General features: G+C 35.7%; 1 non-coding gene across 1 annotated transcript; it reads right to left on the bottom strand.

Annotated features, from left to right (window-relative positions):
* Window positions 1-57,241: 57,241 nt before the first annotated feature.
* On the bottom strand, window positions 57,242-57,348 carry LOC141676228 (small nucleolar RNA R71). Its single transcript, XR_012556828.1, has one exon. It is a non-coding gene; the product is annotated as a small nucleolar RNA R71 (small nucleolar RNA).
* Window positions 57,349-72,089: the final 14,741 nt, after the last annotated feature.

Here is a 72,089-nt window from a genome sequence, read left to right as displayed (position 1 = left end):
GTTGTGCATTACAAAAAGGCTAATTACCTTCACTTGTAAGTGTCTAAAATAAGGCACGCAACATAAGTTTATTTGATCATATTGATCTCTCAACTATTCTTTCATTTCAACAATACTTTCTCACAAATTCAGATTTTGGTAACCACAATGGTGGGACACCCGCTATGATATGAAATTCTTTCTCTTTGAAATTCCATGTCTTTATTATCTCAAATATACGAAGGTATGCCAATCAAGTTGAGCTGAGTTATCCCGATCAAGTCAAAGTAAGGCTATGTGATGGGGTTACCCATTGCTAAAGTGGATTGCAATGCTATTAAAATATCAATGGCGTATAACGCAGTCGGCCTACTTCTTTATTTCTCTCTCTATTTATCTCTATATCTTTTTCTTTTTCTTTATCTTTTTCTCTATTAATCTTTTTCTCTATCAATAAAAGTGATTCTATTGAGAAATTGGTCAAATGGTATATTGAAGGAACAACGGTGTGGAGTGAATCTTCTGTGATAACTGTGAGGTATAAGATATTTCAGTGTTATTTAAAATTTTGAGAAAAGTTACGTATGCAAGATTGAAAAGTTGGCAAGAAGATCCCTTATGCTTTCTTCTGTTGATTCCGAGGACAGAATCCTTATAAGGGGGGTCAATTATGATATCCAATAATTTCTAGGAATTAATATTATTAATATCTGGATGATTTTATGTGATCGTTTCAATTTGGAGGGATTAAAATTATGGATATTTATTGCTCTTTGATGAATTCGTGTCTTTAAATGATTTATGTGTTAATTGAAAATTGTGGTATCGATCTCTGTCATTGTTGTGAGAGTATTTAATCACTTTTACTATTTTCAAAAATATATTTGGTTTTATCTAGATTCTCCCTCGTAGCGGGTGAATTGTGATAATATTCAATAATAGTATATAAAGACTATTCTGTTACGTGTTAAGTGAATAATATTATATGAGTTATTTGATATTTATGATATTTATATGAAGTAATGAGTAAATATTTAAAAATAAATTATTCCAGTTTGGCGAGTCAGTATAAGGTTTGAAGTGTGATCAGTGATTATACAAAAGGAATTATAAATAAAGGATTAAATAGAAAATTGGTGAGTATGAGATTTTATTAATTGAGAGATAAGATTATGTTTTATTTGATTTATAAATGAGTGACTTTGTGGTCAAAATATTATATATATATATATATTAATGATTTATTGTGTAAAAAATGGGGTTTTAAATAATTTTTTATATCATCGATATATGATTGAATCGTGAAATTTGTTTTATTACCACTAAAATACCCTTAGAGACAATTTAAAAAATTATAGTTGGATTTATTTTGAGGTTGGAGTATTTTAAAATGATTTAATGAGCTTTATTTATATATTGAGCATTATCTTGTAAAATTTGTATAAAAATGAACCGTATGCTCAAATATTATTTTAAAAATATGGGAAGAAAGGTAATTTCATATTCTATATTTTAAAAATAAAATTCTAAATATTTCAGAGCAGGTTTATATTTTTCAAATTCTAACATCAATGACATCTTATGTTCCAATTCTCCAACTTCCTTCAAATCAACCTTCCGAATCTGCAACTCCAACGTTTCCTCCCTCCTATCCTGCTCAGGACCGGACATTCAACATGAACATCAAGGATGTTGTTCAGAGTTCTGAAGTTGTGGCAGGTACGCTTTCTGTCAACAACATCAATGCTAAAGTGCTATTTGATTCCGGAGCTACTAGATCTTTCATATCTGAATCTTTTATTGGCAAGTTGAATTATGAAATTGAACTGTTAGTTGAACCCTTATCTATCATTTTGGCTAATCAAGAAAGAGTATCTGTTAAAGATGTTTGCCCTTGGTATAAAATAGAGATTTCAGGCTATAGTTTCCCTGCTTCCCTCATATTTTTCCAATTAGGAGAATTTGATGTTATATTAGGAATGGATTGGTTAGATGGTGCTCAGGTAGATTGTAAGAAGAAGAAAGTGATTCTTAATTCCCCTCAAGGAAAGAGAGTAGAGTTTAAAGGGCTGAAGCAAGTTAAGACATTTTTGACAATGATTCAAGCTAAAAGACTGTTAAGACAAGGGTGTGAAAGGTATTTGGCGTACATAATTGATAGATCCAAGGAGACGCCAAATATAGGTAGTATTCCAATAGTTAGCGAATTTCTCGATGTATTTCCTAACAAATTTCCTGGATTGCCGCTGACCGTCAAATCGAATTTTCTATCGACTTAGCGCCCGGCTTGGAACCGGTATCGAAGGCACCTTATCATATGTCACCAGCAGAAATAAAGGAATTGGCCAAACACCTACAAGAATTATTGGATAAAGGAGTTATAAGGCCGAGTGTATCCCCATGGGGTGCTCCAGTTTTGTTTGTGAAAAAGAAGGATGTAAGTATGAGATTGTGCATTGACTATAGAGAGTTGAACAAATTGACCATTAAGAATAGGTATCTGTTACCTTGTATTGATGACTTGTTTGACCAACTTAAAGGAACGATTTAGTTCTCAAAGGTTGACTTGCGATCAGGATATCATCAGCTAAAGATTAAGCCGGAAGACATACCAAAGACTGCTTTCAGAACCAGATACGGACATTACGAGTTTCTAGTTATGGCATTCGGATTGACAAATGCGCCAGCCACCTTTATGGATTTGATGAGTCGAGTATTCAAGGAATATTTGGATAAGTTTGCCATTGTGTTTATCGACGACATTTTAATATACTCAAAGACCGAGGAAGAACATGCTGAACATCTGAGAATAGCTTTGGAGACCTTAAGAAAAGAGAAGTTATATGCAAAGTTTTTGAAGTGTGAATTTTGGTTACGAGAAGTTCAGTTCGAGTTGATCCAGTAAAGATAGAAGCTGTAATGAACTGGGAAAGGCTGAAGACTCCGACTGAAGTTAGAAGTTTCATGGGATTGGCCGGATACTATCGAAGATTTGTGAAGGATTTTTCTAAGATTGTGGTACCATTGACAAAATTGACCCGAAAGAATGAGAAGTTTGAATGGATGGAGAAATGTGAAAGGAGTTTTTAAAAATTAAAGCAAAAGTTGGTTACTGCTCCAGTTTTAGCTCTGTCAGATGATAAAGGAGATTTTATGATATTCAATGATGCGTCACGCAAAGGATGGGGTTGTGTTTTAATGCAACACAGGTAGGTGATAGCCTACACGTCAAGACAACTTAAGCCTCACGAACAAAGGTACCCAATTCATGACTTGGAATAGGCTGCAATTATATTTGCCTTGAAGCTGTGGAGACATTATCTATATGTAGAGAAATGTGAGATATATACGGATCACAAGAGCCTGAATTACATTTTCACTCAGAAGGAATTAAACATGAGGCAACGAAGATGGTTGGAGTTGATTAAGGACTACGATTGCACAATCAATTATCATCCCGGAAAAGCGAACATAGTAGCGGATGCTTTGAGTCGCAAGGAGAGACTGAATATATTGACCATGGCCCAAGAGTTATCAAAGGAATTTGAGAAGATGGAAATTGAGATTCGAGCTCCAAGTGCACCTACAGAGATGATTTGTACATTGACTTTTCAACCAGAATTATTAGGAAAGATCAATAAGTGTCAAGAAGAAGTGATGAATCAAAATATGAATGAGTTGACCGGAGAAGAGTTTTGCACTCAAAAAGACAACCAAGGAATTCTAAGATTCTCATCAAGAATTTGGATACCGAATGTGGAAGAATTGAAGAACGAGATTTTCAAGGATGCTCACAACTCATAATTTTATATTCACCCGGGAAGCACAAAAATGTACCAAGATTTGAAACAAAACTTTTGGTGGCCGGATATGAAGAAGGAGATTGCTCAATGGATTAGTAGATGCTACACTTGTCAAAGGGTAAAAGCCGAACATCAGAAACCGAGTGGACTAATTTAGCCCTAAGAAATACCTGAATGGAAGTGGGAGCACATTGCAATAGACTTTATAGTTGGATTACCAATGAAAAAATCTAATTATGACGCCATTTGGGTAATAATCGATCGATTGACTAAGTCAGCTCATTTTGTACCGATTAACGAGAGATTCTCAATGGACTAGTTCATTCATATGTATCTTAAGGAAATTGTTACTCGCCATGAAGTTCCAGTATCTATCGTGTTGGATAGAGACCCTCGTTTTAACTCTAGATTTTAGAAGCAATTCCAAGAACATTTGGGACCTTGACTCAGGATGAGCACTGCCTATCACCCACAGACGGATGGACAGAGTGAGCGCACGATCCAGACCATAAAAGACATGTTGAGATCTTGTGCCTTAGAATTTTAAGGAAATTGGGACGATCACCTACCTTTAGAGAGTTTTCGTATAACAATACTTTTCATGCCAGTATTGGAATGCCCCTGTACGAAGCTCTTTATGGAAGGAAGTGTAGATCGCCCATATGTTGGGATGAAGTCGGAGAGCGAAAGGTAATTAGCTCTGAACTGATTCGGCAAACGAAAGAAGCGGTGAATTTGATTCGAAATCGATTGATCGCAGCTCAGGATAGACAATGAAAGTATGGTGATCCGCGTATAAGGAATGTAGAGTATGAAATAGGAGAAACCGTTCTGTTAAAAGTGTCTCCATGGAAAGGGATAACTAGATTTGGAAGAAAGGAAAGTCGAGTCCAAGATTTGTCGGACCTTTTGAGATTTTGGGTAAAGTTAGAAAAGTGGCGTAAGAGTTGGCCTTACCACCTCAAATGTAGCACCTTCACAATGTTTTTCACGTATCATTGCTTAAGAAGTTCAACCCCGACACCAAATGTATCATGGAGAATGAACTAGTGGAGATTGAGTCCGATTTATCTTATGTCGAGCAACCTGTTAGCATTCTAGATAGAAAGGATAAAGTGTTAAGGAATAAGATAGTTCCTTTAGTTAAAGTTTTATGGAGGAATCCCAAAGTTGAAGAGTCATGGGAATTAGAAAGTGATACGATAGATAAGTATCTTCATCTGTTTGCTTAGATTCCGGGAGAATCCTTAAAGGGGGGAAGGTTGTAACGTCTGTAAATATTATGATATTATAATTCTATGATGTGGCATTTCTTTGCATTGTTGTGAGTACATCAGTTTCTAAATGTTGTTTTCCAGCGATTATGTGAATTAAGTAAATATGAATATATTTTCTTTCGCGACGATTTAAATCTTCGTACAAATATTTGGATATGGAAATTCTGTGTTTATACGATTAGATAAATTGGTATAATGCTAGATTATATTTTTAAAACTTTATTTGCATTAAAATCTAATTAAATTGTATTTTTATGTGGCTTGTTATAGAAGTATTATGATAAAGAAAATTCTTTTAAAAATTATTTTTATTCAAATTTCTTGAAAATACTCTTATAAAATTTCTAAAATCTTAAAATATATTATGGTATAATTTTTGTGATTTATGGAATTATACTTTATTTATTAAAATTCATTCTTTTAAAGAAAAATTTTAATTCTAGAAAAATGATTACTAGATTACTAATGTACCCTTGCATGCAACATCCCTTATAAAAGAGACTAAAGATAGGACCGTCATTTCCAACCCCACTAACTCACTTTAACCAAGTAAAATACTCATATACCCTTGCATGCAAAAATGGCTTAAGCTTGTAGGAAGGGTATAGAAGTAATTTCTCCATTCCACTACCATTTTAACACATCAAAACCCAAAAACACAAGCAACACTCTCTCATTTGCACACCCACTTCACTCCCTCCCCTTTTTCTCTCCCTCTCGGCCGAAGCTCCCCCTCCCCCTCTTCCTTTAATTTTTTTTCTTCTTTTTCAAACACTTTGATCAAGGAGCTAATTCTCTCATATTCTCACCTTTATACTTGAATATTTAGCTCATAAAAGGTATGTTTTATTATGTGTTGATGTGTTCTTGTAGCCAAGATTTAGGCCTTGAATTCTCATGGATTTAAGGACTAAAATCATAAGGGCTTAAAGATATGGACTTGATATGATCTTGGAGAAGTATTTTTACTTCAACTTTCTAAGTCATAATCTTGTTCATAGAATTTGGCAATGATTTATTCAAAGAGCCGAATGTATATGGATTATTCTTTAGAAATTTCTATGAAAATGACTTTGCATGTTACTTATAAACCATTTTTGCTTCTAAAAATAATGAGTTATAATGTTTAAACTCTTGAATGCTAGGTATACCTTCAAGTATATAAAGTTTTAAGACTTACATGTTAGTTATAGCCCTTGCATGTTGAGATTAGCCTTTGCATGTTGATTTACAAGTAATTTTAGACTAGGAACCATACTTGTTTGCTATGAGACTTGATACTTGGTTTTTATGAGATGCATGCCACGAATTATGTGTTAAAATGATAGTTTAATTATGTCATGACTAGAAGAGATTAAAATCAGTAGGTATCAAGTGCCTAACCCAAGTATATAGCTCGAATTTTCGGCTTAAAACCTAAGATCATGATAGTAGTATTGTAGTTGATCTTTTAACCTCTTCATACTTGATTTTTTGTGAGTTGCATGCCATGTTCCCCTTGACTAAATGCTAGTTTAGAATGTATATGATTATTGGAGCATAAAATCAGTAGGTGTCATGGTGTTTTCATGCATGTGTAATTCGAATTTTGGCTTTCAAAATGACTAAGTGATGGCTTGTCTTGTGAGGTATTACTTTGCTTGTTCTTATAATTGATTGCATGCTAAATAAAGTTGTAAATCAACCTTGTGCACTATAGGTCAGTAGGTTTTAGCATGATCTTAGGCTTGGTTGTTGGTTTGTTCATTGGTTTGATGGTTATTTTAGGTATGCATTTGTGAGGCCTTGTTAGGCCCAAGTTCAGTGGAGTTAGGACTTGTTATGTACTTGAGTCCAAAAGCTTTAGATTGGGTAAAATAATGCATTTGGTTAAGTGCACATGCACAAAACCGAGAGAAACTCAAAGCAGGGTAGATTTGGTACAAGTCCATATTTGACCCATTATAACCATGTTTTAGGATAGGCATTCATTGGGACTTGGTTTATCATAGTATAAAGAAGTCCTAGGAAGCTTAACAAGTCATTCAAATCAGTAATTGAACAATTTAAGTGAGTTTTAATTTGGTAAAAGTAAGGCAGTTTGGAAATCAGGGAAGGCAGATTTATGTCAACTTCCACTTGAGGCCTAGGGAGGCCCAAGTAAGGTTTTTTAGTCATTCCAACTTTAAGGGTTAGTTTAGAGTCTTAGTGTTAGTCCCTTAACAATTCAACAAGAATTACATAAGGGGGGTTGAATGGAATACTTGAAACGTTTTCTTAAATAAATTGTTCTAACTTAAATATATATATCTGTGTGAGTTGATTTGCAGATTGCGGAATAATAACGTGAAATGAATCAAAACACAAGTAATTAAAATCACAAGTCTTTAAAAACTTTCTGGTGGATTTGAATGTATCCACCAGAGATATATAATATATCAAGAGAACTCTGTGTAGCAATTAGCTCACAGCTGCTTACAAAATGAACAACTAAGAATACAGAGAAATACTGAGAATACAGCTTACAAAAATTTCTCTCTTGGTTACTTAGTTAGTTATTCTATTTGCTGCTTCTTGGTTTATATATCACCAAGATTACAAAGCAATAAGACAAGATAATAAAACAAAAACTATCAAGTTTAATACTATGCTACTTTATTACTCTATTCCTGCATCTTTGAATATCTTCATAATAGCATGGAAATGGCAATGCTTCTTTGTTCTCTAAAACCCAGTTGAATAGGCTTCCACATTCCATTTGCATACACTCGACGTATGTGATTGTGTTGTCACTATCAACAGATGTTTGAATTCTTTATCCGTCGAGTTCATTATCATCCGTCGAGTTCATGATCATCCGTCGGGTTGTCTAGTTGATCATACATCGAATGGCATTGATGTTTATCCGTCGGGTAGCAATCAGGCACTTGACTTCATTTCATTTATGCAGGATTACAATACATCATCTATGTACAATTAATCAACCTATTCTACATATGTAGTTAAAGTCAACATGACTTGAGTACTACTTACAGAATCTAAACAATGTGTATGCAGAAATGTGCTACGGACTTATTGTTCCATAAGCTACTCACTCGATGGATTATAAATCATCATCCGTCGGGACTATATTGAGTTATCCGTCGGGACTATAATCCTTATCCGTCGAGTGCTACATTTTTCACTAAGTAAAATCTACCAAGGTGTTATGTTAACGAAATCATCAAGTTCACAACTTATACACAACAATCTCCCCCAATTTATGTCTACTGGAATTGTAGCCATAAATTAAGAGAAACTTGATGATTACAAAACACCCTAAAAATACAACTTTAAAAGAAAGTTGATAATACTGTAAAGTGCTTCAATTAACAAAATGTACAAAGTTTAGCTCACAGACATTTTTAAGGTGCTCCTCTAGCCTGAGCATATTTGTCTAGTTCCTTGAAGGTCTGGATCGCTTTCCAAGCTTTCTGTTGTTTTCTTTTATCTGATTTTGGAGCTGTCTGTGGAATTCCAGTTCATCAGATTCTGAGAGATTTAGCTTTTCTTGCATCTCCAAGAGAGTCTCATTGCTAGAGATGCTCAATTGGTCTTCTAATCTGAAAAATCTTTTCACTCCTTTGTCATCCATGAACTCCATCAGCCAGTAGGGCCTTAGATGCACCCTTCTCCCTGTGTAAGGGATAATTAGAGTCTTTGGGCGTGCATCTTTAGCTCTAAAACTCCTCAGTTCTTCAATTTTCTTTAGAACCAATCTTCTTGCAATTACATTGAACCCAAAGTTCTTCTTGAAAGATCAATAAACCTTGATCAGTACAGCTTGGCTTTCTTGAAGGATCCTGTGAAGTGGCCATTGAATCTCCTTTCCTCCCTTGTACTTGAAAACTAACCTTTCAGGTAGGTTTCTGTATGCATCAATCCCTCTCACTTCTTCTAGTTCATCTAGATAGAGATTTTGATCAGAAAATTCCTTGATGTCACACAAGTACATATAATCTCCCTTATTGACTTTAGATTGAGCTTTGACTAGAGATTTGGATTTGAGAGGTGACAACTTCACTTCCTTGATTGCTCTTGACTTTGTTCTTTTTGGCTTGCTAAGGATTGGCAAATTGAAGTCAGGAAGTGGTAGGCTCTCCCAGTCTATTGGTTCATCCTTAGGCACAATAGGTTCACCATGAATGTTCTTGTAAGGATCCACCACCTTGATGTCTTCAAATACCACAGTGGGTTTTGATGCTTGAGCTGTAGTTGAAGTGGATTCCTTGAAAAACTGATCCTCCAATTCCTTATCAATAAAATTCAGTTTCCCTTTGGTTCTTTTGGCCAATTCCTTGTATCTTGGAGATTTCTTCTATTTTGATTCAACTTGCTTCTTTGGATCTTGAGATTCAGTGATTCCAGATGGCTGAGAAGGAATCTGTTGTGTTGGTTTCACAGCTTGTAGCTTGGCCAAGATAACAACTTGCTCTTTCTTTTGATTAGCCTTTTTGGCATCTAGAATAGCTTGCTTCTTTTCCTAGTTCAATCTTGCCTTTTCTTCTCTCTTTGCTTGAGCAAATTGAGGATGTCCAGCCACTACACAATTTCTTTCCCATTCCTGAAAACTTTAGCAATTTTTCTTTTTAAAGTTGAATCAGTTGGATCCTTGTAGAAAGTAATTGACCTTGACAGAAGCTTCTTCTTATCAGGTTTAGGTGTCTCATACACTGTATCCAAAGGGTTCTTTAATGATGATTTTGGATAGTTCACCCTTGGCTTCAGAATAATTTCAGCCCTTGGAGATTTGATGCAGGATGGCTGTCCTCTTTCCAGATAGTTCATGCTAATTTCATTCACAGAGATTTGTTTGACTTCAGAGTGATGAATGGTTGACTTTATTGGCTCTTTTACTAGCCCAAACTTCCTTTGTATGTCCTCATCAATTTTCTCCCAGTTGATTGGCTTCAACTGCTCCTTTTCGGCTTCTCTTAAATTGGCTGCTGCTGCATTGATCAGATTTATACTATTTGTTATTGGTGGCTTGGTGAAAGTAATTGTGGGCACAATTACTTTACTGATTTGAATTGGAAGCTTCTCCCCCTCACTTGGTCCTTTCTCCCCCTTTTTGTTATCATCAAGTAGAGTATAGGAGGAAGTTTGAGCAGCCACCAGTTTCTGAAGTAAATCTGTCTGTTGGGCTTGATAAAGATGAATGGTTGTTAGAGATGCTTCCATAACTGACATTCTTGTATCCAAAGCATCCATCTTTGTTGCAAGATCAGAATTTTTCCTTAGTTGCCTCTTGATGTAAAGCATTGTAGCTTCTGGAAGCTTAGAATCCATTTTGTCTGAAATGGCCTTCTTTATCTCATCAATATCACCCTTGATGGTGTTAACATCTCTAGCATATTGGAAGCCTTGAATCTGTTGAAGTTGCAGGGAAGCAAGATGTGCTTGAAGGAGCTTCTTGTTGTTGGCATTTGTAGTGGTTTGAAGAGCAGTATTTGTCGGATTGATTAGTTGAATCAGGGTTGTCTTGAAGTAGTGCTCATCACAGTGCTTTGAAAATGCCCATGATGGCATTCCTGATCTTGAACTTGAACCTACTTCTCCCCCTATGTCCAATACCTCTTCTTCACTATCTCCACCTTCATCACCAAAGAAATCTGTTGAACCACCAGTCTCATAATCCACATCATCAGTTGTAGAAGGCAAAGCTGTGATGGCATCCTTAGCTCCTAGCATTGACTGGGTGGTATGCGCCAAATTGAGCATCCTTTCTGCATTGTCATTGCCTTGTTCAGCTAGAAGTTGATAAGCTGGAACATGGTGAGTAAATGCCTCAGCATTAAGGGAGGTGGAATCTATAACAGCTTGAGGTTGCTGAGATAGTCCCTCCCTATCTGCATCCTGGACATTCATTGACTCACTAGCAATGACATCCATCCTTATAGCTCCTGTACCTGCATTTCTCTCCTGTTCTCTCTTTTGTTGCATCAGGGTCTCACCCTGGCTCCCCACCCTCACACCCTCACCTTCACATCTAAGGTGGGACTCCTCTCACTTTCTTTTGCCAATCCTGAAGAAATGGATTGCATATTTTCACTCTTTTGCTCTCCTTTTTCCTTGGGAGCAACCCAGACTCTCACTCATAGCACTCTCTGCCCTAAATCCTAAGTGACTGTACAACCACTAATTCTTCTGCACTAGAAATAAATGAAGTTTGAAGTTGTGCAGAGACACTCAACGGATGAGTAATATCCATCGGGTTAATGGTTTTGCTATCCGACGGATAACTGCTGTTAAGATTATCCCCGTGATACAATCACTACTCGACGGATGAGCAATATCCATCGAGAGAGTATAAATTAATGAATTTGGAATTGAAATTATTGTGGACTCTGTTCTGATTGATGATATTTTGGGCACAGATGATTTAACAGTTCTTGAAAGAATTGGCAAGTGAGCCAACAAATCATCTAAAAGATGATGCTCACTTGCATTAGAGTTTGGCTTCCCCAACAATGTTAAAGAAGGGGAATCAGGAATTGATGTGTTGATCATATCCACATCCAGAGAGTTTGTGGGAGAATTTGGTGTGTGAGGTGCTTCTATTACTAGAAATTTTGGTTGTGACTCCACATTTATTGGAGCCACATCAAGCTGAATTTGGGAGGGTGCAGTGACTGTATCTTTAGCACCAGTTTGCACAATGTTTGTACCCTATGCATCCCCAAAGGTTTTGGATTTCTTCTTTGTGGCATAAGTTTGGGGTGAGCTAGTGTCCCTTACCCCCTTGGCCTGTGCTCTTGGTTGAGAGCTTTGTTCAATAGTTACATCCTTTTGGGAGGATGCAACTAGAAATGATCTTTTATCCTTTTTAAGCACTGCAGTTTGTTGGGAAACTGCATTGTGGCTAGGCTGGGAACCACTCAACCCTCCATCCTTATCCTTAGGGTTTCTTTTATGTTCACCCTTTCCCTCACCTATCTTTCCCACCTTCACATTCCCCTCTTTGGTTTTGGTGGATTTTGCAACTGGCATATTTTGAGAGATACCAGAGGGGGCTTTCTTTGATTTGGATTTTGAAATTTTTGTTGGTTTGGTAGCTTGGGTAAGCAACTGTTGGATCATTGACACAGTTGCCATAGATACACTAGAACTCAACGAAACTAGTGAGGTTGGAATAGTAGTAGGGATAGATGAACTTACCTCACTTACCTAAGGTGCTTCTATTACAGGGAAATAGAAAAGTGGCACTTCCTTGTGATGATTTGCCCTGTTCAAATCTGCAATAATCTTTCTCTCTTGAACCCAACAATCTAATTTGTTGTTTGGGTTCTCAAGCACAATTTCCTCAGAGAGGTGGTTAGCTAACATCATGAAAAATCTAGCATAATAAACACTTTTACCCGTTTAACTCTCCTAATTTAAAACCTAACTCAAACAAAACAAGGTCACTAAAATTAAAGTACTTATCTGTAACTAGCATCTAGAGCATGTTAAGCATGGAAATATTAACAGAATCAAAATTACTGATTTTACCAGAAAAACCTTGGTCACTATATCACACATGAAACTCCATTCCTTCCTAAGACCCAATCTCCTAATGTCACTCAACTTAGAAGTAGAAAGAGCATAGTTCATGGAATTAAGCATATTAACTATATCAGTGCCTGTGTGTGGTGAGGTCATATTATTATCAGGAATCTTGAAACATGCTTTAATAACATCACTATTAATACATAATTCATTACCTTTGATAGTGAATGTGATGGTCTTATCAGTTGAGTTGTATGTAGCAGTGGTCCACATCTCTTCAACAACTTCACAAAAGATGGTGGGTGATTCCAACATGGCATAGTTAAGCTTGCAGTTCTTCACAAAATCCATCATTTTGTGGTAGTCACCAGAATGCTGAATCTCATTGTTCACTAAGGCTGTGAAGTTATTCTTCTCATAAATGAACCCAGTTTGAGACATAATCTTGACAACAGGCACCATTGTTAGAGAGTAAGAACTTATAGAGAGAGAGTAAGTGCTTTGAAAGAGAAAGAAACTATAGCAGATAATTTGAGAATGATAAAAGAAAAGCAGTGGAAATGAAATAGGCTTGTATACTATCTCAAAAATAACTGCCTAAAATAAAAAAGTAAAATAAAGTAGCCAATTAAAATTTCCTAAAATATCCGTTTAAAAATAAACTGTAAAAATTCCATCAATTATCCGTCGTGTTATGCTTACAAACTGTAAGTATACTCGATGGATAATGTTCAAGAAATTAACGGCTAAGATTAAGATAATTCGACGGATGAGGATAAACTGCTATCCGTCGAGTTATAAAATATTCCAGAAAAATAAATGATTTTTATTATCAAATAGTATTCCGACGGATGATCAAACTCGATGAATAAGGATTATCCGTCGAGATGTAAATTTTGACACAACCAAAATTTCATCCATGACTGAAAAAATCAATTTAAATTGCTGGCTGCATTTCAACTTGCAAATTATCTCATAAAGATTTAAGAATAATTGAGCATACCTAACTCACTTACCAACCTTGAAAAGGTGGATTCATCCAGTGGCTTGGTAAAAATATCTGCGAGCTGCTTCTCACTTGGAACAAAATGTAGTTCCACAGTACCATTCATTACATGTTCCCTTATGAAGTGGTACTTGATGTCTATGTGCTTTGTCCTTGAATGTTGTACTGAATTTTCAGTGATGGAAATTGCACTTGTGTTATCACAGAAAATAGGAATACTTTCAACTTGCAAACCATAGTCTAGCAATTGATTTTGCATCCATAAAATCTGTGCACAGCAACTGCCAGCAGCAATATATTCAGCTTCAGCTGTAGAGGTAGAAACTAAATTTTGCTTTTTACTGAACCAGGACACAAGCTTGTTTCCTAGAAATTGACAGGTTCTTGTTATACTTTTTCTATCAATTCTACAACCTGTATAGTCTGCATCTGAGTAACCAGTTAGATCAAAACCAGAATCTCTAGGGTATCAAATGCCAAGTTTTGGTGTTCCCTTGAGATATCTGAAAATTCTCTTAATAGCTACTAAGTGAGATTCTCTAGGGTCAGCCTGAAATCTAGCACACAAACATGTAGCAAACATTATATCTAGCCTACTAGCTATTAAGTACAGAAGTGATCCAACCATGCCCCTATAACTTGAAATATCCACAGACTTTTCAGTAGTGTTTAATTCAAGCTTAGTTGCAGTAGCCATGGGAGTTTTTGCAGATGTGCAATCCATTAGATCAAACTTATTTAAAAGATCAAAAATGTATTTAGTTTGACTAATGAATATTCCATCACTAACTTGCTTAACTTGCAAACCAAGAAAGTAAGTTAGTTCTCCCATCATACTCATTTCATACTTACTTTGCATCAATTTGGCAAACTTTTTGCAAAGTTTCTCATCGGTAGAGCCAAAAAAAATATCATCTACATAAATTTGAACAAGTATGCTAGAGCCATTAACATTTCTAAAGAATAAAGTTTGATCTAAAATACCTCTTGTGAAGTGATTTTCCAAAAGGAACTTTGATAAAGTGTCATACCAGGCTCTAGGTGCTTGCTTTAGTCCATAAAGTGCTTTCAAAAGATAATAGACATGATCTGGAAAATTTGGATCTTCAAAACCAGGAGGTTGACTGACAAAAACTTCCTCCTCCAAATCTCCATTCAGAAAGGCAATTTTGACATCCATTTGATAGACCTTGAAATTGGCATGGGCTGCATAGGCTAAGAAGATTCTGATGGCTTCAAGTCTTGCAACAGGAGCAAATATTTCATCAAAATCTATTCCTTCTTGTTGACAATAACACTTAGCAACCAATCTAGCTTTGTTCCTGACTACTATGCCATTTTCATCCATCTTGTTTCTGAATACCCATTTGGTGTCTATTGGATTCTTTCCTTTAGGCTTGGGCACCAGCTTCCATACATTATTCCTCTCAAATTGGTTTAGCTCCTCCTGCATAGCTAAAATCCAATCAGGATCCAACAAAGCTTCTTCTACCTTCTTTGGTTCTTCCTTCGAAAGGAAGCTGTTGTACAGACATTCTTCTTGAGTTGCTTTCCTGGTTTGAACATTAGAAGAAACATCACCAATGATGAGCTCAAAAGGGTGATCCTTTGTCCATTTCCTTTGTTGAGGTAGATTAGCTCTAGATGAAGAGGTCTCATTTGTCTTGATGTGTTATTGAGTTTTGATTATTAGAAACTCCCCTTGAGTTTGTGGATCTTTGATTTGAGGAAGGGGAACTTTCTATAGGTGATATATTCTGACTTCCTGCTCCTTTTGATAACCCGACGGATGGTGAATTTAGAGTACCGACGGATGAAGGAGGTTGCCTTCCGACGGATAAGGCAGATTGTCTCCCGACGGATGAAGTATTTTGTGACTCGACAGATGTTGAATTTTGTGCTTTATTTGTATTGGATTTTTCTGCATTATCCTTTGATACTGTTTGTTGATCACTTTCATCATCACTGTCATCACCAACCATCTCCACATTGTCAAATTTGAGGCTCTCATGGTAGTCTCCATCTTACAGTCCTTCTATCTTTTTATCATCAAACACAACATGTATTGATTCCACAATAATGTTGCTTCTTAGATTGTAGACTCTATATGCTTTACCAACAGCATATCCAACAAAAATTCCTTCATCTGCTTTAGCATCAAACTTCCCATTTTGATCAGTTTGATTTCTCAATATATAGCATTTGCAGCCAAAGACATGAAGAAAATTTAGAGTTGGCTTCTTGTTCTTGAACAATTGATAGGGAGTCATGCATTTTGCTTGATTGATCAAAGAAATATTCTGAGTGTAGCATGCAGTATTTACAGCTTCAGCCCAAAAATATGTTGGCAGTTTAGATTTTTCAAGCATTGTTCTGGCAGCTTCAATAAGTGATATGTTCTTCCTTTCCACTACTCCATTTTGTTGTGGAGTTCTTGTTGCTGACAATTCATGCAAAATTCCATTTTCTTCATAGAACGCTTTCATGACAGAATTCTTGAACTCAGTTCCATTGTCACTCCTGATTCTTCTAACTTTGAAATCAGGATGATTATTGACTTGCCTTATGTGATTTATGATGATTTCACTAGCCTCATTTTTAGACTTTAGGAAATATGTCCAAGAGAACTTTGAGAAATCATCTACAATTACTAGGCAATATATTTTTCTTGAAATAGATAACACATTGACTGGTCCAAACAAATCCATGTGTAGCAGTTGCATAGGTTCTTCAATTGTTGAATCAAGTTTCATTCTGAATGATGCTTTAATCTGCTTTCCCTTTTGGCAGGCATCACACAATTCATCCTTAGAAAACTCCACTAGAGGAATGCCTCTAACCAGTTCCTTCTTTACTAGCTCATTCATGGTCTTGAAGTTTAGATGGGATAGCTTCTTGTGCCATAACCAACTTTCATCCTGACTTGCTTTGCTGAGAAGACAAGTAACAGATTCTACATTAGATGAGTTGAAGTCAGCTAGGTACACATTTCCTTTTCTCATACCAGTAAGAACCACTTTGTTTCTCCTCTTGTTAGTCACAACATAGGCTTCTGAGTTGAAGGTCATTGAATTGCCTTTATCACAAAGCTGGCTGATACTCAACAAATTGTGCTTGAGACCATCCACTAAGGCAACCTCCTCAATGATGACATTGTCTTTTGAAATCAAGCCATATCCCACAGTATAACCCTTGATGTCATCTCCAAAAGTAATACTTGGGCCAGCTCTCTCCTTGAACTATGTGAGCAGGATAGAATCACTAGTCATGTGTCTTGAACAACCACTATCCAAGTACCATAGATTCTTTATGTTTCCCTGCACACATCAAAATCAAATCAAGTTGATTTTGGTACCCAAGTTTCCTTGGGTCCTGCCTTGTTAGCTTTCTTTTTCTGTTTCTTAGGCTTTATCTCATTTGACTTGGGGATATCAGATTCATCCTTAGTCATTTGAGTTGGGCCTTTGAAACCATTCATCATAACATAATTATCATGCATACTTTGATTAACAGGAAGTGGCATGCTACTAGTGAACATGTTATTCCAGTAAGGCATGCTAAATGGCATTTTTGGCATACTAAATGCAGCATAATAGAGGTTAGGTGCAAATGGCATATTAGCAAACTGTGCATTCATATTCTGTGTAGAGATAACATTCATAGACATAGGAGGCATGGCATTCATGTTTGGAAAGTAAGGTGACACAGATATGAAAGTAGGCATGGAAGATTTGCAGTTAACAGATAAATGATTTATACTACCACACTTGACACATATTTTTCTTGGAGCATATTTACCAGGTGTGTAGTTATTGTGTTTGTTAATCCCTACTTTACCATTTCTATTATTCTTCTTTTTAGCCTCTATTTTAACCTCAATCTTTTCAAGTCTGTCACTCAATTGCTTGACAGTCATATGACCAACCAGCCTTTTTCCCTTTCTTAACTTGACTCGATTCTCCTGTAACAAAATTCTTGGAAACTGATCCATACTATTCATTTAACTTAACGATTTTGGCTTTACTGATAGGCTTGCTCACAGTCGATGAATGAGGATTTACATCACTCGACGGATAACCCTTTTTGTTATCCGATGGATGACCCTCATCATCCGTCGAGTCTACATATGTTAGCACTCCTTCCACTAAATTTGGATCTAGCTTCTCCTTGTTCTCTTTCAGGCTGCATCACAAAGAGACTCGATCCCTTGAACTTTGGTGATTTGAGCATGAACATCTCTAGATGTTTTCCATGCCTCAATAACCTCATGTTCACGATCAAGCTGCTTCTTCAAAATTTCTTCTTTCTTGAAGGACTCTGTTAATTCCTCCTTGGCAATCTTACACTCAATTCTTAATTTTTCAAAATCAATGAACTGAGACTCTAGCACATTATTCCTCTCACTTAAAAACAAATTGTTTTCTTTGATTTTAGCATTTTCTTTAGTAAGAGACTTAAGTGTAACACGCAAATGATATAACTCTGTAGACATGTCATTTATATCATCATTACACTCAGCTTTAGATAAATGTGCAAGGTTTATAGTAATTACCTGATTACTTGAAGAACTTGTCTCTGTTTCATCAGACTTGGCCATTAGGGCTAGATTGACATAGCTGACATCTTCATCTTCATCCAGACCATATGCAGCCCAGTCATTTTTTTGTGTAATGAAAGCCCTTTCCTTTTGTTTGAGCAACTCAAAGTATTTCTGTTTATTATCCACAAGCTCAAATTCTTTTTGTTGGAATTTGACTTTCTACACTCACTGGCAAAGTGCCCTGCCAAGCCACATTTGAAACATTTGAATTTTGATTTATCCACCATGTTTCTATTTGGCTTGGTTGCTCTAAAGTTCTTCTTGAACTTGAGCTTGGAAAATCTTCTGGAAAGAAATGCTAGATGTTCATCAATATCCTCCATGTCATCTTGGCTCAAAGAATCTTCATTTTTAGCTACCAGCCCCTTGCCCTTGTTTTCACAGACCCTTGAAGTTGATTCAACAGCTTCCATCTTCATCTCCATCTCTTTTTCGAACTCAGCAACTAGTGCAATGGATCCTTGTAACACCCCCAAATTCGGGGTTGGGGATCCGGGTTGTCACCAGTTCCATTTCCCTTAATAACACCCAATCTTAATAAACAATCAACTACTCCGTACTGTGACCCCACAATAAACACACACACCACAAGTTATAGTCTCCACAAGTTATAGTCTCAGAGATGAATATCCAAAAATAACACGAGTCATTTTATTCCACAATTATATGCCATTACACCTTAAAAGGGTTTCTGAATAAATTTACATTTCTTTGCCATTATTACAATTCATAAAGATACATAAGTCTGGTACATCAAAAGTTGAAAGCCTAGCCTATTGGTAGTTCCTACCTCAGCTACAGCGACATCAATGCCTATAGTAAACTGCGGAACGTTTCCTATCCGCTCGCGAATTGGGAGCTTGGTCCTGTTCATCTTGTCTATCTGATGTTGTGTGATGAAAGAAGAAAGCAAGGGTGAGCAACAAGCCTACCGAAATAGTATGTATAATAATTTACAATATATGAGCATTCTCATAGTACTCAAGAAAGTCTTGGTTAAGAAGAAATGAACCAAGTTGATATCTTAACGCGACCAAGTCGTAAAATATTCAGTATATACATACATATATACCTTTCACAATCTTTGAAATCCTCTGACATGTATAATATACACAGAGTTCCAGTTTATAACTGTATAAAAATATCGTTGCAAGGTGATCTCATATATCTAACCTTGTCTCAACGTTTTTCTGAAAATCTTTGACATGCATAAGATAATCATTTACTAGATATAAGTTCAAAAGATGAAGTTACAAGATACTCCAATATACTTATATCTTTTCCGAATACTACTTGAACTACCACCGTTCAAGTTATAATTAGTTTCAAAAGTTCATCACATTAATGAGACTACAAGATAAGACTTGAATAGATTCAATCTTTGAAATATCATTTGAAAGAAATGAAGTTACGAGATACTTCATTAAGTCCCGATATATATATACACCTATATATATATACATTTCATACACTCCTTGAAAACCTCTGTTATGAAAATTATAAACAGAGTTGCAATATCCAATGAATTTTGGAAAGGAGAAAACCTTGGCATAAACCTGATATCTTGCTGATCAGGCAAAGATACCAATAAGTAATCTTTTCTACTAGTAGATGGATGAATTCCCCACTGGTCATCACCCTGGCCGCAATAGGACCTTATGCTGGACTGCCACTCAGCCACTTACGCATTTGATGGACTCCCACTGAGCCACTTACACTTTCATGGACGCCCACTGAGCCCATGTTGCTTATGCCGACTCAATAGATGGACTTACTTCCCGAACGTTGGGAAAGTAATCAATTCATTTATCAAAACAGCAACCTCGTTGTGAATATAAAATACACCACATAGCCAGATCCCTCAGGTTTTGAGCGAGTATTTAAATCCCCTTTGAAAGGAAGATCTTAAATATAAAAATGAGTTTTGGGATCCGCTCTAACTTTTAAAATCATTTTGAAGACTCGAAAACATTTTTAAGAATGTTTGGAGTAATGCTGATTTAATGAAATAAATCACTCCCGATATATTAGAAAATATCTGAATATTATTATTTAAATAATATTCCCATAAGGATAATCTCTATATAAATAATTTGAAGTAGAAGTTTTAAAACTCGTACTTGAAATGAATAATAAATAACCAAAGGTATACTTATACGAAGTACGATCTTTATTTGAATAATCGAAAATAAGTTTGATTATCGAAACATTATTCTTTAATAAAATAAAGAATATTATTTAGTAAATAAGCGGAGTCATGCGTCCTCGAATGAATATTCAAAATAATATTCATTAAATAGAATAAACATAGTCATAATCCTCGAATGAATATTCAAGATAATATTCATTAAATAAAATAAACCGAGTCATAAGTCCTCGAATGAATATTCAAAGTGATATTCATTAAATAGAATAAACAGAGTCATGAGTCCTCGAATGAATATTCAAGATAATATTCATTAAATAAAATAAACCGAGTCATAAGTCCTCGAATGAATATTCAAAGTAATATTCATTAATAAAATAAAGTTATCGAATAAACCTTATTCGATTAATAGTTTTGAAAACTATATCCATATATATATGAAAAAATATATATATATTATATTCGGGAACATCGACTCCCGGTTTAGAAAAATGTTCACCTTTGGGTCCCCTATACTAAGGGTATACGCAACTACTGCTTATCTCTAGCATAGGTATTATGCAACTTATAAGCATTTGAATCAACAATTAGATATCAAGATTACGAAACAGACATGCATATATACCATATCAGCATGCTCTAATATATCACAAAATTTGCTAATAACAATCATGCACTTATTACAAGATAATGCATATACATATATTTACATCACAACAATAGTATAACGGGTAGAAAACTTGCCTGAGTGCTCTGGGGTAGACTTAAGCTTAGAGTGGGTCCGGTAACCTATGAACAACAACATAAGCCGGAATTAAACCACGGTCGCTTAAGAAACTAGACTTTAACCAATTGAACCCTAACGTTTGCTTATGGTCATTTCTACTCTTAATAAATCACATAAGTCGTTCGAGTACCCTCGGCTCCACCATTTTTAATAAATTAAGCGTTACATATTTTAAGGCGACGCTTTCGCGAATACCCTACCAACTTCCTAGTCCACTTTACATAATTGTTTTATACTCCAATTAGTCATTTAAGGGCCTTAACCAAGGTTTCAAAGTAAGGCGAGGGGTAATGGTTCGTTCGCGAAACGCCATTTCTTAAAACGGTCGTTTCTCCTAAACCTTACATCGGATTAAAGAGAACCACATATCAAAACGAAGCTTGTAACATGAACTATCTAAACATGGCAAAGGTTAAAATCTTTCAGTGAGTTCTGGGTCCTAAAGTTAAGAACAGAACATTTAAGAAAAATCGGGCATTATGACATTTATGTTTACTCGATTTCCAATTTAATTAACACTCTAAATTATCATTAATTCACTCACAACCACCAATACAACAATATTCAACCATCATACTACAAACTCAGTCCCCAATTCCAAGTTTTACCAATTTATCCAACCAATCAAAGACCCAATATTCAAAACCAATACAAATCCACCAAAACTACTTATAATCAAAGATCAAGCCTTAATACTAACAATGCTTCAATAAAACTTAATGGAATCATAAAATCAAAGCTAGGGTTTGAAGTTGATACCTTCCTTGGTAGGTGTTAAGTTTCTAGGAAGCCTTAGGGAGCCTTAATCTAACCTCCTACAAGCTTGATCTTTCCAAAGAAATCAAGAACACAAAGTTAGGTTTTGAAGTTTCTAACAGTCCGATTTAAAGAACTGTAAAAATGAGGGTCTTACCTTGCTTATTTGGATGAGACTTGTGAAGAAGAGTTGTAGGACATCTCAATACCTTTCCAGCGAGCTATAGAACACAACATTTGAGTGAGTATTGAAGGATATATGGTAGTTTTAAGTTGCTGCTCTGGTTTTGGCCGAGAGCAAGGGAAGAAAAAGTGAAGTAAAAATGTTTCTAGTTTGATTAAATGATTTGTGTGGTGTTTAGTTTGGTTACTTCCTTTTTTTGTTAATTAGATTGTTACCATGGTAAAAATTGTGTGGCTCACAATCAACCAACCAATCCCTCCATTTGTCATGCTTATGTCACCATGCCTATGTCATCTTTCTCATGTCATCCTCTTACACTTGTCTTCTTCTTGTTGGTGTGATGACAACATCATCCACTAACCTCTTTGATTAACCCCTAATTACTTGGCTAATGACCGCTTATCTGTTATACGGTTCGCTTAACTTTCGCTCTCGTTTATCATTTGAGGGATCATACCTGGGATCTTATTACTTAGGTTCCACTAAACCTTTCTCAATATTTTATATTCCTTTTATGATCCTCTCTAAAAATCCTTGAATTTAAATCCTTTTTATCATGTTACCTTATACTCAATTCTTTCGGTATCTGGTAGATTTTCGGGAAAAATGAAAGTGTTCGGATTTGGATTATGACGATCTTTACATACACTTATATACCATATAGAGTACTAATAAGACCTCAGAATATCAATAAAGAACTGCTACATTGTGTGGCATGAAAAGTTTTCTTATTCAGCATAATCAGCAAAATCACTATTCATAAGGTTTATAAAAAGTCCAAAATTTTTGGTATTATTACAGTCTCCCCTCCTTAAAAGGATTCCGTCCCGGAATCAGATAGAAAATGAATAGGGATACTTTCTTAGCATTGCACTTTCTAACTCTCAAGTCAATTTTCCCACATTGTGGTTCTTCCACAAACCCTGACTAGCATGATAACCCTTCTTCTAAGCACTTGTCCATTTTTGATCTATAACCCTTCCTGGTTGCTCCATATAGGTTATGTCTAGTTGCATGTCTATGCGCTTATATGCCCCTATTTGTCTGGCATTCGGATTACACTTCCTTAACATTGATACATGGAACACGTTATGAACTTGCTAAGGTTCGGGGTAAGGCTAGCTCATATGTTAACTTCCCAATACGACTTAATATATCCAAGGGTCCAACAATTCGTGGGCTTAGCTTTCCTTTCTTTCCGAACCACATCCATCCTTTCCAAGGGAATACCTATAACAACACTAGGTCCCCTACTTCCTATTCTTTGTCCTTTTATGTCAAATTAACATACTTCTTATGTCCATCTTGGGCTACTACCAGCCGTCCTCTGATTAGATCTATTATATCCTTGGTCCTTTGGACTACTGCGGGTACGAGCATCTTGCGCTCTACAACTTCATCCTAACATAAGGGAGATCGACATTATCTTCCCTCAAGGATCTCATAAGGCGATACCTTGATACTGACATACGATCGATTATCGTAAGAAAACTCAATCCGCGTTAAGTGATCATTCCTAATTTTTTTCAAGTCTATTGTACAGACTCTCATTATCTCATTTAGATCTACAACTTTTGCTTCTCAATACCCACTATTTTCCAGTTCGTAATCGTTACTATCTTCCGTACCAAATTTTATACTGATTACACTTTTGCTCGTTAGCGTTCTATAACATTTTAATAATCGCGTCAACCTTACTATCACGAACGCGTTAGAATCGGAATACCACCATACTTGGTACCACTTCATCTCTAGCTGCCTCCATATTCGAAAGCTTGGTCCTTCATATAGAAGTAAAAGAATTTATTGAGAGATCACTATGATCATGAACACTTGTTACATTGCATAGTTAGTACAGAAGGTGGCCAGCCTTTAGTACTTGACAAGCAATTAAACAATAGATGGTATCCTACTAGGCTTCTATCACACAGATAGATAGTCATTCAGAAATACCTCCCCTTTTGGAAGGGTTGTTCTTCTCAGCTTATATGAAATGAAAAGGAGAGAAAAGAACGAATTGAAGAGAATTATATATATATAAAATATACTGCCACAAAATATCTGGCTTGGAATCTACCTCTGAACTATAGAGGTTTGTCATAGGAGAACAAAACATATACGTATATATATCAACATCAAGTATTATAGCATCGTATTTCACGTGTCTGAATATTTACTATTCCGTCCATCATTCTATGGACCCATGCTCTTGCTCGAGCTTATAAACAATCACCTTTGAAACTCCCTCGACATCGAAAATCGAATCTGGGATTTCATTCTAGACGTCATCGTTATTAGAATTCTATGCTTGCATCGCAACCTTCCTCGTATAGTAATACAACTCTCTATTGATAAGAAGGAATAAGTATTCAATAGGTAGATAATCGACTTAATTAGCCTATCAATGATAACTTATACACCACCACGACCCGATTAGTGGTACTCACTCTCAACATCCATTCCAATACAACTCTCACAGTTGTAAGTAATCGGCTTATTAGTCACAGAATCATTCCTGCATTACTATGGCCCACCGTTGACCAACTATAGTCATTCATTTTCCATGAAGTTTTAATAGCTAACCATACAGATTCCATTCATATCATATCGAATCCTTCTAAGGAGGTAACATAATCACCATTCATGATTCGTGAAGAACATTGCTGATCCTGACGTACATACATGACATAAAGCAGATAAAATTGCAAAAGAGTTTCAATCAAAGCAACGGTAGCAGGCTAATACCATTATTAACCATATTTCTTTACTGGGAGACATGAAGCTCAAAGGTTCATTTAGTCCTTTCGTAACATGCTCCTGGCTTTTCTCAAGATAGGACCTTCTAAGATAGAAAGCCCGCTCACGGCGATTACATGAATTAAATCTTTACCAAACTACTATTACGGTTGAGTACCGCACAGTCATCAGAAGGAATGTCAATCTTTCACACCATAATACAACCTTCACAAAATTAACCATTATCACTGTATTCCTCTGGCACGAGCGGCGATAATTGTCCTCTTACACTTAAAGTGTTGGCCACCTCTTTGGCCTTTCCTGATAGTAAAATTTCCTTACAATCAATGTCATTTTAACCACCTTCAACTAAATTTTCTACCTCATTTCAATCACTATTTATGTGAAAATGCTTCTCTTAAGTCCTGGTGAGAAAAAAAATCACCATTTTTCCATTAGTCATTGCCTTAGTCTTTAGATGTGAACATTGCCACGACTGACTCTCGATCATACTTCGGACGTCTCTTATCTTGGGTCCTTCTTGTTTTCACCAATCTCGACCCTCATTGGATCGATCTATACTTTCTTATGGTTCAACACGTGCCCCACCTGGCATTATTCTAATTACGTCATATTTCCTTCATCAAAATTTCTATTCTTGAGAACTTTGAAAATTACCTTTCTCCTTGTAAAACCTCTAAGGTTATCCTTAAATCCTTCATCAGGTACACCCTAGGCACAGGGCATATCGAGATACCATTTACTAATACCAGAATCATTGTCTATATACTTCTGAAAAATTTCTCCACTGATCCTTAAAGGTTGTTGTTACCTTAATCGTTTCCAATTCATACTGTCAAAACTCATGCTGTCCTTATTAAGGGTGAAATGCCAACCTTTATTCATTCCCCTAGGATTCATTTCAAGTTATCGGGGTTTTATCCTTAATTCCACCTTTAAAAGATACTTACACTCTTCCATGGATAAATCAAGTCATATATACTTGATAAATTACCTTATTCAATCATTCTCACTTCGGTAGTCTATACTTAATTTCACAATAGCATCCTTATTCAAACTGAGGTCAATCCATATGGCCTCCAAAAGATAACAACGATTTTTTTCGCTTTGCTTGCCTATTTTGGTAATGACAATAGGGATGTTCTGGAAGATATTGGTCGTGTTCAACGTGAACTTCTTCTTAATAATTCCTTATTTACTTTTGTTGTATATCTCAACAGTCATCTCAAAGTTGGGATATCTTTCATACATGGCGTCTCCCTTTCTGGGTATCAAGTCACCGTTCTTACACTTCACATTCTTGAAGTTCACTTCCTTCATCCAATTTTCCTAATTTCTTACTTCCTTGTCTCCTCAGTCTATCCGCGTCTCATTATTTATCCTTCGAACTATCTCAAGGTTTCCTCGAATCCTCCCAACTTACAGGGGATAAAATATATGTATCTCTTATGCCTTCAACCATCAATTTTAACTCATGGTGAATCACCCTCATCCTAACGATTACATACTTTTCTATTTCTATTGCTACGAGTCTTTAGGGTTTCCTCATACCCAACTCCCTTATCATTCCTCAAACTCTATTGCCTTTATATTCCTTTCCACTTCAGTTTCTTTTTATTTTCCTTTCTCTTATCATTATTTCATGAACCAACATAACATAAGCATTGATTTCAAACATCCCATCATTCCGGATTCGTGTCCTCAGAACGAATCTTGACAACTTTTACAACTTAGATTCATAATTCATCATACTCGTCTGCCTTTATTCTGGCTCTAAAGCTTTTACACTATCTCCATAACCTTGGGAAGTACTTTCCTGAAAACAATTGTCTGAACTTAAATCAGTTTATTATAATCTCTTGCTCCGTGCCTTCCTTGGCCTTTCATCAGCGGGTGGCCTCTCTCTTAGGAGGGTAAGTGACAAAAATAGTCTTTTGTGATTCGTCAATCATTTAGAATCTCAAATGATTCCTATATTTCCTTTAGCTAGGTTCTTGCCTCGACTGGGTCAGCTTGTTCCTTGGAACTCTGAGAGCTTAGCGACTTAAAGGTCCTGAAAGAATTTCTCACCGCATTGTTTCCTCAGGGTGGTGGTTGGGGATAATGGTCTAAGTTCTATCTAGAAAGGTCTATAAATTATCATATAGGAGTACCGTCTCAGGTCTCCTTTCCTTACTCGACTTCTGTTTCCTTAGTCTGAACGTTCCCTCCTCCTCCCCATAATCGGGGTCATCCTACATGTTTTAAATCCTCATTTTCCACTTCATTATGTTATGGGTTCCTTCTATCTTGATGGCGACCTCCCTGACTATCACGTTTAGGGTTTGCTCTAAATCTTATTCCTCAAACTAGCTTTCATCTAAGATCTCATCTTTAAGCTCTTGAACATTTGGAACCCAAATTCTGTAGGAATACCTCATTATTCCCTTGTCATCTTTCTCGGTATTAATCTCTTATCTTGTTGGCTCTCTGCCTTCATTCATCACTTTTTCTGGCACAATATGTTCTTTTCCAATAATTCGGGCTGTATTGCAATCTCAAATAGCTTTTCGGTACCGGCTCCAGTTACCTTCACTTCTATTTCCATTTTCTCAAAATCTCTTATAAACTCTCCCAAAGACATTATCAGCTTGAGTCTCTCCTTTTTACTAAGAGCATCAGCCACCACATTGGCTTTCCCTGAATGATAAAGAATCTCCCAATCATAATTCTTGATTAGCTCTAACCGCCTCCTCTGGCGTATGTTGAGCTTTTCTACGTAAAAATGTACTAGAGCTCCTATGGTTCATGTAAATCTTGCACTTCTCTCCATACAAGTAGTGCCTCCAATCTTTAGGGAAAAACTATTGCCACGAGCCCAAGCTCATGGGTGGGGATATCGAATTTTATATTCCCTTAATTGTCTTGATGCATACGCGATTACCTTGTTGTGTTGTATAAGAAGCACCCTAATTCCTTATGCGAAGCATCACTACACATCGCAAAATCTCCTTTTCCATCCAGCAACGCCATCATAGGGGCCATCACTAATCTTTGCTTCAGTTCTTGAAAGTTGTTCTCGTATTTCTCTGTCCATTCGAACTTCTCAGTCTTACGAGTAAGCGCGTTAAAGGGGCTACTATCTTTATGAACTTGAATGAACCTCCGGTAGTAACCGGCCAATCTTACCTCTGGTAGTCGCCCTAACCATAGTCGTCAATTCCTCAGTGGTCCTTTATTCATTCTTGTCAGGATTCTTCTCAGCAACAATCCCTTCTAGGACAACATCTTCAACCGCTACATCCTCAATATGAACATCATCCGGTCCCATGTTAGGACACTCTATCGGATCCATAATCTGATCTCCAATAAGTAATAAAACATCATCGCGTTGTTGCTCCTCAACCTCAGGGTTCGGAGTCCCGCTACCATATACGATAACGAACTACGCTTCTATCACGATATTTATAAGGGTTCCCATAAGGGTTTTAACTTTCAGTACTACGTTAGGTAGTCCGACTATGAACTTGGAAAGAGTTCTTATTATCTTAGTGAACTTATTATTTTAACGTCATATCATCTCTGAGGTTTATAACGCTTAGCTTTGATACCATTTCTGTAACACCCCCAAATTCGGGGCCGGGGATCCGGGTTGTCACGAGTTCCATTTCCCTTAATAACACCCAATCTAAATAAACAATCAACTACTCCGTACTGTGACCCCACAATAAACACACACACCACAAGTTATAGTCTCAGAGATGAATATCCAAAAATAACACGAGTCATTTTATTCCACAATTATATGCCATTACATCTTAAAAGGGTTTCTGAATAAATTTACATTTCTTTGGCATTATTACAATTCATAAAGATGCGTAAGTCTGGTACATCAAAAGTTGAAAGCCTAGCCTATTGGTAGTTCCTACCTCAGCTACAACGACATCAACGCCTATAGGAAACTGCGGAACGTTTCCTATCCGCTCGCGAATTGGGAGCTTGGTCCTGTTCATCTTGTCTATCTGATGTTGTGTGATGAAAGAAGAAAGCAAGGGTGAGCAACAAGCCCACCGAAATAGTATGTATAATAATTTACAATATATGAGCATTCTCATAGTACTCAAGAAAGTCTTGGTTAAGAAGAAATGAACCAAGTTGATATCTTAACTGGACCAAGTCGCAAAATATTCAGTATATATATACATATATACTTTTCACAATCTTTGAAATCCTCTGACATGTATAATATACACAGAGTTCCAGTTTATAACTGTATAAAAATATCGTTGCAAGGTGATCTCATATATCTAACCTTGTCTCAACATTTTTGTGAAAATCTTTGACATGCATAAGATAATCATTTACTAGATATAAGGTCAAAAGATGAAGTTACAAGATACTCCAATATACTTATATTTTTTCCGAATACTACTTGAACTACCACCGTTCAAGTTATAATTAGTTTCAAAAGTTCATCACACTGATGAGACTACAAGATAAGACTTGAATAGATTCAATCTTTGAAATATCATTTGAAAGAAATGAAGTTATGAGATACTTCATTAAGTCCTGATATATATATACACCTATATATATATTTCATACACTCCTTGAAAACCTCTGTTATGAAAATTATAAATAGAGTTGCAATATCCAATCAATTTTGAAAAGGAGAAAACCTTGGCATAAACCTGATATCTTGCTGATCAGGAAAATATACCAATAAGTAACCTTTTCTACTAGTAGATGGATGAATTCCCCACTGGTCATCACCCTGGCCGCAATAGGACCTTATGCTGGACTGCCACTCAGCCACTTACGCATTTGATGGACTCCCACTGAGTCACTTACACTTTCATGGACGCCCACTGAGCCCATGTTGCTTATGCCGACTCAATAGATGGACTTACTTCCCGAACGTTGGGTAAGTAATCAATTCATTTATCAAAACAGCAACCTCTTTGCGAATATAAAATACACCACATAGCCCGATCCCTCAGGTTTTGAGCGAGTATTTAAATCCCCTTTGAAAGGAAGATCTTAAATATAAAAATGAGTTTTGGGATCCGCTCTAACTTTTAAAATCATTTTGAAGACTCGAAAACATTTTTAAGAATGTTTGGAGTAATGCTGATTTAATGAAATAAATCAGTCCCTATATATTAGAAAATATCTGAATATTATTATTTAAATAATATTCCCATAAGGATAATCTCTATATAAATAATTTGAAGTAGAAGTTTGAAAACTCATATTTGAAATGAATAATAAATAACCAAAGGTATACTTATACGAAGTACGATCTTTATTTGAATAATCGAAAATAAGTTTGATTATCGAAACATTATTCTTTAATAACATAAAAAATATTATTTAGTAAATAAGCGGAATCATACGTCCTCGAATGAATATTCAAAATAATATTCATTAAATAGAATAAACAGAGTCATAAGTCCTCGAATGAATATTCAAGATAATATTCATTAAATAAAATAAACCGAGTCATAAGTCCTCGGATGAATATTCAAAGTAATATTCATTAATAAAATAAAGTTATCGAATAAACCTTATTCGATTAATAGTTTTGAAAACTATATCCATATATGTATGAAAATATATATTATACTCGGGAACATCGACTCCCGGTTTAGAAAAATGTTCACCTTTAGGTTCCCTATACTAAGGGTATACGCAACTACTGCTTATCTCTAGCATAGGTATTATGCAACTTATAAGCATTTGAATCAACAATTAGATATCATGATTACGAAACAGACATGCATATATACCATATCAGCATGCTCCAATATATCGCAAAATTTGCTAATAACAATCATGCACTTATCACAAGATAATGCATATACATATATTTACATCACAACAACAGTATAACGGGTAGAAAACTTGCCTGAGTGCTTCGGGTTAGACTTAAGCTTAGAGTGGGTCCGGTAACCTATGAACAACAACATAAGTCGGAATTAAACCACGGTCGCTTAAGAAACTATACTTTAACCAATTGAACCCTAACGTTTGCTTATGGTCATTTCTTCGCTTAACAAATCTCATAAGTCATTCGAGTACCCTCGGCTCCACCATTTTTAATAAATTAACCGTTACAAATTTTAAGGCGACGCTTTCGCGAATACCCTACCAACTGCCTAGTCCACTTTACATAATTGTTTCATACTCCAATTAGTCATTTAAGTGTCTTAACCACGGTTTCAAATTAAGGCGAGGGGTAATGGTTTGTTCGCGAAACGCCGTTACTTAAAACGGTCGTTTCTCCAAAACCTTACATCGGATTCAAGCGAACCACATATCAAAACGAAGCTCGTAACATGAACTATCTAAATATGGAAAATGTTAGAATCTTTCAGTGAGTTCACGGGTACTAAAGTTAAGAACAGAACAGTTAAGAAAAATTGGGCATTATGACGTTTATGTTTACTCGATTTCCAATTTAATTAACACTCTAAATTATCATCAATTCACTCACAACCACCAATACAACAATATTCAACCATCATACTACAAACTCAGTCCCCAATTCCAAGTTTTACCAATTTATCCAACCAATTAAAGACCCAATATTCAAAACCAATACAAATCCACCAAAACTACTTATAATCAAAGATCAAGCCTTAATACTAACAATGCTTCAATAAAACTTAATGGAATCATAAAATCAAAGCTAGGGTTTGAAGTTGATACATTCCTTGGTAGGTGTTAAGTTGCTAGGAAGCCTTAATCTAACCTCCTACAAGCTTGATCTTTTCAAAGAAATCAAGAACATAAAGTTAGGTTTTGAAGTTTCTAACAGTCCGATTTAAGGAACTGTAAAAATGAGGGTCTTACCTTGCTTATTTGGATGAGACTTGTGAAGAAGAGTTGTAGGCCATCTCAATACCTTTCCAACGAGCTATAAAACACAACATTTGAGTGAGTATTGAAGGATATATGGTAGTTTTAAGTTGCTGCTCTGGTTTTGGCCGAGAGCAAGGGAAAAAAAGTGAAGTAAAAATGTTTCTAGTTTGATTAAATGATTTGTGTGATGTTTAGCTTGGTGACTTCCTTTTTTTGTTAATTAAATTGTTACCATGGTAAAAATTGTGTGGCTCACAATCAACCAACCAATCCCTCCATTTGTCACGCTTATGTCCCCATGCCTATGTCATCTTTCTCATGTCATCCTCTTACACTTGTCTTCTTCTTGTTGGTGTGATGACATCATCATCCACTAACCTCTTTGATTAACCCCTAATTACTTGGCTAATGACCGCTTATCTGTTATACGGTTCGCTTGACTTTCGCTCTCGTTTATCATTTGAGGGATCATACCTGGGATCTTATTACTTAGGTTCCACTAAACCTTTCTCAATATTTTATATTCCTTTTATGATCCTCTCTAAAAATCCTTGAATTTAAATCCTTTTTATCATGTTACCTTATACTCAATTCTTTCGGTATCTGGTGGATTTTTGGGAAAAATCAAAGTGTTCGGATTTCGATTATGACACTCTTTACATACACTTATATACCATATAGAGTACTAATAAGACCTCAGAATATCAATAAAAGAACTGCTACATTGTGTGGCATGAAAAGTTTTCTTATTCAGCATAATCAGCAAAATCACTATTCATAAGGTTTACAAAAAGTCCAAAATTTTTGGGGTTATTAAATCCTCCTTTCTTCTTTCCTCTCTCCATCCCCTCATCTTACTCTATTTCAAGGTCCTAAGTCTTCAGGATGCCATACAGTCTCTCCAAAGTAAACTCCTTATAATCTTGAGAGTTTCTTAATGAGACTGTTATTGGCTTCCATTCCTTTGGAAGAGATCTAAGGAATTTCAGATTGGAGTCTTTTGTCTGATAGACCGTTCCATGCAGCTTCAGAGCATTTAGTAGTTTTTGAAACCTACTAAAGATCTCAGTGAGAGACTCACTTTCTTCACTATGAAAATGCTCATATTGCTGAATCAGTAGCTGCATCTTGTTCTCTCTAACTTGCTTAGTGCCATCACAGATAATCTGTATACTGTCCCAAACATCCTTGGCTGTTTTGCAATTGATGATGTTGTCAAACATATCACCATCAACTCCATTGAACAGGATATTCATGGCCTTTTTATCTTTCCTGACTTGTTCAATATCAGGATCCGACCATTCATGCCTTGGCTTAGGGACAGATGGCTCATTTCCAGTTGCAGCTCTCATTGGTACATGAGGACCTCTTTCTATGCAATATACATAGGCCTCATCTTGAGAAAGTAAATGAAGATGCATATGCATTTTTACCTTCCAGTGATGGTAATTATCTTTATCCAGAAAAGGAATCTTGACTCCAACATCCTTCTTGTTCATCTTGCTGTGTTGTGATTTTTAGACTCTTTGTTCTTCAAGAGCTTGCTCTGATACCAATTGTTAGTCCCTTAACAATTCAACAAGAATTACAGAAGGGGGGTTGAATGGAATTCTTGAAACTTTTTATTAAATAAAATTGTTATAACTTAAATATATATATCTGTGTGAGTTGATTTGCCGAGTGCGGAATAATAACTTGAAATGAATCAAAACACAAGTAATTAAAAACACAAGTCTTTAAAAACTTTCTGGTGGATTTGAATGTATCCACCAGAGATATATAATATATCAAGAGAACTCTGTGTAGAAATTAGCTCACAACTGCTTAAAAAATGAACAACTAAGAATACAGAGAAATACTGAGAATAAACCTTACAAAAATTTCTCTCTTAGTTACTTAGTTAGTTATTCTATTTGCTGCTTCTTGGTTTATATATCACAAAGATTACAAAGCAATAAGACAAGATAATAAAACAAAAACTATCAAGTCTAATACTATGCTACTTCATTACTCTATTCCAGCATCTTTGAATATCTTCATAATAGCATGGAAATGGCAATGCTTCTTTGTTCTCTAAAACCCAGTTGAATAGGCTTCCACATTCCATTTGCATATACTCGACGCATGTGACTGTGTTGTCACTGTCAACAAATGTTTGAATTCTTTATCTGTCGGGTTCATGATCATCCGTCGAGTTTAAGATCATCCGTCGGGTTGTCTAGTTTATCATCCGTCGAATGGCATTGATGTTTATCCATCGGGTAGCAATCTGGCACCTGACTTCATTTCATTTATGCAGGATTACAAGACATCATCTATGTACAATTAATCAACCTATTCTGCATATCTAGTTAAAGTCAACATGACTTGAGTACTACTTACAGAATCTAAACAATGTGTATGCAGAAATGTGCTACAGACTTATTGTTCCATAAGCTACTCACTCGATGGATAATAAATCATCATCTGTCGGGACTATATTGAGTCATCCATCGGGACTATAATCCTTATCCGTCGAGTGCTACATTTTTCACTAAGTAAAATCTATCAAGGTGTTTGTTAATGAAATCATCAAGTTCACAACTTATACACAACACTTAGGAACCTTAGAGAGTTGGTTTAGAGTGAAGGCCCAAGGCGGAGATACCCCATTTCCACCAAAACACTCGTGAGAGTTGCATTAGGAAGCCTATGGGGAATGCATTGTGTTTAAGTGCTTTATGAGTGAGGCCTTGATGTCAAGTCAAGTTTGGGAGTTGTATTATGTCATAAGAGTTTGTAGAAACCATAATTAAGTAAAGGCCCAAGGTATAAAAGTATATTTGTGTCGAGGCACACAAGTGGTGCCGAGACGTGTATCCGAGAAGAGTTTAGAGTATGCATTAGTTTTGTGAGTCTTGTGAGGTGACGCACAAGTGTGCCTTACTGAATTTTGATTGTGTTGAGGTTTGTAAAGGAGGATTAAGAGTAATAATCTTGTTAATTATTTGTTAAAAGGATAATTGCTTGAGTGATTAGGATCTAAGTATACTATTGCCATGCCTTTTCTTGCTATATGTTATGTGAACTATGTGAAGCATATATTACTTGAAATTAAGTGTGTTAAGTGTATATATATATATATTTTTATATGTGTGTGTATATATAATGTACGCGAAAGGGTAGTTAGAAAAAGTTGTGACGAGGATACTATTTATTATAGGTTCAAGTAGGAGGCCAGGAAAGGAGCCCTTAGATGATTCCATTCAAGTACTCAGTAAGTGTAGTTCATGCAAGTGAACTCTCAACTTATCTTTATAATTCTATTTCTTGTGATTGAACACCCTGTGAATGTATGACTATCATTTAATAACATTGATTAGTCCCTGACATCACTCGATAATTGGATCTTGAATTTAGTTAATGTAATAACCCCAAAAAATTTGGACTTTTTGTAACCCTTATGAATAGTGATTTTGCTGATTATGCTGAATGAGAAAACTTTTCATGCCACACTTTGTAGAGGTTCTTTTATTGATATTCTGAGATCTTATTAGTACTCTATGAGTGTATGTAAAGATCGTCAGAATCCAAATTCGAACACTTTGATTTTTCCCGAAAATCCACCAGATACCGAAAGAATTGAGTATAAGGTAACAGGATAAAGAGGATTTAAATTTAAGGATTATAAGAGAGGATCATAAAAGGAATATAATGTATTGAGAAAGGTTAAGGAAACCCAAGTAATAAGATCCCGGGTATGATCCCTCAAACGATAAACAAAAACGAAAGTTAAGTGAATCGTATAACAGATCAGCGATCATTAGCCAAGTAATTAGGAGTTAATCAAAGAGGTTAGGGATGAGGATGTCATCACACTAACAAGAAGAAGACAAGTGTGGGAAGATGACATATGAGGATGATATAAGCATGACCAAAAGGGAAGGAATTGTTGGTTGATTATAAGCCACACAAATTTTACCATGGTTAAAAGGTTAATTAACAAAACAAAAGGATATCAACCAAGCCTTTTTATGCACAAAGATCAATAAAACAAAGCAAGCTTCTCTCCCCCCCCCCTTTTCATCTTCTTCACTTCGATTTTTTTACCAAAATGGTGAATTAGAAATTCAAAACACAAGCTATACTCCATGGAAAATTATAAGGTTTGTTTCTTTGGATCCTATATTTCATAACTAAGAAGAGCAAGTAGTTTGAGTGCTTGAATCAAAGGTTTTCTATCTCAAACAAATCATTTTAATAGAGGGTGAATAGTGTTTTCAAGAACTTGAAACTTTTGATCTTGTGTTTTTGTTTAGATATAGCTTTGGTAAGGATTTTCAAGGGTTGTTCCAAGCTCCTTAGTTACTTCTACTCACCAAGGAAGGTATAATCTCATACCCTAGCTCTAATTTTGAATATTTAGAGTTTTTATGCTTGGTTTAGTTCTTGGGAAGTATGATTCATGTATATTTAGAGTTGGGTTGGATTTATAATGAGTTTGGAGTTGTAAATCTTGATTATTGGTTAATGAACTTAAGTATAGCTTTAGTTCATGTTTAGGGGTAGTATAAATTGGAACATCTTGAGATGTTGGGACTGTTGTAATGAAGTATGGATGGATTTTGGTTGTATTGGTGGTTATGGGTTGATTTGTGGTTGATTGTGGATTGATTTGGAGTTGTACGAATTTGGTAATCGCTTAAACATAGCCGTCGTAATTCCCGATTTACCTTAGACTGCTTTTGTTCTTAACATCAGGACCCGTGAACTCACTGTTAGGTTTTGCCCATTGCCATGTTTAGATAGTTCATGTTACGAGCTTCGTTTTGATATGTGGTTCGCTTGAATCCGATGTACGGTTTAGGAGAAACGACCATTTTAAGTAACGGCGTTCGCGAACGAACCATTACCCCTCACCTTACTTTGAAACCTTGGTTAAGGCCCGTAAATGACTAATTGGAGTGTGAAACAATTATCTAAAGTGGACTAGGCAGTTGGTAGGGTATTCGTGAAAGCGTCGCCTTAAAATTCATAATGGTTAATTTATTAAAAATGGTGGAGCCGAGGGTACTCGAATGACTTATGTGATTTGTTAAACGTAGAAATGACCATAAGCAAACGAGGGTTCAACTGATTAAAGTCTAGTTTCTTAAGCGACCGTGGTTTAATTCCGGCTTATGTTGTTGTTCATAGGTTACCGGACTCACTCTAAGCTTAAGTCTACCCCGGAGCACTCAGGCAAGTTTTTTACCCGTTATAATGTTGTTGTGATGTATATATGTATATGCATTATCTTGTGATAAGTGCATGATTGTTATTAGCAAATCTTGCGATATATTGGAGCATGTGATATGATATTTATATGCATACTTTTTTCGTAATATTGATATCTAATTGTTGATTCAATGCTTATAAGTTGCATAATACCTATGCTAGAGATAAGTAGTAGTTGCGTATACCCTTAGTATAGGGGACCCAAAGGTGACCATTTTCTAAACCGGGAGTCGATGTTCCCGAGTATATTATATATATATATATTTATTTATTTTAGCGATTTTGATTCTCGTATTAGATATTATGTGATTTATGCGCAATAGGGATTAGGAAAAATTTAAAATATCCTATTCCAGTTTGATGAATTTCCGGAAAAGAGGAAATGTTATGTGAAATTAAATGTGAAAATGGGAAATACGTGATTTAGAATGCCCTATGTGCTTCTTATGTGATTACGTGAATTGTGGATATGTGCATATGTGATTTAAATGATTTTCGAATTATTAAAAGTTATATTTTAAAAGATTTCCGGCAATAGGGTTTCCGGCAATTTATAACAATTTTTTTTCCTTCACTAAAAGATTTTTATAAAATCATTCGAGTATCATTTGGTCATAGAATTTGTTCCATAATCTTCTTCCTGATTTATTGGACTTCCTAAAAATATAAACCTTATTTATTTTATTCATGTGGTATTAAAAATTGAATTTACAAAGTTATCTCCACATACATATGTTAATATTCAAAAATTCATATTTAGTTATAAAATGATCAGAAAAATATTTTAAAAACATTGGGAGATGGGTAATTTTATTCTCGTTATTTTAAAATTGAATTTCAAATATTAACCACAATTATATCTCAAATTTTTTTGGATTTTGTAAATATTATATTTTATTCCCAGGAAAAGGTTTTAAAAACCAGATTTGTGAAATTACTAAAATAACCTTGGGGGATTATAAACCCCAAGGCCATCTCATTATCTCCCGTGTGTGTGCATCACTTCTCTCGCCTCCCCTGTTCGTCTCTCTCTTCGCCTTTTTCTGATTACAACCGGTAAACACCGATTTTGGCTCTGTTTTGCTTCGTTTTAAAGCTCTAAACTCACCCAACTCTCTTAAACACCAATCCCTACTTGATTTCAGTTGCATGTGTGTCTTTGTTGGGTTTTGAGAATCGAAATTTTGAAACCCATTTGGGGGTTTTGTTCGATTTCGACTTCTTAGTTCGGTTTAATGATGAATGCTTGGTGTTTTGATTGAGTTAGCTTTTAATCGGTGGTTTCATGGCCGGAAACCCTTATCGGGGCACCGCCGAAAGCTGCCGCCACCGGTGATGAACTCCGGTGAACCGGTGGTGGGCTGTGATATTCTAAACTGAGCCCTATAATCAAATAAACTTAGTATTGCTCCTTGCACGTCGTGCTGTTCGAAATTTCAGATTTATGAGTTAGGGTTTTGAGGTTGTTCCGAATATTAGTTCGGTTTTGATGTTGAGAATACGCAATTGAGTTCATTGGCCTAAGCTTAATGATTGTGATAAGTTGCATACAAAAATTTCAGTTTCATAATTTAACTTTCGAGTTTTGAGTTTCGAATTTTAATTCGAGTGTTGATCTTAAGTCGATATATGTATTGGACTGTGATTGTCAATGATGATTAGAAGGTTGTATGTAATTGATGTGGAAATTTTATTTTAATTCGAATTTTTGGTTCGGTTTTGTGATTTATTTACGTATATTGTGAAATTTTGGATTTTAAAGTTTACTTTCGAGTTTGATTTCGAAATTATTCGAGTTGATTATTAAATTTTAATTCAGTTTTGAGTTGAATAAATGATTATGTGATTAAATTGTGTATATCATGTAATAGACATTTACGGGATTAAGATTGTATAGTGACTAAGAAATTACGTAATTATATGAATATGTGTTCCTGATGTGACCATATAAATGATCGTAAATGAATTTTTGATTATGTAAGTAGGTAGCTCTGTCAGGAGAAGGTGAGTGTAATTAAATTATTGGTTAGTTGTAAATTAGTTCGGGAATGTTTCTAACTTAAAAATTATTTTAAAATATTTGAATTAAATTTAATTAATTATTTAATTACTCTAGTTGATCGATTAACATGAGTTGATCGATTCATTCCATTAATTAATAATTACTTAAATTTAAATATTTTTAAATACTTTCGAAGCTCAGATTCTTAAATTATTTTCTGAACTTATTTCGACTTGATACCAATGAGATTACATATTATACAACTTATGTGTTATGTGAACTATGCCGATGCATCTGAATTGAATACTTGTATAAGCATATAACTATAAGTTATATATATATATATGGAATGTTTCACGAAGGGGAAAAAACGTAAGGGTAGAAGTAATTTAGATGTTCAAGGTGAACATCGAAGTGTTAGTCATACACTAAAGTAGTATATTTATCTCGCGTAGATACGAAGGACGAGGCTAGTGAGGCGATCTAGAGGAAAAGCTTAACCGATTTGTGACCTTTGGAAAACTATTTAAGAGGAAATGAGGTGTAGAAAAAGAATGCAAGTGATCAGTGAGAAGAAGAGAGGTATAGAAAGAGAAGACAAGTGGTTGTTGAGTGAAAACGTTAGATGAATACAAGTGAAATTGGAATCGATTGTGATAAGGCAAGTACTTCTAAACCTTTTTCGAGATATAATGCAAATATTTCTTAATTTTCTCGTAACATATTGTTAAATGTTCAAAATAGTTTTGTTTTATGTTAAAAGTACTTGAATCCTTCAGCCTTGAGCCTGACCCACATCATTTGATATTTGAGATGTAAGCCTTATTCTTTGTGAACCATTTCTTGTTAATTTCCAGATACTAAACCACGCAAATATGACACCACTCTCCAAATATACAACCACCAAACAACAAACACTAGAACAAAATTGTTTTAACATCTAGAAACTTTTATATTCAACAATACCTTGTGACATCAAAGAACTAAACATTGTAAAATCATTGTTCATCTAATACCCGATTCTCATACAGGCTGAAGGCCCTTTCTTATACATACATCGATACCCCTTGTGATACTCATGAAATGCATTATGCCTTTATACAAATGTTTCATCACTGTTGATTACGATTTTGTTTTATTGTATTATATTGTTTATCGTATTGAACTGCTTTAGAATTATTTTGTTTTATTGTATTATTTTGTTTATCGTATTGAACTGCTTGGATCCAGTAATTAGAGCAGTGATGTGTGCTTTTCTCGGGGTTAGTGCGTGACTGATCAGCAGCCTAACCTTGGTTTTAAAACTTAAAATGAATATCCAATTCTAACGATTGTTTAGCAATAAATTTGATTTCTCTGAACCATTTTGTTTGATCATTGATTAATCTCAATTATTGTCATTGTGACTTGCTGAGCTAGTTAGCTCACTCTTGCGAATCTTTTTATGTATTCTACAGTTAAGAAGGATACGGTTGATAGCGAGGTTTTCCCAGTTCAATGTATGAGCTACGATTCCAGATTATGTTGGATTAAGCTAGCAGGAGCTTATCGCAGTAGTGAGATAGTAAGATTGTAAGAGTAATTTCATTATCAGTTGTAAGTTAACTTAGTTGGGATGTGGTACGTTGTAATAAAAGTTAAGGTTGTGGCTTGTTTTATACTTTAACCTGTTGCGGTTTGTGGTTATGTAAAGCAGGGTCATTGCAAATAATATGTCATATACAGATTTATATATTGTGTATGTGTTATGGACCCCGAACTTCTGACCCGGGTTTGGAGGGCGCCACAGGTTGGTATCAGAGCTACATGTTATAAGTCACTGAAACAAGCCTAGATTGTCGGGATTGGGTAGAGGGTTAGGAAAGGAATATGAAATAGAAAGATAAGACATCATGAGGTTGAGTGCGACTGTATAGTAGGTCTCCGGCACGGTTCGTGTTGCGATTCGGGATTCTTAGCTTGCGACTTGATTTCCTGACAACGACAATGGCATATCCTGATTTCCCTGCATTATCTAATCGTTTGGAGCCTTCCGTTTGAGGATCGTCATCTTCTTCCAGATTGGATTTACACTTTGTTCTTCCATCGGTATTAATGGTATTACCTTCTGTTATGACAGTTGCGCCTCTCCAAGATATTCCATGCTATTCTATCACCTCTTGATACGAGACTACCTATTCAAGAACCTCCATTTGCTTATTCTTGTTCTTCTGTACATTCAACTATGAATGTATCTTTTCAGTCTACTCTACACCATGTTCTATACCCCCAGTTTAAGAACCTTTCTTATGGAACAACAGTATTTATGAGAAGGGATACGATAGCTACAGTAAATGGTAAGTACATGAGATATTAATAAAGGTGAAAAGGAGTTTAGGAAGAATATTCACGTGTTTCGGAGGATAGCTGTTACCAGATTAAATGGATCCACTAGTGAATAGACCACCCGTGATTAGCTTGTGGGATGGACTAGAGGAATTTTGAAAGAGTTAGAGAGAAAAGTATAGATCTGGAATTTTTGTAGAATTAGATGATGGTGCTATGATAAATGTGATATATAAAGTAGTGATGTGACGTAATGTAAGCAAACTTTGTTCTATGAAATAGACTTGTTGGCTGTTGGATAGACCTGTTCCACTCAATGACTGTAAAGATGATGATGGGAGTACTACCAGTATGGAAGCTTTGAAATGAAGCTACGAATAAGATAATATGCAACGACAACTAAAGTCTTCATCGATTAAGTAAGGGAATAGACCCAATGAAAGAGAGGAGATAAATGGAATGGACCTTTATGTGATCGTTTCTTTAACTTGGTATCTGGTTATAAGAAGGAAAAAAACCAACTCATATAGTAAGGACAACCAGATGTGTGATTTTCAACATTTTTTTAAAACAAGTTTTCGAAAAAGATTTTCCCTTACAAAATTTCTAAAAGCCTTTTGGAATAAAATAAGTTTTAAATATTGGTTGTCAAGTTACTACTTGAGTTTCTTGTTTGTTAAAAGACCCGGATTACCTGGAAGGATACTGTTTCAGACTTAATATTGCTAATTCAGAGAACGAAGTAACCCGCGATTATGATGAAGTTGATTATTCCTAACAGTAAGGTGCAAGTATTGTTTGATAAGATTAACAACAGAATCAGCATATGGAATAACTATTCATCCAATTACCGGGACTATCAGAGTTCAAGGAATTCACTGATTTCACGGAAGCCTGAGCATGACCGAAGAAGATTGGGAAGATTTCCAGACTTTTCTAAAAGAAGAATATTATTAACAAAAGGATCATTATGTTGAATGATTTATGGTAATTCTAAATTAAAGAGGAGGAACAAGAAATTATCTGATAGGAATGCCATTATAATTGAATTGTTAAAGTATTATACGTGTAGACATGATGTTATAGACGCAAGACTTAACAAGTAAAGATTTACCATAACATTTAGTTTGCGAAGGCATCTCAGCATACCTTTTAAAGTTGTTATATAACGTAATTGGGATATGATCGAACAAGCTTGAAAGATGAATACAAGTGAAATGTGGTGGTGAACAATGGTATCGTTCTTGTCTTCAATATTACAGCGTATATTCCTTTTTAATTCCTAGAAATGTATGAACTTCCTTCCTTAATAAATTATTTCTGATGATATCAAAAAGGAGGATGTTGCATTTCTTTCAAATCTAATTGTTCTCCTCAAGTTTTGCTCTCTGATTGGGATAAACAGTGTTATGGTGAGACGCTTTGTCGGAATGACGAAGAGTCGGGTGGGACGCCACCTAATCATGTGTTGTATGCCATATGGTATGAAAGACTGGCCATCTTAAGTACCAATGTGGTTGCCTCATTCATATTCAAATCATTACTTCTTCTTTCTTTTCAACTCTAAGTTTATTAAAATTGTGAATCCTTCTAGTTGTTTCGTCGTACAGTCGTTCTTTGCAAGGGTTTTTCAAATAAAAGTCAACGTATTACGAACCAAGCGGTCAAAGTTCCATCTATCTCTCATGTATGAAAAAGGAAACAAGGGCATATGGCAAGGATTGCAAATCACTAGCCCTAGTCAGGGATGTGTTAAGAGTCAAGGGAATCTACTTCAATAGATAATACGTCTCTGAGAACAAGAATTTGCGATTTTCCCGTGAAATATGTTATTTAGAATACGGATGTTATGACGTGAATGATTATTGCGGATACCTTATGCATTAAAGTATTGAAAGATGTGGGAGAAACTTGATCGTTTATCTCTCAAGGTTTTGTTGATAAGATTATGATTAAAGGACTAGCAAGTCAAGAACGTGTAATTCTTAAATAAATAAGTACCAATGGTGGAATTGAGATTTCCGGCAATAAGTTGTGAGGAATTGATACCATTTGAGATAAGAGGATTGGACATTATTCTAAGGAATGGATTAATTATTTAAGCGTGATGCCCAGATAGACCATCGTGATGGAAGATAGTTCTGAAGACGCCAAATGAGAATATGAAGAAGTTTTGAGGACGAAGGAAGGTAAAGAACTTGTTAACAATGATTTAAGATTACAGTGACCAAAATGTAAGTGTTATGGCGATTATAAATAAAGGTCAGGAGCAAACAGAACTTGAAGATTTTATAGTCTCAAGATACGTTTCCAGACGAGTTAATAATATTTCTTTCAGATAGAGAAAGTGAGTTTATAATTGACTTAGTACCTGAAATGAAGCCAGTGTCCAAAGCCCCGCACAGAATGGCGCCAGACAAAATAAAGGAGTTACCAGAGCAAACGCAGGAGATAATTAGAAGAGAAAACAACTAGACCTAGCGTACCCCCTAAAGTGCACCGGTATGATTTGTTAATAAGAGGATGGAAGTTTGAGATTATGTGTCGACTCGAGGAAGCTCAACAAGTTTACTCTCCGGAGCAATTATCTGTTACCTCGAACCATTGATTTGTTTGATCAAATGAAAGAAGCAAAGTATTTTTATAAGATTGATTTACGACTGGGTATATTGCCCATTGAAGATTGAACCTATGGATATATCAAAGATAATTTCCATAACTAAGTACTGTTGTTATAAAATTCTAGTAATGTTATTTGGATGAACTGATATACCAGTAATATTTAAACTTGATGGACAGAATCTCGAAGGGGGATCTGGATAAGATGTATTTGTGTTACTTAAGGTCAAAGAAGAATCATGTAAATTATTTAATGATAGCTGGGAAGTCAAAGAAGAAAGAACTTGTATGAAAAGTTTACAAGGTGAAAGCTTTAATGGCAGGGAGTATAATTCTTAGCATGAATAGTCAGTGAGAAGGAGACCAAAGGGAATCCAGCAGAATTTAAGTTATTTTAAATAAAGAAAGATTAAAAGCACCAACAAAAGTAAGAAGTTTTATTATTGACCGATTATTATCAGAAATTTGTTTAAGGATTCTTGAAGATTACAACGCCTTTTATGAATTTTACTAGGAATAGCGCGAAGTTTATACGAAATGGTAAAGTGTGAAGAAAGTCTTGTGGAGTTAAAGAAGGGAAGGGTCGTAGCACCTATTTTATCACTTTGAGAGTATCAAGGAGATTTGGTAGATTGTAGTGATACTTCTCATAAGGGAATAGGATGTGTGTTTATGTAGCACAATAAAGTTATTGCATATGCATCCAGACAACCGAAACCTTATGAGCAGAAGTACCCTACTCATAATTGGGAATTAGCAGCAACAATAATATTCATTTTGAAAGATTGGGAAACATTATATGTATAGAGAAAAAATGAGATATATACGGACCATAAGAGTTTGAAAGTGGGTATTCACGAGGAAGAGCAAATGTAGTGGCAAGCGATAAGCAGAATGGAGAGAATGAATATGGAGACTACACCAGAAGGATTATCTATGGAATTTTAGAAGTTGGAATTGGAAGTCAGGGTTCATGATCGAAAAGGGGCAGGAATGGATAGTATGACCTTTCAGCCGAAGTTGTTAAGAGAAAATAAAAAGACATCAAAAGAAGATGATAGATCGGAATGCTAACAGTTAGTAAGAGAAGATGATGGATCACGATATTAACAGTTTAATGAGAGGAAATTTATGCATTTAAAAGAATGATCACAGTACCCTTAGATTTTCTTTCGGAACTTGGATGCTACAAGTGATGGAATTTAGAAATGAGATCCTAAAGGGAATTTACAATCCTGAGTATTTAATTCATTCAAGAAATACCAAAATATCTAGAAGTTTAAAGAAGAATATTGATAGCCGAGTACGAAAAAGGAAATTCCACAACGGATCAGGAGGTGTTAAACATAATAAATAAACAGGGAAAGTGTCAGAAGCCTAGTGGATTATGGCAACCATTAGAAATACAGAATGGAAATAGGAGTATAATACTCTGGATTTTATAGTCAGATTACCAAAAACGAAAGTAAACCACGATGCTAATTAAGTTATGGTGAACGAGTTGGCTAAATCAGCTCAGTTCTTGCCTATTAATGAAAGATATTCACTGGATAAGTTGACTCGCATGTATTTGAAGGATATAGTAACTTGTTATGGGGTCCCTGCGTCTATTGTATAAAGTCAGGATCCACGATTCAATTCAGGATTTTGTAAAGGTTTCCCAGAATGATAGGCACCAAGTTAAATATGAGTACAACTTATCGTCCGCAGACTGACGGCCAAGAGCGAGAAAATGATCCAAGCAATTGAAGACATGTTACGTGTTTATACTATTGATTTCAAAGGAAATTGAGGTGAGCATTGCCCTTAGTAGAATTTGTTTACAACAACAACTATTGTGCCAATACTGGGATGCCGCCATGTGAAGCTCTTTATGAACGTAAACGTCGATCACCAGTATATCGAGATGAAATTGGAAAACGTGAAATATTTGGACTAGATTTGCTACAACCGATAAAGGAAGCTGTCGAAATTATTTAGGAACGGATAAGAGCCACGCAGGATTGTTAAAGGAAATATGTAGATCAAGCTAGAGAGAGTATGGAATTTGAAAAAGGATATTTAATATTGTTAACCGTGTTACTGTGAAAAGGGATCATCCAAGATCGGAAAAGGAAAGAGGGTTGAGTCCGTGATATGTTGGACCTTTTGAAATTTTGAAATGTGTCAGTAAGATAGCATACAAATTAGCATTACCTAGCCCGAGTAGCATATTTATATTGTTTCTATGTGGCAATATTAGAAAAGTATAATCTACGATTCTAAGCATGCGATAGAATATGAGCTGATAGAACTTCAGGCAGAATTGTCCCATTTCGAGAATCCAATAGCAAAAAAAAGAGAAAGTGTTAAGGGAGAAAGATATGAAGTTAGTAGAAATATAGTGGAAACCCAAGGGTTAAAAGGACAACCTAAGGTTCAGAAAGTGATATACGTGAAATAGTAACCTGAGTTATTGCTTAAGTGATTCTGAGGACAGAACCCTTTTAAGGGGGGAGGATATAATGATCTTGATTCTCGTATTAGATATTATGTGATTTATGCGCAATAGAGATTAGGAAAAATTTAAAATATCCTATTCTAGTTTGATGAATTTCCGGAAAAGAGGAAATGTTATGTGAAATTAAATGTGAAAATGGGAAATATGTGATTTAGAATGCCCTATGTGCTTCTTATGTGATTACGTGAATTGTGGATATGTGCATATGTGATTTAAATGATTTTCGAATTATTAAAAGTGATATTGGCAATTTATTACAATTTTTTTACTTCATTAAAAGATTTTTATAAAATCATTCGAGTATCATTTGGTCATGGAATTTGTTCCATAATCTTCTTCCTGATTTATTGGACTTCCTAAAAATATAAACCTTATTTATTTTATTCATGTGGTATTAAAAATTGAATTTACAAAGTTATCTCCACATACATGTGTTAATCTTCAAAAATTCATATTTAGTTGAAAAATGATTAGAAAAATATTTTAAAAACATTGGGAGATGGGTAATTTTATTCTCGTTATTTAAAAATCGAATTTCAAATATTAACCCCAATTATATCTCAATATTTTTTGGATTTTGTAAAACTTATATTCTATTCCCAGGAAAAGGTTTTAAAAACCAGAATTGTGAAATTACTAAAATAACCTTGGGGGATTATAAACCCCAAGGCCATCTCATTCTCTCCTGTGTGTGTGCATCACTTCTCTCGCCTCCCCTGTTCGTCTCTCTCTTCGCCTTTTTCTGATTACAACCGGTAAACACTGATTTTGGCTCTGTTTTGCTTCGTTTTAAAGCTGTAAACTCACCCAACTCTCTTAAACACCAATCCCTACTTGATTTCAGTTGCATCTGTGTCTTTGTTGGGTTTTGAGAATCGAAATTTCGAAACCCATTTGGGGGTTTTGTTCGATTTCGACTTCTTAGTTCGGTTTAATGATGAATGTTTGGTGTTTTGATTGAGTTAGCTTTTAATCGGTGGTTTCATGGCCAGAAACCCTTATCGGGGCACCGCCGAAAGCTGCCGCCACCGGTGATGTACTCCGGTGAACCGGTGGTGGGCTGTGATGTTCTAAACTGAGCCCTATAATCAAATAAACTTAATTCTGCTCCTTGCACGTCATACTGTTCGAAATTTCAGATTTATGAGTTAGGGTTTTGAGGTTGTTCCGAATATTAGTTCGGTTTTGATGTTGAGAATATGCAATTGAGTTCATTGGCCTAAGCTTAATGATTGTGATAAGTTGCATACAAAAATTTCAGTTTCATAATTTAACTTTCGAGTTTTGAGTTTCGAATTTTAATTCGAGTGTTGATCTTAAGTCGATATATGTATTGGACTGTGATTGTCAATGATGATTAGAAGGTTGTATGTAATTGATGTTGAAATTTTAGTTTAATTCAAATTTTTGGTTCGGTTTTGTGATTTATTTACGTAACTAGGTTGCTGATTTGGGATAAATAAACAAAACTAGCTGTATGTTGAATTTACAGGTATATTGTGAAATTTTGGATTTTAAAGTTTAGTTTCGAGTTTAATTTCGAAATTATTCGAGTTGATTATTAAATTTTAATTCGATTTTGAGTTGAATAAATGATTATGTGATTGAATTGTGTATATCATGTAATAGACATTTACGGGATTAAGATTGCATAGTGACTAAGAAATTACGTAATTATATGAATATGTGTTCCTGATGTGACCATATAAATGATCGTAAATGAATTTTTGATTATGTAAGTAGGTAGCTCTGTCAGGAGACGGTAAGTGTAATTAAATTGTTGGTTAGTTGTAAATTAGTTCGGGAATGTTTCTAACTTAAAAATTATTTTCAAATATTTGAATTAAATTTAATTAATTATTTAATTAATCTAGTTGATCGATTAAAATGAGTTGATCGATTGATTCCATTAATTAATAATTACTTAAATTTAAATATTTTGAAATACTTTCGAAGCTCAGATTCTTAAATTATTTTCTGAATTTATTTCGACTTGATACCAATGAGATTACATGTTATACAACTTATGTGTTATGTGAACTATGCCGATGCATCTGAATTGAATACTTGTATAAGCATATTACTATAAGTTATATATATATATGGAATGTTTCATGAAGGGGAAAAACGTAAGTGTAGAAGTAATTTAGACGTTCAAGGTGAACATCGAAGTGTTAGTCATACACTAAAGTAGTATAATTATCTCTTGTAGATACGAAAGACGAGGCTAGTGAGGCGATCTAGAGGAAAAGCCAACTTAACTGATTTGTGACCTTTGGAAAACTATTTAAGAGGAAATGAGGCGTAGAAAAAGAATGCAAGTGATCAGTGAGAAGAAGAGAGGTATAGAAAGAGAAGACAAGTGGTTGTTGAGTGAAAACGTTAGACGCATACAAGTGAAGTTGGAATTGATTGTGATAAGGCAAGTACTTCTAAACCTTTTTCGAGATATAATGCAAATATTTCTTAACTTTCTCGTAACATATTGTTAAGTGTTCAAAATAGTTTTGATTTATGTTAAAAGTACTTTGAATCCTTCAGCCTTGAGCCTGAGCCACATCATTTGATATTTGAGCTGTAAGCCTTATTCTTTGTGAACCATTTCTTGTTGATTTCCAGATACTAAACCACGCAAATATGACACCACTCTCCAAATATACAACCACCAAACAACCAACACTGGAACAAAATTGTTTTAACATCCAGAAACTTTTATATTCAACCATACCTTGTGACATCAAAGAACTAAACCTTGTAAAATCATTGTTCATCTAATACCCGATTCTCATACAGGCTGAAGGCCCTTTCTTATACATTCATCGATACCCCTTGTGATACTCATGAAATACATTATGCCTTTATAAAAATGTTTCATCACTGTTGATTACTATTTTATTTTATTGAATTATATTGTTTATCGTATTGAACTGCTTTAGAAGTGGATAGTTTTTTTTATATAGAGGGACCAGATTCGTGGTCAGACCATGTCAATGGTCAAGTTAGGCCAATGTGTGCCTTGGATCCAGTAATTAGAGCAGTGTTGTGTGTTTTGCTCGGGGTTAGTATGTGACTGATCAGCAGCCTAACCTTGGTTTTAAAACTTAAAATGAATATCCAATTTTAACGATTGTTTAGCAATAAATTTGATTTCTCTAAACCATTTTGTTTGATCATTGATTAACCTTAATTATTGTAATTGTGACTTGCTGAGCTAGTTAGCTCACTCTTGCGAATCTTTTTATGTATTCTACAGTTAAGAAGGATACGGTTGATAGTGAGGTTTTCCCAGTTCAATGTATGAGCTAGGATTCCAGATTATGTTGGATTGAGCTAGCAGGAGCTTATCGCAGTAGTGAGATAGTAAGATTGTAATAGTAATTTCATTATCAGTTATAAGTTAACTTAGTTGGGATTTGGTACGTTATAATAAAAGTTAAGGTTGTGGCTTGTTTTATACTTTAACCTGTTACGGTCCATGGTTATGTAAAGCAGGGTCATTGCAAATAATATGTGATATACAGGTTTATATATTGTGTATGTGTTGTGGACCCCGAACTTCTGACCCGGGTTTGGAGGGCACCACATATATATATATATATATAGATATAGTTTTCAAAACTATTAATCGAATAAGGTTTATTCGATAACTTTATTTTAATTAATGAATATTAGTTTGAATATTCATTCGAGGACTTATGACTCCGTTTATTTTATTTAATGAATATTAGTTTGAATTTTCATTCGAGGACTTATGACTCCGTTTATTTTATTTAATGAATATTATTTTGAATATTCATTCGAGGACTTATGTCTCCGCTTATTTATTAAATAATATTCTTTATTTTATTAAAGAATGATGTTTAGATAATTAAACTTATTTTCGATTATTCAAATAAAGATCGTACTTTCGTATAAGTATATCTTTGGTTATTTATTATTTATTTCAAGTATGAGTTTTAAAATTTCTACTTCAATTATTTTTATAAAGATTATCCTTATGGGAATATTATTTAAATAATAATATTCAGATATTTTCTAATATATCGGGACTGATTTATTTCATTAAATCAGCATTACTCCAAACATTCTTAAAAATATTTTCGAGTCTTCAAAATGATTTTTAAAAGATTAGAGCGGATCCCAAAAGTCATTTTTATATTTAAGATCTTCCTTTCGAAGGGGATTTAAATACTCGCTCAAAACCTAGGGGGGATCCGGCTCAGTGGTGTATTTTACATTCGCAACGAGGTTGCTGTTTTGAGAAAACATCTTGATTACTTGCCCATCATTCGGGAAGTAAGTTCATCTATTTGAGTCGGCATAAGCAAATGGGCTCAGTGGGCGTCCATGAAAGTGTAAGTGGCTCAGTGGGAGTCCATCAAATGCATAAGTGGCTGAGTGGCAGTCCAACATAAGGTCCTATTGCGGCCAGGGTGATGACCAGTGGGGAATTCGTCCATCTACTAGTAGAAAAGGTTACTTATTGGTATCTTTGCCTGATCAGCAAGATATCAGGTTTATGCCAAGGTTTTCACCTTTCCAAAATTCATTGGATATTGCAACTCTGTTTATAATTTTCATAACAGAGGTTTTCAAGGAGTGTATGAAATATATATATATAGGTGTATATATATATCGGGACTTAATGAAGTATCTCGTAACTTCATTTCTTCCAAATGATATTTCAATGATTGAATCTATTCAAGTCTTATCTTGTAGTCTCATCAGTGTGATGAACTTTTGAAACTAATTATAACTTGAACGGTGGTAGTTCAAGTAGTATTCGGAAAATATATAAGTATATTGGAGTATCTTGTAACTTCATCTTTTGAACTTATATATAGTAAATGATTATCTTATGCATGTCAAAGATTTTCAGAAAAACGTTGAGACAAGGTTAGATATATGAGATCACCTTGCAACGATATTTTTATACAGTTATAAACTGGAACTCTGTGTATATTATACATGTCAGAGGATTTCAAAGATTGTGAAAAGTATATATGTATGTATATACTGAATATTTTATGACTTGGTCGCGTTAAGATATCAACTTGGTTCATTTCTTCTTAACCAAGACTTTCTTGAGTACTATGAGAATGCTCATATATTGTAAATTATTATACATACTATTTCGGTGGGCTTGTTGCTCACCCTTGCTTTCTTCTTTCATCACACAACATCAGATAGACAAGATGAACATGACCAAGCTCCCAATTCGCGAGCGGATTGGAAACGTTCCGCAGTTTCCTATAGGCGTTGATGTCACTGTAGCTAAGGTAGGAACTACCAATAGGCTAGGCTTTCAACTTTTGATGTACCAGACTTATGTATCTTTATGAATTATAATAATGGCAAAGAAATGTAAATTTATTCAGAAACCCTTTTAAGGTGTAATGGCATATAATTGTGGAATAAAATGACTCGTGTTATTTTTGGATATTCATCTCTGAGACTATAACTTGTGGTGTGTGTGTTTATTGTGGGGTCACAGTACGGAGTAGTTGATTGTTTATTAAGATTGGGTGTTATTAAGGGAAATGGAACTCGTGACAACCCAGATCCCCGACTCCGGATTTGGGGTGTTACAGTTAATTGCTTCCATACTTGAATTGACCCCTTTTTCCTCACATATTACCTCGTATCTCTGCGAATACCCCCTACAAATAGTTCCTTAATATATCCAGTGGAACCTAAAACCCTCATACATTAGATTCATTTCCTTTGGAAATCCAAACACTATTACCATCCTCTCATTTAAACTTTGTCATTACCAACCCCTTGTTATATTATTCTTGATCAAGAAACCCTTTTAAATTAAAATGAGTTATTAAAAAGGAATTGAATGATATGATAAGACTGAGGCGCCAGTCACTGTTAAAGTTTTAAAACCTTAGTAGTAGGGAGCCTGATGGTTTTATATAACCAATGTGTGCCGAGGATCCTCAATGGTTGTGAATCACTTGTTATGTGGTTCAGAGCTTTGATGTGGGCTGATCACCCCTCATTGCTCATAGCGCTGTGTGATTTCAATTCCATTCACTTGTTATAATCTTGAACTTGAAAATTTTATATTGTTGATTTAACTTCCGTTATTGTTTTATTGAGCATATGATGAACTGTGTACCCTATTATTCACTTGTTGAGCGTTTTGCTCATTAATATTGTTATTGATGTTATCCCTTCAGTTAAGCCCGAAGATGCCTCATTTCAAGCAGACCACGCGTAAGAATTGTGGTGGTTTAGGGTATGCCTACCGTCAAATGTTGGAGCAGGTAGGGAACTGGTTGTTCTCTAAGGTTTAAAGAACTTTTGGGAATTAAAAATTGGTAGATGTACTTGGCTTTGGATATTAGATTTCGGTATTATTAGTTGTTTAAATATTGTTCAAACTCTTACATGTGGATTCGGGGACTTGGATTTATTGTTCTGTAATAATAATTAACTAGTTGTAATCCTTTACTGCTTTATTTATCTCTATTATTTCTAGTTAGTATTAGTGGGTCCGTCACACATTTATTGGATATGAATTAGTTTGTTATATAAATAGATTGTTTGTTATCATATCATTGAAACATGTCTACGCGTTATGTGTTTATATATTATGTGAATTACGTGTGTACGTGGGTCAAGAGTCTTGTGTTTGACTGTTCTCTTTATGTGTGGGTTATCGTATGGATAGACGATGAACTGTGAGACACGCAGTTCGTCGAGTAATTGTCGTGTAGATAATTAAGATGTATCTTTTAATTATAGATGTGGATCGTTCGAGTTGATCAGGACCATAAATTGGAAAGTAAATGGGATGGGATTGGATATCTGGCTTCCAGCAATCGTAGGAGCAACACATCAGTGAATTGTTGAAATGGAAGACAACAATGTCAAGAGACATCAGAACGAGATAGTCGTGTTATTGCGAGTGTGCTTAACTGTCAAAAATCAAAGGCAGGTTTTCTACGCTATTCTAATTCCAGAATAGTTCAATACTTTACATATCAAACTGCTTATGATTATGCAAGTATTCTTCTCTATTCCCACTTTAGAATAGATAATTGTTTTATATATCGCTGAATTAAATGCTTATTATGCAAGTACTCTTCTACTATTCTAAGTTCATAATAGTTTACAATTTTACGTATCCAAATACTGGAAGTTGATTATAATAAATAAGTCATATCTGGTGTTATCTTAGTAAATAATGGGGATATGACCTGTATTTAAAATTAAGCATGTCGTTATTTTATCCGGGTTGCTCTATGGAATTGGAAAGTTTAGTGTAATAGGCTCTGAGGCAAGAGTCCAACTTTTGAGGAGGATATGGTAACCATTCCATCTTCCCATAGGCCAACATACTTGCTTATTCTGGTACCTACGTTTGGAAATCCCTGTTATATCTATGGGTATATAAATGTACCGATGAGCTATAATCGGGTCATATTGCTTTTGAACCTGATTAGGGGGCAACAGTTATTATTTGAGTGTATCCAATCTATATTGCCTATGTGGCTATTACATATTGATTTCGAGCAGTTATTTGATTTTGATGGCATACTGCATTGTTCAGTTGAGATACAAAATGATTTATCAGGTATTTCTCTTTTAGATAAAAGGTGAAATGCAGTTTTGATTCAATTTCTGATTGACGTCGATACTTAATTTTCTGTTAATATCAAAGGTTGTATCGATATATATGATTGATGTTAACTTCAATACTTCAGTACTGGTATGTTGTGAGCATCTAAGTTAGTATTGATATCTAATTTGATGTGACATTAAAATGAGAATTAATATCAAAAGTGTGGTTTTGAGTAAAGTTTATGATTCAGTTTTAATTGTTGTTTTATATTAATTTGGTTCTGATATGCCTGTTTGTATACGGTGCAAAGTGATTTGAAAAGATAATGATTTTTCGTCAACTGATTTGATTGAAACTATTGATAAAGCCTCTATTTCTCAATTACCAAAAGAGTTTCAATAAAAAGTGTTGTAAATTATCAAAATCACTTTAAGACTATTAAAGTGAAGTTGTTGGTTTTATTTAAGAAACCTGAAAATATTTCAAGGCTTTGTAATTATGCTTTCAATATACTTGCTAAGCATTTCTTTCTCTCATACTTGCCTATTTTCAAATTTAACCTTCTAGTGAGAATTAGCTTGCGCTGTTTAGCCGCGTAATTCGAGAAAGCAAAGAAAAAGCTTTTGGAAGGTGGTTGATCCAGGGTTTGCGGAGTAGTGTAAGTTCTCTTGTATAAAGTTATATATATATATATATTAGCTATAATATCTTAAATTTGGGCCTAGTATACTTCTTTTCAAAGTTATACTAGCGGGTTTAGTTTTGAGATTGAGAATTGTTGAAAAGAGATTTCAAAAGAAAGAGAAAATATATTGATGGAAATTTGGAATTCTTGTTTCTAGAACGGTAACCTGAAAAGATCTTGGTGTAGTTTGGGGTCACATATGCTATATTTCAGGTACTGACATTTATTTATTGATTAAACAGGTTATTTTGGATTGAGGTTTCATCGTGACAACCAAATCCCTTGACCCCGGATTTGGGGGCATTACATTAATTACCTCATGTTCTCGTTCAAGTTGCTTTCTTAAAATCTCCTCTTTCTTTAAGGACTCAATCAGATCCTCCTTAATAATTCTACACTATATTTTCAATTTCTTAAACTCAACAAATTGAGTTTCTAACACAACATTTCTCTCACTTAAAAACAGATTGTTATCTTTAATTCCGGTGTTTTCTTTAGTGAGTGACTAAAGTGTAACACGCAAGTTATACAACTCTGTGGGCATGTGCTGAGTGGTATTTATGATAAGCTTTGAATTGGTGTTTTTGTACTCAAGTTGTTGGTGTTTTCTAGTATTTTTACATTTTAGGCATTAATCCAAAATTCAGGTGAATTAATATTGATTTGATGCTAATATGGTGTTAGGATTATGTCCAAGGAATAAAGGCTTGTGAAGACCAACTCATTGTAGGAAGAAAAGAAGGCAATTTCAGTTTTTTCAGAAGACCGGCGTACCCGCGCTGTGCTAGCGTGTTGCCGCACCAGAGAAGCAGAGTGTCAGCGCACCCGCGCTGGTAAAGCGCGCGGTCGCGCCAGGTCAGGATTCCAGATTCCTGTTTCAATTAGAAGACTGGGCTTTTGGATTAATTGGGTTACTATTTAAGAAAGCAAAAAGACATTTTCTATAACAGAGCTTAAGGAGAAGACGACAAGAAGACCTATAGCACAATTCAATGAAGGCGAAGAAGATCTAGTTTATTCTTGTGAATCTTTGTTCTAAGTTGTAATCTGGGATGCTCGTTTCTTGTTTTTTTGAACCTAATTCTCTGGATTATGTACTTTGTTTATTATTTGTTTTAAAAAGACTACGTTTATTGTACCATGCTTTCATCGGAACCCATGTTGATGATGAGTCCGATTATGGGCTAATCGTTATCGTGGGGTTCTAGCGGATTTATTTATGGATTTCTTTAGTTAATATATTTCGATGCCTTCGTGTGTGGTGATTGTATGATAACCTAGTATTGGTTGTGCTTATTCATCTTGTGAGCATCACAAACTTATAAGATAGTGTGTTAATCTTTAATGAAGCGAAAGTGAATTTAAGGGTTTAGAACTTGCCATGATAGCATAGGTTCATATGTTATTGTTATGCATGATTCGTAGGTAATTTTAACCATCTTACTTTCCCTATGTAATCACAAGGGATAACTTGTGCATTAAGCCATTATGTTGTCAAATTCTATAGACATATAGGGTCTCAATATAATTGGTGTCTATTCAGCTTCTGTCTCTTTTGTGGATGTCGGGTAGTATGTTATTCGTGCAACGAAAGTTGGCGTTTAACAGTGTCGTGTTATCTGATTAGTATCATCACCATTGCATGCTAAGGTTAAGAATGAAGAGGCTATTGAATGAAGTACTTAATGAAGTTAGAATCCTATGTTTGTGTTATATATTATTCAACTCTCTTTAATCTCTTAGTTAATGTTCTCTAGTATAATTTTCAATAGTTAATCATAGTATAATCAAAACCCAAGTTGTTATTCGTCTTAGCATTGAATAATAGCCATATGATTGTTGCATAAGTACATAAATCACAAAGTTAACCTAAACCAGTCTTTATGGGAATGAACTAGAAATAATTCTATATTACTTGTGATCGCGTATACTTGCGTGAATTTTAGCGCATGTTTAACGACTAACAAGTTTTTGGCGCCGCTGCCGGGGACACGGTGTTAACTTTTAGTTTATGTGTTTGTCATCAGCGATCGTTAAAGTTCATTGACTCGTACATTGTTACTTACCTACTTTTTTCCTTGTCATGTTTCAGGTACTCTAGCGAGCGTGTATGTATACGCGTTCGCGGGCTCGTAAGAGAACTCTGGATCAAGCCGAGGAAGAAGCTGTAGTGATTTGAAGGGAAGTTTTTGTGGATGAAGATAAAGTAGAAGAAGAGAAAGTCGAGGAACCAGCTTTAGTAGTAATGGGAGATCAAGCAGAAAGTTCTAAGGCTTTGATGGACTATTCTCAGCCTAAGATCAATGATATTTAGTCGAGCATTATCAGACTAGCCATCTCGGCTAACACTTTTGAGATCAACTCGAACACGATTCAGATGATACAAAACTCAGTTCAGTTTGGGGATTCTCCTACAGAAGACCCCAATATGTACATCAGGGATTTCATCGAGATCTGCGACACTTTCAAGTTCAATTGGGTGACTAAAGATGCTATCAAGCTGGGACTCTTCCCATTCTCTCAAAGGGATTAGGCAAAGTGCTGGTTACATTCTCTACCACCAGGGTCTATCACCAAATGGGAGGATCTGCTCAAAAGTTTCTCACTAAATTCTTTGCTATGGTGAAGACTGCTGCAATCAGGAATGCTTTTACTCAGTTTGCACAACAAACTAGAGAATCTCTATGTGAGGCTTGGGATCGATATAGGGAGATGCTAAGGAAGTGCCCACACCATGGCATGCCTGATTGGATGATTATAAACTATTTCTACAATGGTTTGGGTGCACAGTCTATACCTATGCTCGATGCAGCGTCTGGTGGAGCCTTATGGGCCAAAAGCTATAATGAAGCTTATGAGTTGATTGAGCTCAAGGAAGCTAATGAATACCAGAATCCTACGCAAAGAATGTTGCAAGGCCAGGTAGCAGGAATTCTGGAAGTGAATACAACTACTGCTATAGCTGCTCAACTTCAAGCTTTGACGATGAAAGTGGACTCTTTGGCTAATTATGGAGTTAATCAAAGCACTAGTGTTTGTGAACTTTGTGCGGTGGCACATGAAACTGAGCAGTGTGCTATTTCTAGAGAATCAGCATAATTTTTGAGCAACTTTCAGAGATTACAGCAGCAAGCTCCAGCCACTTATCATCCCAAAAACCGCAATCATCCTAACTTCAGCTAGAGCAACAATCAGAATGCGATGCAACAACCTTATCATCCATACACAGCAAAGCAGTATAACCCTCCTGGTTTTCAACAACCGCAATATGCCCCTAGGCAATAACTTCAACTTCAGCAGTTACCGCAAGCTAATGAAAAATTTGAATTGGAGGAGTTGAGCCTCATGTGCAAGAGACAAGCTATTTCTATCAAGACCTTGGAGAATCAGATTGGGCAGATTGCTAATGCATTACTGAATCGTCAACCTGGCATGCTTCCAAGCGATACTGAAGTGCCAGGAAAGAAGGAAGCTAAGGAGCATGTTAAGGCAATTATATTGAGGTCTGGTAAAGTTGCAAATCCTGAAAAATCCTGGTAAAGTTGAGGCTGAAGAAGAAGAAGTGTAGAAGGAAGTAGAAGTGGAACCAAGGAAGACTACTATTGAGCACACTCCTTTTTCTAAAAGGCTGCAGAAGAAAAAGCTGGATAAGCAGTTTGTGAAGTTTCTGAAGGTGTTCAAGAAACTTCACATCAACATACCTTTCGCTGAAGCTCTTGAACAAATGCCTAGTTATGCGAAGTTTATGAAAGATATTCTCTCTCAGAAGGTGAAGCTTGATGACTTAGAGACCGTTGCTCTCACGGAGGAATGCAGTGATGTGCTGCAACAGAAGTTACCTCCGAAGCTTAAAGATCCTGGAAGCTTCACTATTTCATGCACCATTGGAAAGGTGTCATTTGACAAATGCTTATGTGACTTGGGAGCTAGCATCAATCTGATGTCTTTGTCAATCTTCAAGAAGTTGGACTTGCCGGATCCAAAGCATACTTATATGACTTTCCAGTTGGCCGATCGTTCTATTACTTATCCACGAGGCATTGTTGAGGATATTTTGGTTAAGGTGGATAAACTCATCTTTCCTGCCGATTTTATAATTCTTGATTTTGAGGAGGATAAGAAGATTCCCATAATCTTGGGAAGACCTTTCTTGGTGACTGGTCGAACCTTGATTGATGTCCAGAAAGGTGAGCTCACCATGCGAGTGTTGGATCAAGATGTAACTTTTAATGTGTTCAATACGATGAAGTTCCCTACGGAAAATGAGGAGTTCATAAAGGTGGAGTTGGTTGATTATGTGGTTACTTCAGAACTTGATCAATTACTAAGGTCTGATGCCTTAGAAAAGGCCTTGTTGGGGAATTCCGATAGTGAAGATGATACAAAGGATGAGCATTTACAATTTCTGAATGCTTCTCCCTGGAAGTGGAAGATGGATATGCCTTTTGAATATCTTGGAGTGGAGGAGATGAAAAGTTCTCCAAAGCGCCTCAAGCCATCTATTGAGGAAGCTCCTACTCTTGAGTTTAAGCCTTTACCTGAACATCTTAGGTATGCATTTTTAGGTGATGCATCTACTTTGCCTGTTATTATTGCATCTGACCTTTCAAGTAGCGACGAGGAGAAGCTTTTGAGAATTCTTAGAGAATTCAAATCTGCAATTGGTTGGACTATAACAGATATCAAGGGAATCAGCCCTTCTTATTGCATGCACAAAATTCTGCTGGAGGACGGAAGCAAGCCGACTGTTGAGCAACAGAGAAGGAAAAATCCGATCATAAAAGAGGTTGTAAAGAAGGAAATCCTCAAGTGGCTAGATGAAGGGATCATCTATCCTATTTTTGTCAGTTTATGGGTGAGCCCAATTTAGTGTGTGCCAAAGAAAGGTGGTATCACGGTGGTAGAAAATGAGAAGAATGAGCTTATTCCTACATGAACAGTCACGGGATGGAGAGTTTGCATGGATTATAGGAAGCTGAACAAGGCCACAAAGAAGGAACACTTCCCTCTTCCTTTGATTGATCAGATGCTTGATAGATTGGTTGTGCATGAGTACTACTATCTTCTGGATGGCTATTTGGGCTATAATCAAATTTGCATTGCTTTAGAAGATCAGGAGAAGACTACTTTCACTTGTCCATTTGGTACTTTCGCCTTTAGAAGGGTCTCTTTTGGTTTATGTGGAGCATCGAGCACATTTCAGAGATGTATGATGGTTATCTTCTCTGACATGATTGGTCAGAATGTGGAGGTGTTCATGGATGATTTCTCTGTGTTTGGCGATTCATTTGATAAGTGCTTGCAAAATCGAGGCGATATTCTCAAGAGGTGTGTTGAGACCAATCTGGTTCTCAATTGGGAGAAATGTCACTTTATGGTGCGACAAGACATTATTCCTGGGCACAAGGTCTCTAGTAAGGGTCTTGAGGTGGACAAAGCCAAAGTGGGGGTCATCGAAAATCTTCCCCCACCAATTTTTGTTAATGGAGTTTGTAGTTTTTTTGGTCATGCGGGCTTCTACAGGCAGTTCATCAAGGACTTCTCAAAAATCTCTAAACCTTTGTGCAATCTTCTGGAGAAAGATGTTCCGTTCAAGTTTGATGACGAGTGCCTAGCTGCTTTTGAGTTCTTGAAAAAGAGTTTAATCACGGCACCTGTCATAAATGCGCCTGATTGGTCTGAACCGTTTGAAATAACGTGTGATGCAAGTGACTATACAATTAGAGCAGTTCTTGGGCAGAGAAAGGACAACATATTTCATGTGGTCTACTATGATAGTAAGACCCTAAATGGTGCTCAACTGAATTATACTACTACGGAGAAAGAAATTTTGGCTATTGTCTATTGTTTTGAGAAGTTTCGATCTTATCTACTTGGGACGATGGTGACAGTTTTCACTGATCACACTGCAATTCGATATCTCGTCTCAAAGAAGGACTCGAAGCCTAGATTGATTAGATGGGTTCTTTTGCTTCAGGAATTTGATTTGGAGATCAAGGACAGGAAAGGTACTGAGAATCAAGTGACTGATCATCTCTCTCGGTTAGAGGATCCAAGTGCAACTTCACTGGATAAGATATTAATAAATGAGCCTTTTCCTGATGAGCATCTGTTTGGAGTGCAAGAGGAAGAACCGTGGTTTGCAGACATTGTGAACTACCTTGTGAGTAATATCATGCCTCCAGAGTTGTCGTACGCTCAAAGGAAGAAGTTTCTGCATGAAGTGAAGTGGTATATGTGGGATGAGCCATTTCTTTTTCGACAAGGAGCTGACCAAATCATCAGGAGATGTATTCCTTACAGCGAAACGGGAGGATCTTGCGAGATTGCCACTCAACGGCTTATGGAGGACATTATGGTGGAGAAAAGACAACAGCTCGTATTCTTCAAGCAGGTTTCTTTTGGCTAACTTTGTTTAAAGATGCTCATCAGTTCGTTTTAAAATGTGAACGATGTCAACATGTGGGTAATATATCCAAGAGGGATGAGATGCCTCTTAATGTGCTTCTAGAGGTTGAAGTCTTCGATATTTGGGGAATTGACTTCATGGGGCCATTTGTCTCATCTTGTAACAATCAGTATATCTTGTTGGTGGTTGATTATGTCTCAAAATAGGTTGAAGTCAAGGCGTTGCCAACGAGCGAAGGTAGTGCTTAATTTTCTTCACAAGCAGATATTCACGAGATTTGGAACTCCAAGAGTTATAATCAGTGATGAGGGGTCACATTTTTACAATCGCAAGTTCACTGCTATGATGCAAAGGTATAATGTGAATCATCGCATTGCTACGACTTATTATCCTCAGATGAATGGTCAAGCTGAGGTATCTAACAGAGAGATCAAGCACATTTTATAGAAAGTTGTGTGTCCATCAAGGAAAGATTGGTCTATGAAACTGGATGAAGCTATTTGGGCGTATAGAACAGCATACAAGACTCCATTGGGAATGTCACCATTTCAGTTGGTTTATGGTAAGGGGTGTCATTTACTGGTGGAGCTCGATCATAAAGCATATTGGGCTTTGAAGAAGTTGAATCTTGATTTGGATGCAGCTGGTAAGAAGAGAATGCTTCAATTGAATAAACTCGACGAGTTTCGACTTCAAGCATATGAAAAAAACAAAATGTATAAGGAAAAAGTCAAGAGGTGGCACGATAGGGGTCTAGTGCTCAAATCATTTATGCCTGGGCAACAAGTTCTTTTTTTAACTCCCGTCTCCGTCTTTTTCCTGGAAAGTTGAAGTCAAGGTGGTCTGGGCCGTTTGTTGTCAAAACTGTGTTTCCACATGGAGCGGTGGAGATTTTTGAGAATGATCCGGGCCAAACATTCAAGGTAAATGGTCAGAGGTTGAAGCATTACTATGGTGACCCGACAAACCGTGAGGTAGTTATTGTCGTTTTGTTGTTCGTTTGATCTCACATTTCTAAGTCAATCTAACGACGTAAAGCAAGCACTTCTTGGGAGGCAACCCAAGTTTGTTGTAAATTAGTAGATAGAGGAAGAAGAAAGAAAGGAGAAAAGCATAAAAAAATCAAAAAAATAAAAATTTTCGGGGTCAACTACAGTAGCACGGCGTGCCCGCACTGAGGAAGCGGGGTGGCCGCGCCACTTTTCCAGAAACAGAGCGTGACCGTGCTACCTGGCAGGGTGGCCTCGCTGAAAATGCAGAAGCACGGCGCGCCCGCGCTGAGGTAGCGCGCGGTCGCGCTGCCCCCTGAATCCGAAAAAAATAATAACAGTTGGTAAAAGAGAAAATCGGGGACTTATTCCAAAAATCAATTTCTACCCGAATTTTACTCTTCCACATCCCAAATTTCCCTCTCCAAATCAAACCCATTATTCCCATTATTCCCATAATCAATTTCCACTTCTATTCCATATCTAGTTCTCTTCCAACCTCCTATATACACACACTTATACACAAATTCTCCATCACTTCTCAAATTCTCAAACACAATTCTCTCTCAAACACTTATCTTTTATTCTCTCTTATTCAATCCCAATGGCACCCAAAAGACAGCGAACTCAAGTAAGCAGCAACACCACTGATTCTTTGAGTGTAAGTGGTATGGGGCCTAGGTTTTCAACTCCCGAGGCTGAAGCGAAGTATACGAGGCTTCTCTCGAAGCCTATAGCCAAGGAGCGTGGTTTTCTTCCATCGGGGAAAGATGGTAAGTTGTTGGAGATGATCTTGGAGATGGGCTGAGTTGCTTTTTGCGAGGCACCCGCTGCCGTGCCCATGAGTGTGGTTCGTGAGTTTTATGCTAATGTAAAGGCGGAGAAGAATGGTTTCACTGTGGTTAGGGGGGTGACGGTGGAGTACAGTGCTGAGGCAATAAGGAGGGTGATTGAGCAGCCCACGAGGAAGCCTGATCAGGATATTTGGAATGAGAAGACTTCGGAGGAGTTTGATTTGGATTTGATAGTTGTTACTCTTTGTGTGCCTGAGACTCACTGGAAGTTTAAGAGGGGCATGACTAATTATTCTACATTCCCTGCATCATGCATGAACAGGTTTGCACGTGCATGGAATTCTTTTATTTGTGCTATCATCATGCCATCTTCTTATATGCATGATATTACTGTGGAGCGTGCACGTTTGTTGTGGGGTATTTTGCAGGGAGACTATGTGGACCTTGGTATGGTTATTGTCACAGACCCAAAATATAACTGAATAAATACAAAGTTATTACAAAAGGTTGTTAACAACAGAATCCAAGATAGCAAAGGTTCAGGGTTTGAACAGACCCACACTACTGTTAGGAATATGTGTATTAGTTTGATGATAAGTTCAACAAAACACCTAAGTAGAAATCTAGTGTTTGTAGCCTCAACGGATAAGACCATTCTGGCTATCCATTGAAGGAGTAGCTTTACTTAGAAATAAGTTTAGTATTGTAGCACATTTCATTCTCTGTATTTAAGTTGTAATTCTTAGATGTTGTGGAAAATTATAAGTCATGTTGACTACTAGTGGATATGCAAATAGGAGGGCTAACTATAAATGTTTCATGCCTTGTAATTTTTTATAAGTGAAGTAGTATCAACTGATATTAAAGGCCTTCAACGGATGAGAAACAAAGCTTCAACGGATGTCTCTAAAGCTTCAACGGATAACATCCATCAACGGATGAGTGCATCAACGGATAAAGCTTCAACTACTAATGCTTCAACGGATAAAAGCTTCAACGGATGCTAAGTTCAATAGCAGTTGATAGTGACAATTCATAAGCTGACAGAGGCACATGGGTTGACAGAGACAAACTGGAATGTGGCAGCCTCTAGGAGGAATCAAGAAAAAGCAGCATTTCCATTCTGGTGCAAACAAGGAAGTATTCAAAGATTCACAGCTAAACCTAAATTGCATTGGATAGAGAAATGAAGAAGAAACATGTGAAGAATCTTTCAATTATATTCTACAGTTTTGTCTTCACTTGTAAACTTGGTGTTATATAAACCAAGTAGCAGCTAGTAATTAGATGGTGAATTTTTCCAGAGTTGTTTAGAAAAATCCAGAGAGAAAATCATCTAGTTTGTACTAGGACGCAGCTGTGATCAATTTTCTTGATTCACAGATTTTCTGAAATAACACATCTCTGGTGGAACAACATATCCACCAGAAAAGTTTTTAAGTTCTTTGTGTTCTTTACATTTGTGCTTGAATATATATATGTCTGTATTAGCTTAAAGCAATTCACACACATTTGTTCATCAATACACTTAATCTTAGAAACTGCTCAAAACTTGAAAAAGTTTTGAGATTTACATTCAACCCCCCTTCTGTAAATCTCATTATTAGTCCACTGGGAATAACAATTGGTATCAGAGCAAGCTCTTAACATGCAAAGAGTTTAAAGATCTATTCTGCTAACATCATGAGTAAGAAGGATATTGGTGTAAAGATTCCAATCCTGGAAAGAGATAACTATCATCAGTGGAAAGTGAAGATGTATTTACATCTTCTCTCTCAAGATGAAAGCTACATCAACTGCATTGAAAATGGTCCTCACATCCCTCACAAGGTGGCCACAGCTGCTACTACAACAGTTGCTGTTGGACAGTCTATTCCCAAGCCAAAAGCAGAATGGACTGTTGAAGATATTGAAGAGGTTCACAAGGACAAGAAAGCCATGAACATTTTGTTTAATGGCCTATATCAAGATATGCTTGACAATGTCATTAACAGCCAAACTACTAAGGAGATTTGGGATACTGTGCAACTTATCTGTGAAGGTACTGAGCAAGTTAGAGAAAACAAAATGCAGCTTCTCATTCAACAGTATGAATATTTTTATTTTGAAGAAGGAGAATCATTGAATGATACCTTCAACAGATTTTAGAAACTGTTGAATGGATTGAAGCTGTATGGCAGAGTGTACCAAGTCAAGGACTCGAATTTAAAATTTCTGAGGTCTCTACCAAAGGAATGGAAGCCTATGACTGTTTCTCTAAGAAATTCTCAAGATTATAAGGACTTCACACTTGAAAGATTATATGGAATTTTGAAGACCTATGAACTTGAGATGGAGCAAGATGAGCTGTTGGAAAAGGGAAAAAGAAAAGGTGGATCAGTTGCACTTGTAGCTGACAATGAGAAGATTGAAGCCAGGAATGAAGAAAAGACAATGCCAAGTCTTAAAATTGGCACAGGCAAATTAGAATCAAGCAAGGGAAATGAGCAAGTAGCTGAGGTTGAAGACAATTCCAGTCAAGATGACTCTGATGATGTTGATGAACATCTGGCTTTTCTATCCAGGAGGTTTGCAAAGATGAAATTCAAGAAAAATGCAAAATTCACTAAGTCAAACAAGAACATGGTGGATAAATCTAAGTTCAAATGTTATAACTGTGGCATAAGTGGACACTTTGCAAATGAGTGTAGAAAGCCATCCTCTGATAAGAAGAAATTTGAGCAAGTTGATTACAAAAAGAAATATTTCGATTTGCTAAAACAAAAGGAAAGAGCTTTTCTGACTCAAGATGATTGGGCAGCAGATGGAGCCAATGAAGATGATGATATGGAATATGTCAACCAAACCCTGATGGCTAATTCTGATGAAAATGAAACTAGTTCATCAAGCAACCAGGTAATTACTACTGACCTTTCTCAGCTCTCTAATATTGAATGCAATGAAGCCATAAGTGATATGTCCAATGAATTATATCATTTATGTGTTTCCCTTAAATCACTAGCTAAAGAAAACACAAGAATCAAAGAGAATAATGTGTTTTTAAGTGATAGGAATGCTGTGTTAGAGGGTAAGGTAATTGAGCTTGAAAAGATTAAAATCAAATGCTTGACTGTTGAGAGTGAACTAGAAGAATCTGTTAAGAAAGTAGAAAATCTTTCTAAACAATTAGAACGTGAGCAAGAGGTAATCAAGGCCTGGAAAACATCTAGGGATGTTAGTGCTCAAATTGTCAAGATTCAGGGAATTGAATCACTCTGTGAGAATGCCTGGAAGAAAACCAAAAAGGAAGTTGAATTAATTGATGGATTGTCAACGGATGATAAAAGTTATCCGTTGAAGGAAGAAAAAGAGCATCCGTTGAAGGCTCACCAATTAAAACAGGCAAGTGATTTTAAAAAGAATAATTTGAAAAATCTCAAAAAGAAGTTTGGTTCAACTTCCAAGAACTTTGTCAAGGAAGAAGCTAGCACATCCAAAGACGCCAGTAAGGTGAATATAGGACACATGATGTAACACCCCCAGATCCGGGGTCGGGGATCCGGGTCGTCACGGTCTTTCTTTCCACAATATCACTTAACTTAATTAATAATAAATAACCTCATGCTGGGACCCCACACTATAACATACCACAACCCGTTATAGTCTCAGTGATGAAATTGAAATAAGTACAAGTCCTTGAATCCACAATTTAAAAGTTATTAAAACCCAAAATGATTACTTGATAAGTTTACAGTTAATTGCCATTATCTACCATAAGTTATAATTATACAATATTTGGTTCCCAAAAGTAGAATGCCTGATCTACCAATAGATCTACCTCTGCAGCTATAGCAGCTACAACATCAACGGGAAGACGCAGGACGCTTCCCACGCGCTTGTGCTGGGTCTGCTTGAGTCTGGCCATCTTTCCTAACTGTTATTGTGTGATGAAGAAATGAAGCAAGAGTGAGCATTACAGCTCGCAAGATAATATATAGTGTAAACAATAATGCAAGTATCTAAATGGATAACTTACTAGAATCCTTTATCAAGTGTAAGGTAATTACTTACTGGATATAAGCTTAAAGGAAGATGAATTTACCAATTACTTCACTATACTTATACCATTTTTAGAAATCTACTTGAACTACCACTGTTCAAAGTATAATAAGTTTCAAAAGTTCGTTCCATAGATGAGACCACAAGTTAAGACTTGAATAGATTCAATCTTTGAATTAATTTTTTTAAAGCAAATGAAGTTATGAGATAATTCATTCAATGGAAACACCATTATAACTGTTTGATCCTTGTCAATGCTTCGGCAATCACCCATTCGTAGCCTTTCGATCGAAATGCTCCGGGTAGTGTTGCAGAAATATCCAACTGGATGATGAACTCATTACGGGAGTTTGTCGCGCCAGGAAGACCACTTACGATGATCAGTCGCAGTAGTGCAACCCCACCATTTTCTACATGTAGAGGAGAACCTGTCGGATTTACTTATCAACCGAACACTGGACTCCTAAGGAATGGACCGTCTTAGGGGAACTTCCGGGCCATTTGGGCCAATATAATAAGGTTGGGCCGGCGCCACTCGACCACTTACGCCACTCCTAGTTCAGATGAAATCCATGACTCTGAAACGTAAGCTCGTCCCCACTTTCCCCAAGTAGAAACTTATTGATACGGCTCTACCAAGAAGCCGTATATAGTTGGAAAGGAAAACTCACCGATATTTTGTCACGCCCCCAACTTAAACAGCAAATTGAATATAACTATTACAACATTTTAAAAGAAGAATACACAACCAACTCCAAGATCTTACAGTTTAGGGTTTGGAACAGCCCAACACTACCAACTATTACATCTGATTAAAAGTACCGAGTCCTCACACAAACTATTATTACTCATTCTACCTGAGCTCGAACATAAGCATCAGCATCACAGGTCTTACGGGCAGTCTGTTGAATCTAACCATAGCTGCTAGCTATAATATCAGGGTTAAGCAAGGAGTGAGCCAAATGCTCAACAAGTGCTAACAGTACGACATAAAACATAAATCGAGATATACATTAAAGAATGACAATGGAAAGACATAACCAAAGATAACGAGAGATAAAACTATGTGAGATGGCATCATTTTGCTTGTATCAAAAAATTTTTAAAATCATGTCTTAATCAAAATCATTTTATGACGCTACGGATTACAGCCGGTGATCAGCCGCGAAGTAATCCCGAACCTCACTGGGTTCTAAAACATTAACGGGAATCCCTAGGCAACTTTTAAGCCTAATATAAGTGTGGAAAGGACTCACGTCTCAGTCCAGATCCACTATTCAAGGAAAACATTTATCCCCCTTTGGGACTGAAAACCCATATTTTATTTATTTCAAAAACTGATGCCGAATTATAACAAAATCTCTTTTAACAGTAAACATTTTTATTAAGGGATTATAGATCAACTCGAAATACGGGAAATATGGTACTAAATCTCAGGGCCATGATTTACAAAATTTTACTCTATTAGGGTAACCAAAAGGGTTTCCATATGTCAGAACTTGGACAGGAAAATTTAGTGAGACTAATGGATAATATAAAGGGGTAATGCCAAACTGGGCTTAAAGCAATGGTTTCTCGTCAAGGTACAGGTGTTGGATCATCAAGAAGATAAGCTTCATGAATACTATGGGTGTTAAGGTATGAAGAAATGATTCTTTAGCTCAGGATATATCAGAGTTGTCAAGCTTTAGGATAAGAAAGAGGGGTATCAATCAATGAGGGATCACTTTGATAAGTTTCTAACTTTCTAAGTTCAAGGTAAGGTTCTATAGGGATTCAAGTATCAGGATGAGATATCAATACTTAGGAATCATCAGCATGTTAATCAAGAGGATCAATCAAGTAATATATCAACTCTTCATTTTATCATGGAATCTAACTATCATGAAAAGGCTTTTGAACTACTTACAATACATACTCGAGGGTTCATGGCATTTCTATATAATTCAAAGATAAACGAAAGATACGCTTGATTTAAAACATATCAAATGACTCAGGATAATTGCATCAATATATATATGAACTGTTTATAGTAAATATGAAGGTCAAGTTGAATCACTTGCCTTGAGAAAGGTTGGTCTGGTCTGACTGGTAGGAGCAACTGAAGCTTCACTCGACCTTTATGGCAAGTTTTCCCTCGTCTCGAGATCCTACATAATAATAATAATCCTCATTATAATATATTCTTACCATCTTAACCTATTTACAACTTGAAATTAAACACGGATGGCACTTAGGCCTATACGCACTTAATTTTATATTCACTTTTAAATTACAAAATTACACACATAGCCACATATTCACATATCATATATTAACACCAAATAACACCATATATACCATAATGCAACACTAGGCTTGGATGATCTCGACTCACATCTTAAGTCACTTGGTCGCTAAACTAGACAAGGTCTTCTAATTTTGGCTTCCTAACTCGATGTGCCTTTCCTAAATTATCCAAAACCTATTGACCCTCACTTGTGCCTTTAGCTCTACTGACCTTATACCATCTTACAACTATGGTGGTCGACCTAATACTCACTTCTAAGTGTTCTAAAACTATGTGATAAGTGAAAGCGCTCACTGGTGCAAATTTCAGAATGACAACTATAGTTTCTTGAGTGCATTAGGCACTCTTAAACTACAAGTTTTCCTTCAAAACTTTTACACAAGACTCTCCTGACCTAAGGGCATCTCAAAAACTTGATGTGGCTCAAGGGCCTGGCTTGGGTCTTCTTGGGCCTAAGCTAAAAGCCAAGGTTCCCCTGTTTTTCTGGGCAAAAAACGCCCTGACTTGAATTAACTTGTGACACATGGTTCTAACTCATATCCTATGAACTATGGTTGGAAAAACTTCTCTGACACTCCCTCTAACTAAGGCCCAATAAGGCCTAATGAGGTCCTACCCATGACATAGTCAAATCTTCCTATTTCTAAGTTGCAACAAAACTGTCCCCTGCTGGACATATTTTGTTATTCTACTTGTGCACCTAACCAAAAGACATGCAAACCTCCAACCAACTCCTAAAACCTTTTATATACTCCCAATACTAACTTCTGGTAGCTTGGGCCTCAAAGTGCACATCAATGACATGGTCAAAACTTACTCTAAACCTTAGGGTGCTAAACTGATTTTTCTGCAAAAACTGTAACTCTCATTTCTCCAAGGTTTTGACTTGACAAACTCAACTACCAACATCCCAATACTTAAACCAAGACTTATACATGGTATTCTACTGAACTAACTCCCTTATTCTCAAAATAACCTTGGGTGAGATCATCCTTACCTAAGGTACAATTATGGCAAAACAAAAGAGATCACATTTCTCAACTCACCAATCATTAAGTTTTTGAAACCACAAGATATGCATTTTATAAAAGATAACCACGAATTATTACCATGCAACAAGAAGCATAAATCAATATTAATACATTATTCCTACTGAAATTAAGGCTCACTAACAAAATCTTTCCAAATGATCAAAATCTTACAACATTCTAAGAGAAATCCACATGCATGCATGCCTTCGGGTTTTTCAATCCAAAACAACACATTTTCTACATATGTTCTATCATAAAATTGACATGCAAGCCTAGCATAAGATATACCTAGATGATCACTTAGCATGCAAAGAGTTTTATCACACTTTCACCACAAAATTCAAGTCATTATCACATAAATATGCAAAAATTGAACAAAACAACAAGAATGATCTCAAGGACCATTCATTCGGCTCCCATATGGTCATGGTCGAATGAAATGGATGGGAATGGCCATTTAATTATCAAGAGTTTCCTTCTCAAGACTTGGAACTTATCCATTCCTTGTAGTCCTCTCAAAAACAACCCTAAACTCACAAGAATCAAGGTTGTTTTTTGAGTTTCACTAAAACTTTTACATGCAACCTTTAAACTTAAACTTTCTACTCAAAACTCTTTGAAATATGAGTGATCATGGTATGGGAAGTAACATTTACTTGTGTAAAGAGTGGAAGCTTGGTTGAGGATTGAAGAAAAAAAATGGGGAGGGGGTTTCGGCTTTTAGCCGAGAGTGAGAGGGGAGAGCCGAGAGGAGGGAGAAGGGAGGGAGGAGAGAGTGAGGTGTGGGTGGAGTATGAGAATGATCATGACATTTGCTTGTTTTTATGGTATTTGATTTGACAAAATTTGAGTGGAAAGGAGAATTGACAAGTCTATCCCTCCACTTATACTTGGTGCATTTTGCATGCAAGGGTAAAGAAGGAAATTGGCTAGAGAAATAAGAGTTAGTGGGGTTGGAATTGTCCTCTTTGTCCTTGAAAAGAATGAGAGGGTGGTTTGCATGTAAGGGCTTTCTTGTAATTTTCTAAATATGACAACTAAAATTTATAAAGATTTATTTTTATAAAATAAAATACAAGTTCAAAAATTATAAAATTTATACCATAAAATAACTTGGATTTTTAGAGACTTTATAAAATTCATTTTCAAAATTTGTGAACAAAATACCTTTTAAAAGAAAATTTTTCCAAGGCTTAGAATATTCCTTATAAATCAAAAATAAAGAAATTAAATAAACTCTTGCTTTGAAAAATCATATACTACATAAAGCAAATTTATAATGCAGAAATTTGCACTCACACAAACGTACAATCATTAAATATATTTTCATTCGGCTTTAATATTATACCAAATCATTATACCGGTCGTAACATATTTCCCAGGCGATGACTGTTAATGGATTAACTTGTTCCAAGAATTTTACTTCCCGAGTGTTGGGTAAGTAATCAAAAACTCTCTTATCAGAATAGCAACCTTGTTGCGAATATAAAATATACCACAGAGTCGGATCCCTCAGGTTTTGAGCGAGTATTTAAATCCCCTTCGAAAGGAGGATTATAAAAATGAGTTTTGGGATCCGCCTTAAGCTTTAAAATCATTTTGAAGACTCGAAAACATTTTTAAGAATGCTTGGAGTGATGCTGATTTAATAAAATAAATCAGTCCCAATATATGAGAAAATATCTGAATATTATTATTTAAATAATATTCCCATAAAGAATAATCTTTATAAAAATAATTGAAGTAGAAGTTTTAAAACTTATACTTGAAATGAATATTAAATAACCAAAGATATACTTATACGAAAGTACTATCTTTATTTGAATAATCAAAAGTGAGTTTGATTATCGACACATTATTCTTTAATAAAATAAAGAATATTAATTAGTAAATAATCGGAGTCATAAGTCCTCGAATGAATATTCAAATAA

Source organism: Apium graveolens, chromosome 7, assembly GCF_009905375.1.
Source record: "Apium graveolens cultivar Ventura chromosome 7, ASM990537v1, whole genome shotgun sequence".
NCBI lineage: Eukaryota > Viridiplantae > Streptophyta > Magnoliopsida > Apiales > Apiaceae > Apium > Apium graveolens.
Note: the sequence above shows the minus strand (reverse complement) of the source record. Positions and strands in the feature narration are given on the sequence as shown.